The sequence below is a fragment of the Triturus cristatus genome, chromosome 4_2, assembly GCF_964204655.1.
Source record: "Triturus cristatus chromosome 4_2, aTriCri1.1, whole genome shotgun sequence".
Lineage (NCBI taxonomy): Eukaryota > Metazoa > Chordata > Amphibia > Caudata > Salamandridae > Triturus > Triturus cristatus.
In genome coordinates, this window is record NC_140586.1 from 989,097,477 (window position 1) to 989,169,565 (window position 72,089).

Genomic DNA, 72,089 nt, shown 5'->3' on the forward strand with positions numbered 1-72,089 from the left:
TCCATCCATCCATCCATCCATCCATCCATCCATCTATCCATCTATCCATCTATCCACCCATAGACACATCCATCTGTCTGTCCATCCACCCACCCACACATCCATCCATCCAACAACCCACACATCCATCCATCCCACCTATCCATCCATCCGTCCATCCACACATCCATCCACCCATCCATCCATCCGTCCATCCATCCACCCACAGATCCATCCCACCCATCCACCCACACATCCATCCCACCCATCCACCCACACATCCATCCATCCATCCGTCCACCTACCCACCCATCTATGCATCCATCCATCCTACTCCACTTCTTTCCTCCCTCTCTGATTGCTGTCTCTCTACCTCTCCTCCCTCTGTTTCACCCTCTCCCTCCTCCTAGAGTCGTTTTAAGGCCTTGGCAAAGTGGGCTCTGGCCCCGGGCCCCAGCATTTCAGGGGCCCCTGATAGACCTGGCTCTGTTCTCCACACAGCCCTGATGACCTTGAATAGTTTTTAAACACAGTTTGGTTTCATATATTATTATTACAGGTGGGTGGCAGGGATTGTGCGCAGTGACGTCAGTGAGCTGCTGCTGAGTCATTGGACACACTTTAGAGTCTAGAGCAGTCTGATTGGATCATGAATTCACAACGCTTCTGAGCAGGGGCCCCAAAATGTTCGGTCCAGGGCCCCCACAATCCTTAAAATGCCCCAGCCTCCCCCTTCCTCTCTTTCCATCCATACATCTAACGCCTCACCCCCAACCCAAGAGAAGCAGAGGGGCCCCTCCCAGAAGCAGCACCCCCCCCCCCCCACCCCACAAGGAGACGCAGGGGGGCCCCTCCCACAAGGAGAAAGACCGGGGCCCCTCCCACATGGAGAAGCGGGGGCCCCTCCACATGGAGAAAGAGAGGGCTCCCCCTAATCAGAAGCAGAGGGGCCCTCCCACAAGGAGAAGCACACAGGGGGCCCCCTCCCATAGAGAGAAGCAGAGGGCCCCTCCCACATGAAGCAGGGGGCCCCTCCCACAAGGAGAAAGACCCGGGACCCTCCCACAAGGACAAGCAATGGGGCCCCCCCACATGGAATAAATTCAGTATTTTTTTTTAGGATGTTTATAAAGCGTGAACGAGGCCGGGGGGAGTCGAGGCGCCTCGTATTAAACATTTTTATCACAAGTTGTGCACAAAAAGAGATACACACAGTATAACACCCCTAGAGGTGCAGACATCAGTAGTGGGGTACAGTGGGGTGCAGTGTCAGCTGCACAAGACACGATCATCACCACAAGTCAGAAATAGCCCAGGAGATCTGCCCCCTCCCAGAGAGTACACTTCCGGGTTAAAGGTCACTTTTTGGGGACGGATCATTGAGGGGGGGCAGCAGCATCACCGGAACCAGTTACCGGGGCTGAAAGATGCGAAATGGATCAGGACATTTCCCTCTTTTCCGTTATTCTGAGGGATGAACACGCGTCTCGTGTGTAGCGCCTCGTGTCTGTTGTGTGGTATTAAAGCGCCTCGGTCCGAGCCACAGTCCTGCCCCCGGCGCCTATGGGCAGGCTCAGGGGAGCAGTGTCTCTCTTCGGGGCCTGTGCATAGCGCCCCGAGGCTCAGGGCGGAGTCAGAGGCGCTGTATGGGGTGGAATGAACTCTGGGCTCCTCTCGCCTTAATGAGAATCCTTCACGGAGAGCTCCTGAGAGAAGCACCGAGAGGCCTGTCCAGGGGTGCAGAGGAGGTGAGGCCTGTCCAGGGGTGCAGAGGAGGAGAGGCCTGTCGAGGGGTGCAGAGGAGGAGAGGCCTGTCCAGGGGTGCAGAGGAGGTGAGGCCTGTCCAGGGGGCAGAGGAGGAGCGAGGCCTGTCCAGGGGTGCAGAGGAGGTGAGGCCTGTCCAGGAGGAGCAGAGGAGGTGAGGCCTGTCCAGGGGTGCAGAGGAGGAGAGGCCTGTCCAGGGGTGCAGAGGAGGAGAAGCCTGTCCAGAGGGGTGCAGGTGAGGTGAGGCCTGTCCAGGGGTGTTGAGGAGGAGAGGCCTGTCCAGGGGTGCTGAGGAGGTGAGGCCTGTCCAGGGGTGCGGAGGAGGAGAGGCCTGTCCAGGGGTGCAGAGGAGGAGAGGCCTGTCCAGGGGTGCGGAGGAGGAGAGGCCTGTCCAGGGGTGCTGAGGAGGTGAGGCCTGTCCAGGGGTGCGGAGGAGGAGAGGCCTGTCCAGGGGTGCTGAGGAGGTGAGGCCTGTCCATGGGGTGCTGAGGAGGAGAGGCCTGTCCATGGGGTGCTGAGGAGGAGAGGCCTGTCCATGGGGTGCTGAGGAGGAGAGGCCTGTCCAGGGATGCAGAGGAGGAGAGGCCTGTCCAGGGGTGTAGAGGAGGAGTGGCCTGTCCAGGGGTGCAGAGGAGGAGAGACCTGTCCAGGGGTGCAGAGGAGGTGAGGTCTGTCCTGTCCATGGGGTGCAGAGGAGGTGAGGCCTGTCCTGTCCATGGGGTGCAGAGGAGGGGACCCACATCTGGGCACACTTGGCGTATTTATGAATAAGCGAAATGATGGGTGGAATGTTGGAGTTCATCTCAGGCTCTGGTAATTACTCTGGGACACATCCCAGCCCAACCTTCTTGTTCTTGCCCTCCGTCGCACCTCAGCATGCAGCCAATCAGAGAGTTTTTGCCAACATTACTTCCAGATGTCTGCTCCAGTAGTCACGGCTGTTCTAACTCTAATGATCGGCCTGTCTCTCTGCTCCTGATGTTCACCAGAGTAACTGAGGCCACGGTGAACAAGCAGCTCACCAAATACCTTGAGTCTCACCAACTTCTGCACAAAGTCTATCCAGGGCTCCAACAGAGCTCTCTGCAGAGACCGTGCTGGCTAAAGCCACGTGGCTATTGGAGACATTATGTATGGGGGTGGGGAGGTGGGGGCTCTGATTTGATTAGATCTGTCAGCAGCCTTTGACACCATCTCCCACTCCACTTTACTACAGAGATTGCAGATGGTGGGTCTTAGGGGAAAGTGCCTGTTTGGTTCTTATCCTTTTTGAAAAATCTGACCAAGGGGTGGCATCAGCTAACTTCAGCCCCTCAGACGATCACCACAGGAGCCCCCCAGGGACTTGTTTTGAGCCACAATCTTTTCAATCTTTACGTGGCCCACTTGGCCAGCCTGATCGAGTCATTCGATATCACCTCCACTCGAATATACACAAATCATTACATTAGAATTAAATACAGATAAGATGGCCAGTAATTTCAGGAGCTGCCACCAGGAAGTCGCTGATTGGATGAGCTGAAATCCCTGGCGCTGAACAGTGAAAAAAACGGAAATAGTGGTATTTGGGTCCGAAGCCTCACGGCACAAGGGTGGAGGGCGGTGTCGTTGGGGGATCTGTTCACCCCATTCCATCAGGTCAGCAAACTGGTAGTTTGGGTAGACTCAGATCTGTCCTTCAACGGATACATTAAAATCACCGGCTCTACAGGCTTCTGACTGCTGAAAGTTATCAGAAAAATACTTCTGTTCATCCCTGCTTCATCTAGGAGGGACCTGGCTCTAGCCCTGATCCTATCGAGAAGGGATTTCTGCATCTTTCTATACGTAGGCATATCTCAATATCACCTACATAGGTTGCAGCCGGTACAAACACAGCAGCTGGGCTGGTTCTGGGCTTAAAGAAAACAACGTCGATCTTCAACAAACTGGTCAAATTGCACCGGCTTCCTGTCCTGAAATGATGTCAATATAAAGCACTTTATGTCATAAACGCTCTACAGTCAGGGGGATCATGCTTAAATGTCCTCGCTCTTTGCCTGGTATCAGCTGGCCGAGGGGTGAGATCCCACCGTGCGTTGCTGCGTAAAGTCTCTAAGTTTAAGAAAATCAGAATAGATGGCTGCTCTCTGCCTGTGGTGACTGCGGGTACCTGGAATGGAATGCCCTCCCACCTGCCCTGTGCGACAAGAAAACATGAGGTCTTTCAGGAAACAACTCAAAACCTTTCTGTTCGTGTTCAGGGGATGTGTGATTTTGATACGTATGTGCTCATATTAGCACCAGGGCACTTCTGTCCCGAACTAGCTGTGCAGCGCTATATAAATTGGCTCTCACATCCCGTCATAAGCCATCGATCTCTGGGCAACAGATCGTTGCAGCTATAGACGCCCATGAGGAGGAAAGGCACCGGGATCTGAAGGTCTGGTGTAGAGTTTTACAAAGCTTAGAAACAAATACCAGACGCACATCTGCTAGAGGTGTGTGCCGAGGCATTGGAGGGAGGTGTGTCGGTGCCGTCTATAAGTGACACAATCATATTCGTGCCCCCCAAGCATGGAAAAGACCCTGCTAAGTGTACCTCTTATCGCCCTCTGTCACTGCTTCACTTTGATTGTAAATTCCTGCCTGAGGTGATGCGACTCGGCTATCCCTCCTACTAGAGAAAATAGTCTCCCCGGTACAGTCGGGATTTGTCCCACACAAATCCACAGTGTTTCGTCTACGGAGGGTATACGCAGTGCTGCATCGGGAAAACACACACATGAAGGCGGTGATGCCGATAAGGGGTTTGACTCCCTGGAAAATGATCGAGTTTAGGCGCCTTGGTATGTCAGGGAGTTTGAGATCACGTATGAAGCTGCTGGACACACAGCCTATGGCCTGAGTTTACGTAAATGGGCTCAACTCCAACGCCATTCAGATCGCCTGGGGCACTGAGCTGGGACGCCCTCTGTCACCCGTTCTTTATACCAGGAATGAACCCTTAGGCCTGTGAACTCCAGAAGAGGCGTACCATAACCATACTGGGCTGACACCTTTTAAACACTGAAACCCAGAAGAAAACACATCTTTATAAATTGACAGGTTTATAGTCATTGTGGCCAGGCCTGGAGGTGGGTTGAGAGTTGAGAAGGTCGGATGATGGAACTTCAGAGTTCAGTCAAGTGACCTTTCGGTGCTAACCGAAGTTCGGCAAATCACTGGGTAGCTCTATCTGAGTGGAGCGAGTGTTCTAAATTAGAGGTCTAAAAGTAGGGAGATGGCTCGGTATACAGTACACTATACCATATTAAGGTATAGTCTGCACAGAGCCCAGTGAATCCCCTGAGGTATACAGAGGCTAAAGTAGATAATATTAAAAGCTCTATTTGTGGTAGTGAGGTCGAGCAATAAGGCTTTACCAGAGGGTAGTGTGAAGCATTTATTGTACACACTCAAAGACTGAATCCAGACCAATTGTTTTGTATAAAAAGTTACTGTTTGGTTATGTTATTTGTAGAACCCAAAAAATTCCTCAGTTGCAGGTAGGTAACAGTTTTTAACGGTGTAACACTTTTAAAATTGCAGTAAGAATTTGTTTTGCATGGCGGAAGAAATGCTTTACAGTCATAGGAATACTTTGGTATTTGTCAATCAGAAACAGTAGCACTTAGCAATGTGAAAGATAGTCAGTTGAATGCAATAGATTGAATGTAATGCATTCATATGGGCGGAAAACAGTGCTATGCATTAGCAGGTAAGTACTCGACTTACAATCCCAGTCTTCATGGGTTTGGACCGACACTGGGCAAGGTTCAGTTCCAGGTAGTTACTGCACCACCAGCGGCACTGGGGCGGCCGGGTGCAGAGGTCACTGGGCCCAATGTAAATCAATGGAGACTGGGGGCACCTCGAAGAGGCACGGTTTGCAGGTAAGTACCTGTGGTTTCAAGGCACAGACCCCAGGGGTTAAGATCAGCATGGGGGCCACAAGGCAGCACCAAAGCTACACCACTAGCTGCACAGGGGCGGCCGGATGCACCCAATGCGTTTCAATGGAGGATCTCTGTCGCACAAGGAGGCTGTAGGCTTGGACCAGGAGGCTGGCTGAAGGTGACTATTGGCTGGGCAGGTATGTTGGAGGACTAAGAGAGGTCGAGGCATGGTCAGTTGGGCTCCCTAAGGCCGGAGGGTTGAGGATGCAGGGGTGCCTTTTTGTGTCACGTTTTCGTGGTTGGTGCCGGTCGTGGTCAGGGAATCCCTTCGTGTAAAAGATGCAGGCGACTTTTTGGGTTTCAGGAGAGGTCAGCCACCGATGGAGACAAGGTCAGGATTGCTAGGGAGACTTCACAGGACAGGTGAGACACTCGAACTCGAGCTGTGGGCGTCGGGTGCAGTGTGGGCAGGGGTCGCGGATCCGCCTGGATCTGGAATCCTTGAAGTTAGAGGTTTTCTGGACAGGTCCACTGTCCTCTGGAGATCTGGTCTTTATTGAAGAGTAGAAAATAAAATATCCTCTTGGAATCAAAAGTATCACCAAATAGGCATAACCACCATTCAATCCCCTCTACTTCATCACATCTACACAAGATCCGTTAATTATACATATATACCACCAAGAAAGAAATTCCACATAATAGCTTTAATATAAAAAAATACAACTCATGTGAGTTCCTTTGTTATTTTTATTTTTTTTAATAGGTCTTCATTCAAATTTGTCTTTGTACAGCAAGGTGAGAAACAAAATCAGATCATATATATTCTTCACTGTTCAGCCCCCCCACCACCCTCCCCGCAGTAGATCCAGCCCACATAGTGTCCATTTAACTCTTTACAAAACAATTAGCATACATTAATCTATCCTCTTAGCCTCATTCCTGTTCGCTATTCAAGGGAGACCAATTCACTAGGGGGGCCCGGATAGCTAGCCCTTTGGCTTTCGCCCTGTGACTTCTTCTAGAATAAACAGCTCTTTCCATTCTATGCGTTGCAAGAAATCTTCCAAGCCAGTGTTGTCCAGAGGGAGGAGTGGGGTCCATCCAATGAGTGGCCAGACATGGCCTAAAGACTGTCATGGCAATAAAAAGAAAGGTCTGGCTTTGATGCGAAGATACAGGATGTCCCACCCCCCGTACAATCAATGGAGATGATAAAACAATTTCACAACCCATCATAGTTCTCAGAATATTGCTTACACCCTGCTTCAGAGTATCCAATCCAGGACACTCCGCGAACATATGAATGATATCCGCCGCGTGATAGCTGCACCGGGCACATGTTGATCCTGCTACCCGACCCCATTTAGTAATTGTTGCAGGTGTAATATAAAGATTGAACCATGTTTTGATGCATTGGAGCTAAAGATTAACCGCAATAAATGACGTCTGGGCTAAGTGTAATGCGTCTTCTATTTCTCCCGGTCCCACCTGTAAAAGTCCCTGCCAACGCTCAACATGTTTATTCAGATCATCCAGTGTCAGCTCATTCAGTGTTTGCTATATCCCTCCCAGTGTAGCAGAACCCTTAAGTAATCCCTCAATCAGCTTCACCCCAGAGAAGCCACAGGCACCCCCCATTTTCTTGACTAAAAAACTCTTATTTGTAGATATTTGATGATCTAACCCAAATCGGTCTCTAATCATCTCAAAAAGCACCACATCGCCCCCATTTGTAACATCGCCCACCACCCTCACTCCTTGATCATACCGATACCTCACGTACCGATCATTACAAATGTTTGGGAGATAACTATTCTTAAGTATAAGGGTATAGGCATTTATACGCCCGAGGCCAAGCTTTTTCCGGACTGCGGTCCAAACCTTTTAAGCACAGAATAAAGTTTTAAATTTGACCTTTTTGTAATAATTCAATTCTATATGTCGTAAGAGACAGCCCGAGCCTCATCACCCAGTAACAGCTCATAAACAGATGAGGGCGGCCCAGTCTGTGTAGCCTCCGCCTTTTTATTAAGTAATATCCCTGCCTTATGCAGCACAGAGGCCCAGTGATAAAGCTGAAGATTGGGTACTGCCCATCCCCCTCTTTCTCTTGGTAATGTTAGAAATTTTAGCACTCTCCGAAATCTTGGGTAAAAAAAGCATTTTAATAACGTTGCATCTCTCTACCATCGTAAGTTTGAGTTTTTCTTATCTATTAAATTCTGTTTTAAATTTAAAAAGCAGCGGATTCAAATTATTTCCTGTAATCTTCGCAACGTCTGCCAAAATTTCTACACCTATTAAATTGCACTCTGTACCACACGAGAGTCGTTCATCTGTAGACCTTTGCCAACCACAACCTGGGTTTTAGTTGAATTCAGGCGGTAGCCGGAGATTTTCCCGGAAATATCAGCTTCTTTTTCAATCTCCATCAATGCTGTCATGGGATTCGAAGTAATAATTGCAAGATCATCGGCATATGCCCGTATCTTGGTGCTCCCCCCTCTGCTCTGCACTCCTAGAATCCGATTGTTGTATTCGATCTTCCTAACCAACGGATCTATATATAGTGCGAACAATAAGGGGGAGCACGGGCATCCCTGACGAGTACCCCTGCTGATCAAAACCGGGTCCGACGTCTCTCCCATTATTGATATTCTTGCCACAGGGTCTCTATACATTATTTCAATGGCGGTGATAAAGCCCTCCCCAAACCCTCTGCTCTTTAAGGTTGCTCATAAAAACGTCCAAGAGACCCTATCCAAGGCTTTCTCCGCATCAAGCAGGATGAGCCCGATAGGGTCCCCGGTAATTCCTGCTTCATCAAAAAGAGCGATAACCCTCTGGATATGATCTATTGTACTCCGTCCGGGTACAAACCCATGCTGGGTTGGGGAAACCAATTTCTTAATAATTGTTGTCAGTCGCTTAGCCAGTATTTTAGCGTATACTTTGACGTCGCTATTTATTAAAGTGATGGGATGATAAGACCCCATCTCTTTCACCGGTTTACCTTTTTTTAGGGAAAATAACAATATTAGCTGACCCCCAAGATCCAGGAGCTCCTCTCCCCGCCTGAGCTTCCAGAAACACCCCTTTCATTAGCTCCTGTAGCGGGGAAGCGAAGATTTTGTAGAATTCGCCGGGTATGGCATCCGTACCCACCGCCTTGCCATTTACTAATGATCTAATAGCTTCCTGAATTTCGTCCACCGTTCTAGGTACTTTGAGTGCATCTCTCTCTTCTATTGACAGTCTCTCATACGAAATCCCTGTTAAATACCTCTGTATGGCTTCCCCCCCCACTGGGAAGATCCTCCATATAAAGCTTCTGATAAAACCGCTGAAAAGCAGCTGGAATTTCTAGAGGCTGATTTACTAACCAGAGCCCGGCATCATCTATTTCTAATATCCCCCCCCTGTGTTATTCGTTGTCTAGTCTGAACCGCAAAAAGGTGACCCACTCTCTCATTACATTCGGATATTTTAGATCGCCACGCACATCCTTTCTTTTGAAATGGTTATATTAACTGTCGAAGCCTCCACCTTCTCTCTACTCTAATATGGCAGAAATCTGGCCTAGCAAAGAAGGTGTGGCCTTCCGCCGTGCGTCTTGATTCAGGTCGGGCTTTGTCAAACACTGCCTGTCGTAGGAGGAAATTTCCCCCAAAAATCAGTATAGCTCTGGGTTTTTCCATCCCCCCATTCTGCCCCTGCCTTTTCATGAGTATAAGTGGAAAACGATGTATGCGCTGCTCCTCAGCCTCCCAATCCCAATGTGAGAGTTCGGGAAAACCACCCTTCAATCAACAGGCGCAGAACAAAACCTCAAATGTCCTCACCCTCCGCATTTTTCGGGATGCCAAGAAGTCTCAAATTGTTACGGCTCTGGCGGTTTTCAAAATCTTCTAACTTCCACATCACGTCCAACATCCGTGTTTCATTTGACGTGGCTTGTCGGGCTGAGTTTTCTGTTTCAGCCTCTAGAGCAACCACCCGTTCTTCAAGAGCCGTAGTTCTCTCAGCGATCTCGGTGCATGATTTATTTACTTTTCTAATGGCCCCTTGGAGCTTCTTTCTAGCAAGGAGAGCCCGTTTATGTTTTTGTCTTGCTTCCCCCTGCATCTGTTTTAGAGTTAAATATATCAAGCTCGTCGAAGGGGAAGATGCTACCTCCGTTGAAGGGTTGTCAGATTGGGTTTTGAGGCCTTTTGCAAGGTCTGCATCATCAGTTAAAAACTGAGTAGTCGAGTATTCCCATTTTAGCTGGCTGGAGCAACTATTATCTGAACCTGATTGCCCGGCTTCCCGTTTTTCCCCGCTATGAGTTCTCCCTCTTCTCTTGGTTAGTGAGGGCAGGTGTTTTTTAGTGCTAGGATTAGAGAGGGCACTATCCGACTCCGTGCCGGAATTATCCAATTCTGAGGTCTCCCCTTCACTTGGATTGGATAGTTCAAAATCCTCATTTAGGGAGAAGAATTTTTCTCCGCATTCGGGGGTCCCCCCAGCCTTCCCCAGAATACCAGTAAACTTGGGGTCTTTTATTTTTATTGAGCTGCCAACCATCATTAGCTCCCCGCTGTGTTGATTGTCCACTGTTATAGGAGTTGTCGCTTCAAGTGCCCCACTACCCTCCTGCACAGGATCATAAACCCCCCATACAGCTAAACTGGTACTCACAATGTCCACTGGGAGATCAGTGTTCTCCTCAGTCAGTGCTGTCAGAGTCCCACCATTCAAAACAAACGTGTTTCCTTTATCCACATTAGTCGCTTTCTCCTTTGATTTCCCTTGGCCAGCGAACATCCCAGGAATTACCCTGTGCTGTCTCACGGGTTCCGCCTCTTCCCCCGGACGCTGTCCTTTTTTTGGGATTTTGCCTGCCTCCAACTCCTTGCTGCCAGGTAGAGGAGTAGCATTCCCAGCCTTTCTCCCGACCGGAGTCTTCCGCAAAGCCATTCTCCGCTCGGTCCAGCGGATTTTTCGGTGGCTTAGGAGGCATCCCGCTCCGTGAAGAACGCGCTCGCAGCCACCAGCTCCACCAACGGAACAGTGATTTCAGCGCGGCTTAGAGCAGCACTGGCAGATGAGTAGAACTCCTTGTTTCGGCCGTTGGCCTCTTTCTGTGCACGCGCCCACCACTGTCTGTATTCAGGGGGATAATCACTCGTAAAGTCTTGGGTTTGAATCCTTAAATCATAATAGAGCCATGGAGCAGTGATAAGTGGCTTCGGCAGCGTTCACGCAGCCGCCATCTTACCTGTCTCCAACTTAATAAATTACACAATTTAGCATTAATATAAAAAATTCAACTCATGTGAGTTCCTTTGTACGTAAAAAGGAAATTATATATGTGACTCCCTATAAACAGTTCTAATATTAATACCCCTAGTACAAAATACAATTTGGCGCACTAAAACACTTTGGATCAAAATTTACATTTCTGTTACTTATACTGATCCAAGAATTAACATCAAGCCTTAGCCCTGGTGAAAATTAATTAGTTCATCACAGTTTCTCTTCGTAATTGGATACAGTCAAATCCCAGAGTCGACGCATTTCAGTAGATTCTAATCCATATTCCCCACCTTCTTCAGAACAGTACTAATTGGAAATTTTTAGGATAACAGAAAAAACAAAGATACAAAACTTTCTTAAAAACATTAACATCAGATGTGCCTTTATGTCTCATCTCTACTTGGTGGCATTCAGTACATCCCTTCTCAAGGTGCCTTCACCACATGCCGTGTCCACTCTCAGATATTAACAAGACGCCCCCAGATTTGGGCACATCCCTCCATTATGGGATCACATCTCCAGTTGTCTATGCTCCTCCTCCAGTCACTGTATATCAGAAAGCACAGAATTATCTGCAGTAATGATGCTCTCGCTCTCATTCACCCTCTAATATTCCCTTAAATTAGCGATGCGCGGGTATTTATTGAAATATAAGGATAATGGGACAGGAGGACAAACCCTTAAAGCCCCACAATAATCCAATCCCAATCTTCACTGCTATTAAGGCCACGTCTTATTGTATCAAAGTGTCATACCACGCTCGCTTCAATGCACAGGAGCAGAATGTCGCAAGTTCCCAATGCCTCACCAGTGTTTATCAGCAACCCGCAAGCTGTACAATAGGTACATCTCAGATTGGATTCTGGAGTGCCCTTAAAAGTCCCTAGTATATGGTATACTATGTACCCAGGGCATAGGTACCCCAGAGGCCTACCAGGGGCTTCAGCATGTATTGTGCCACCCCTGGGAAGCCTTCCAAAATGACACCACAGGTCTGCTACTGCAGCCTGGGTAAGGTGGTGCATGCACCCCTTACTGTGATATAGGTTACCTGTATCACTACACATACACACACATATAAACCTATAAGGCACTCCTATGGCAGGCCTTATCAATCCTGAAGGCAGAGTGCTTGGTTTTTATGTGAGAGGGTGCCAAGCATGAGCAGAGCCCCTCTGCAGCGTTCGGAGTCAACCCTCGATGCTGTTTGTGATGCAGAAAGTCTAACCGGCTGCTCTACCTATCTATTTATATTAACGCTATTACGTCATAAAATGAATAAATCACTCAGGCTAGACCGGGTACCAACACAAGAGGATGAATGACTCAATTATTGCGACAACATTTTATATGTATTTGTCTGATATTCAAAGACAACAAATCAGTACCAAAATCAATTTTTGTTGCATATAAAAATATATACAAAATCGACACTGGCCCTTAGAAATGACACTTTCCATGGACAACCTGACATACCACATACGTACAAGTGGACATTCAAAAATTCCCATTCATACCGTAAACCCACACTACGCATTCATCACTAGTATTTCTGTCTGGGTCAAAAAAAAGTCCCAAAACATGTGCAAAGACAGAACTAATCTCTCTAATGGCAATAATCTAATTAATCATATCCAGACCACGATTAGATGGATTGAGTTTCAAAGCAATTTTAATATATCTTGATGAAACTGATTAATGAACATAGGCTGAGTCAGCACAAATGGGTTTTACAAAGAGAAAGAGACACGCCGACACGTGTTTCGGTGTTATCACCCCCTATTCGGGGTATCACGTTCTTCAGGGCATTCGTTTCAGGAGTCCAAGGGGCCTGTTGGAGAATAGGAAAACATAAAATGTGGAATGACTCATTTTGTAAGGCAACTTTAAATGTATAACATCCTGTAATATACAACACAGTTGTTCTCATCCATCTGATTACAGAGCAAAGATGGTGGAGCCTGAGGAAATCAAAAATGAACCATGATGAGCTGGCTAAACCATAAGTTCTGCACCCATGTAATACCTGAGCAGTAACATCAGATAAAGACAACAACAAATAACGAATAAAAAACTAAATAACACAATATGAAAGAAAGAATAAGAAAAGAGAAAGAAAAATCAGGGCAACATTAATAGGTACGGCCTAAACAACTGAAATACGTTTTCGGTTGGGTCAAAATGCCAGTCGTAAATCCTTCAAGGACGAGACATGATCTAAGCCGTCACTCCCTTATTTACTTGCCTGATAGAAGTTGGAAAAGCAGCGAAGATGGATATGTCCGCGTGGTCGGAAGAACCTGAAGTAATCGACCCAGAATGTCTACGATATAAACAACGATCGATAATCATTCGAGGATTGAAGGAGGCATAGCTTTCAAATGACACCAAGTTTAAAGACATGAGTTGTCAGATAGTTTATTGACCTGAAAACTGAGAATGAAACGGATAATGTTATCTCTCGCAGTTGGTGAATTCAAATAGTCACAGGCGGTCTTCAAAGCGGAGCATCGAGCACCAGAGGGTGTCAGAGGCCCGAAGTGAAGACAGGAAAATCAATCAGTAAAGGAACACTGAATAGCGATCAGTCCCCCAGGTGAAACGCTATCATGTGGCTAAAGACATGACAACAGGTGTCCCGGAAGTGTGCTAAATATAAGGAGGCTGATAAGCTATGCTGATGAAAACAAGGAGACAAAAACAAGCACTTTTCTAATCATTGGAGTCTAATGGCGCATCTTAAGACACAGATGCTCCCCTCTATAGAACATGGGAAACTCAAGGGCAGGACCAAAGATGGATTCAATCAAGTTAAAGTAACCTCAACATGTGATAGGTGGCCTGCTAACCAAGCACTTTAAATTGAATGGCCCCCATAATGCTACGATATAAGAAACGAGCATAAACTGAATGGGCCCCCATAATGCTACGATATAAGAAATAAGCATAAACTGAATGGGCCCCATAATGCGACGATATAAGAAACAAGCATAAACTGAATGGGCCCCCATAATGCGACGATATAAGAAACGAGCATAAACTGAATGGGCCCCCATAATGCAACGATATAAGAAACGAGCATAAACTGAATGGGCCCCCATAATGCTACGATATAAGAAACGAGCATAAACTGAATGGGCCCCCATAATGTTACGATATAAGAAACGAGCATAAACTGAATGGGCCCCCATAATGCGACGATATAAGAAACGAGCATAAACTGAATGGGCCCCATAATGCTACGATATAAGAAACGAGCATAAACTGAATGGGCCCCCATAATGCGACGATATAAGAAACGAGCATAAACTGAATGGGCCCCCATAATGCTAGGATATAAGAAACAAGCATAAACTGAATGTGCCCCCATAATGCTACGATATAAGAAACAAGCATAAACTGAATGAGCCCCCATAATGCTACGATATAAGAAACGAGCATAAACTGAATGGGCCCCCATAATGCGACGATATAAGAAACGAGCATAAACTGAATGAGCCCCATAATGCTACGATATAAGAAACGAGCATAAACTGAATGGGCCCCCATAATGCGACGATATAAGAAACAAGCATAAACTGAATGGGCCCCCATAATGCGACGATATAAGAAACGAGCATAAACTGAATGGGCCCCCATAATGCTACAATATAAGAAACGAGCATAAACTGAATGGGCCCCATAATGCTAGGATATAAGAAACACGCATAAACTGAATGGGCCCCCATAATGCGACGATATAAGAAACGAGCATAAACTGAATGAGCCCCATAATGCTACGATATAAGAAACAAGCATAAACTGAATGGGCCCCCATAATGCGACGATATAAGAAACAAGCATAAACTGAATGGGCCCCATAATGCTACAATATAAGAAACGAGCATAAACTGAATGGGCCCCATAATGCTAGGATATAAGAAACACGCATAAACTGAATGGGCCCCCATAATGCGACGATAAAAGAAACAAACATAAACTGAATGAGCCCCCATAATGCGACGATATAAGAAACGAGCATAAACTGAATGGGCCCCATAATGCTACGATATAAGAAACGAGCATAAACTGAATGGGCCCCCATAATGCTACGATATAAGAAACTAGCATAAACTGAATGGGCCCCCATAATGCGACGATATAAGAAACGAGCATAAACTGAATGGGCCCCCATAATGCTACGATATAAGAAACGAGCATAAACTGAATGGGCCCCCATAATGCGACGATATAAGAAACGAGCATAAACTGAATGGGCCCCCATAATGCTACAATATAAGAAACAAGCATAAACTGAATGGGCCCCATAATGCTACGATATAAGAAACGAGCATAAACTGAATGGGCCCCCATAATGCGACGATATAAGAAACGAGCATAAACTGAATGGGCCCCCATAATGCGACGATATAAGAAACAAGCATAAACTGAATGAGCCCCCATAATGCTACGATATAAGAAACGAGCATAAGCTGAATGAGCCCCAATAATGCTACGACATAAGAAACGAGCATGAACTGAATGGGCCCCCATAATGCGACGATATAAGAAACGAGCATAAACTGAATGGGCCCCCATAATGCGACGATATAAGAAACGAGCATAAACTGAATGAGCCCCATAATGCTACGATATAAGAAACGAGCATAAACTGAATGGACCCCCATAATGCTACAATATAAGAAACAAGCATAAACTGAATGGGCCCCCATAATGCGACGATAAAAGAAACGAACATAAACTGAATGAGCCCCCATAATGCGACGATATAAGAAACAAGCATAAACTGAATGGCCCCATAATGCGACGATATAAGAAACGAGCATGAACTGAATGGGCCCCCATAATGCTACGATATAAGAAACGAGCATGAACTGAATGGGCCCCCATAATGCTACGATATAAGAAACACGCATAAACTGAATGGGCCCCCATAATGCTACGATATAAGAAACGAGCATAAACTGAATGGGCCCCCATAATGCTACGATATAAGAAACGAGCATAAGCTGAATGGGCCCCCATAATGCTACGATATAAGAAACGAGCATAAACTGAATGGGCCCCCAAAATGCTACGATATAAGAAACGAGCATGAACTGAATGGGCCCCCATAATGCTAGGATATAAGAAACAAGCATAAACTGAATGGGCCCCATAATGCGACGATATAAGAATCGAGCATGAACTGAATGGGCCCCCATAATGCGACGATATAAGAAACGAGCATAAACTGAATGGGCCTCCATAATGCTACGACATAAGAAACGAGCATGAACTGAATGGGCCCCCATAATGCTACGACATAAGAAACCAGCATAAACTGAATGGGCCCCCATAATGCGACGATATAAGAAACGAGCATAAACTGAATGGGCCCCCATAATGCGGCGATATAAGAAACGAGCATAAACTGACTGGCCCCATAATGCTACGATATAAGAAACGAGCATAAACTGAATGGGCCCCCATAATGCTACGATATAAGAAACAAGCATAAACTGAATGAGCCCCCATAATGCGACGATATAAGAAACGAGCTTGAACTGAATGGGCCCCCATAATGCTACGGTATACGAAACGAGCATAAACTGACTGGGCCCCCATAATGCTACGATATAAGAAACGAGCATATACTGAATGAGCCCCCATAATGCTACGACATAAGAAACGAGCATGAACTGAATGGCCCCCAAAATGCTACGATATAAGAAACGAGCATAAACTGAATGGCCCCCATAATGCTACGATATAAGAAACGAGCATAAACTGAATGGGCCCCCATAATGCTACGATATAAGAAACCAGCATAAACTGAATGGGCCCCCATAATGCTACGATATAAGAAACACGCATAAACTGAATGGGCCCCCATAATGCGACGATATAAGAAACGAACATAAACTGAATGGGCCCCCATAATACTACGATATAAGAAATTAGCATAAACTGAATGGGCCCCCATAATGCTAGGATATAAGAAACAAGCATAAACTGAATGGCCCCATAATGCTACGATATAAGAAACGAGCATAAACTGAATGGGCCCCCATAATGCGACGATATAAGAAACGAGCTTAAACTGAATGGGCCCCCATAATGCTACAATATAAGAAACAAGCATAAACTGAATGGGCCCCATAATGCGAGGATATAAGAAACGAGCATAAACTGAATGGGCCCCCATAATGCGACGATATAAGAAACGAGCATAAACTGAATGGGCCCCATAATGCTAGGATATAAGAAACGAGCATAAACTGAATGGGCCCCCATAATGCTACGATATAACAAACCAGCATAAACTGAATGGGCCCCCATAATGCTACGATATAAGAAACGAGCATGAACTGAATGGGCCCCATAATGCTACGATATAAGAAACACGCATAAACTGAATGGGCCCCATAATGCTACGATATAAGAAACGAGCATAAACTGAATGGGCCCCCATAATGCGACGATATAAGAAACGAGCATAAACTGAATGGGCCCCATAATGCGACGATATAAGAAACGAGCTTAAACTGAATGGGCCCCCATAATGCTACAATATAAGAAACGAGCATAAACTGAATGGGCCCCATAATGCTACGATATAAGAAACAAGCATAGGCAGCTACCTGTGATTCACGGCATCGGTCGCTGTGAGAACAAAGCAATGTTCCCGAAGTTATTTTAGAACCACGCGTTTCATGTAGAAATTCAAAAATACTGGGAAACGTAATGAAGACAAGGAATAGGTTAAAATAATTACAAACAAAATGGACAAAGCTTATAGAGGCCATACTGCAAAACACGAGCCTCACTTGGTACCTTCAAGAAGAAGTCAGTCTCGTCGGATGCTCCGTTCGATGGAGATGCCGGGGTCTGGATTCAACCTCAAGCTCCTGAGATCAGAAAGGAGATGAAAGGAAGCTGCGGGCTTTCAAAAATAAGGCTCGGGCGTATGGATATACTCGAATTAAGATAGCTTACCGGGGGCCAGCAGCGTGGAGATTCAAAGGGGCACCCCCTGATAGGGCCATCCACAAACGCCACCGGAGAAAGAAACCAGAGGGGTGTGAGGTATGGAGGGGGTATAAAAGGCCTATCCGGGGGGGGGGGGGAGCTGAGACCGGCGAAAAGCATCAGAGGGGTGTAAGGTATGGAGGGGGGTATAAAAGGGTAACTAGACATAATATCGAAAAAATAATATCGAAGTAAAAATATAGAATGGACAAAATATCGAAAGGACATAATATAGTGGTTAAAAATATCGAATTGAAGGTAAGTAATCTCGATTGTCAAAATATCGAAGTATAAATTATAAGCATTCAAATACATCGAATTTTTAATAATATCGAATTTTTTTAAGTGTTTATTATGTTATTATATGTGTTAAAAGTGTATATTATTTTTATAATCAGTTCAGTTGCATTCCTGGCAGGGCAGCCTCCTCGTAACCCCCGCGCAACAACACAAACACGGACCACCTTCTTTAGTGCAAGGAATTTATTCGCTCAACTGCTTGATGTCGCCATATTTTTATAATGTATGTTTAATTTTTTTTATGTAATGAATTTTATGTTATTTAATAATTGCGTAATTTAATTCCGTAGCGGGTTGTGGGTTTATAGGGGAATAGGGTGGGAAGTAATTTAATTATAGTAAATTAAATATTAATTTTTAGGAATTGTTAATTATTTTTAATTTAAATTTGCGTTTTAGTTCTGTAGCGGGTTGTGGGTTTATAGGGGAATAGGGTGGGAAGTAATTTAATTGTAATTATGTAAATATTTTTTTTAATTGATTTCTACTTTATTGTTAATTAATTTTTAATTGGCAATTATTTTTTATTAACTTGTAAATAATTTTTATTAATTGATTCATTGATAAATATGTTAATTTTATTAATTTATTTTCTGTACCGGGTTGAGTGTTTATAGGGAAATAGGTTGGGAAGTAATTTAATTGAAATTAATTACATATTAACATTATTTTTGTGTATTGATAGTTAATTTACTGTTATTCATTATTAATTGGTATATTTATTATTAATTGATTTTTGGTATTGAAAATTAATTAGTTGTTAATTATGAATAGTTCATGTTTAATCATTAATATTTATTTGTATTTATAATTAATTATAAAATAATATGTAATTGGAAATTCATTTTAATTCATATTTTATTGGAATTTATATTTAATTTATTTTTATTAATATATTAAATCATTATTTTCCCTACTGTTGCACTCACTGGAGTGGGAATAGTAACGTTTACCCCTACGCTATACAACGCTTTCCCTACTGTTGCACTCACTGGAGTGGGAATAGTAACTTTTACCCCTACGCTATCCAACGCTTTCCCTACTGTTGCACTCACTGGAGTGGGAATAGTAACTTTTACCCCTACCCTATCCAGCACTTTTCCTACTGTTGCACTCTCTGTAGTGGGAATAGTAATTTTTACCCCTACGCTATCGAACGCATTGCCTACTGTGGCACTCTCTGGAGTGGAAATAGTAATTTTTACCCCTACCCTATCCAGCACTTTCCCTACTGTTGCACTCTCTGTAGTGGGAATAGTAATTTTTACCCCTACGCTATCGAACGCATTCCCTACTGTTGCACTCACTGGAGTGGGAATAGTAATTTCTACCCCTACGCTATCCAACACTTTCCCTACTGTTGCACTCTCTGGAGTGAAAATAGTAAATGTTACCCCTACCCTATCCAACGCTTTCCCTACTGTTGCACTCTCTGGAGTGGGAATAGTAATTTTTACTCCTACGCTATCCAACGCTTTCCCTACCGTTGCACTCTCTGGAGTGGGAATAGTAATTTTTACCCTCCCGCTATCCAACGCTTTCTCTACTGTTGCACTCTCTGGAGTGGGAATAGTAATGTTTACCCCTACGCTATCCAACACTTTCCCTACTGTTGCACTCACTGGAGTGGGAATAGTAATTTTTACCCCTACGCTATCCAACGCTTTCCCTACTGTTGCACTCACTGGAGTGGGAATAGTAATTTTTACCCCTACGCTATCCAACGCTTTCCCTACTGTTGCACTCTCTGGAGTGGGAATAGTAATTGTTACCCCTACACTATCCAACGCTTTCCCTACTGTTGCACTCTCTGGAGTGGGAATAGTAATTTTTACCCCTACGCTATCCAACGCTTTCCCTACTGTTGCACTCTCTGGAGTGGGAATAGTAATTCTTACCCTCCCGCTATCCAACGCTTTCCCTACTGTTGCACTCCCTGGAGTGGGAAGATTAATTTTTACCCCTACGCTATCCAACGCTTTCCCTACTGTTGCACTCTCTGGAGTGGGGATAGTAATTTTTACCCCTATGCTATCCAACACTTTCCCTACTGTTGCACTCTCTGAAGTGGGAATAATAAATGTTACCCTCCCGCTATCCAACGCTTTCCCTACTGTTGCACTCTCCCGCTATCCTACGGTGAAAAAATTGAATATTTTTTTTTAATGTTACATTAATATGTATATATGTATTAAAAAATAAAAATGTGTGTTTATTTTTTTAAACTTACATTAATTATTTATTAATTTTAAGGTTATTAAAGTATTTTTAAGTATGTTTTAGTTAATTATATTTATTAATTTATTAATTTTAAATTACTTTTAAGACATTTTAAAAAAATCGATATTTTGACTAACTATATTTTTAGCAACGATCTTTTTGATTCAATATTTTTGTACTTACCTGTTTGAAGATAGGAATTCGATATTTCTGTATTCGATATTTTGACCTCGATATTTTGTCAGGTCGATATTTTCAGCATCGATATTCTGTCAGTGATCCGTATAAAAGGCCTATCCAGGGGAAGCTGAGACTGGCGAAAAACACCACAGGCGTGTAAGGTATGGAGGGGGGTATAAAAGGCCTATCTGGGGGGGGGGGGTCTCAAGACACTTCAAAAGACAGGAGTCCAAAAACGCTCCAATTCGGGTCATACGCAAACGGGTGTGAAAGGAAGCAAGGGACAGGCACAACCATGTGGCTATATATGTAAATATAATAAAATATCCTATCTAAGTGGAATGAAAATAGGAATGCGGCCCAATTGGAAAATGATAGAAAACGGAACCGGAAAAGTGCATCGGAACAGTGGCCAAGGCTTGAAGAAGCCCCGGAGAGAAAGGGGACCTAAATCGCTGGGAGCGAAAACAAACACATTAACCTAGGAGAGATAAAAGATAGCTATCAATTTGGTTAAAAAAAGAGACCAAATGGGAAAAAGTAACAGAACAGACACTGTCCAAATGAAAGGGATCAGTGAAATAAGGCAATGATAGAGGGTAAAACCGAAACAGGTAGATAAATAAGATATCAGAAAATATTCTCCGGTTTCCGCTCCAGGGGTTAGATGCCTAAGAAGGCTCTAGAAGAGAGAACATGTATCATGGGAAGCAGGAACCGAGGGGCTACAAATGTTACATTATGGCATTTTCCCATTGAAGGGATTCATTCAAGCCATTATTTTTGGAGTCCAAGAGGAAAATACAAACCCTTCCCGTTTTCTTCGGATGTTCTTGGTGTCCAAGCCCCTTTGAGTGCAAATTTTTTCCAGTATGGTCCAACGCAAATCATTTTCATTGTGGTTTGCCTCCTTCCAATGAGGCACCAGTGGGGCTGATAGATTCCCCCGCCTGATGTTGGACTTGTGCTCCCCTATGCGGATTCTGCATTCCCTGGCAGTTTCTCCAACATAGGGAAATTCACAGGGGCACAAGATGACATAGACACAGTTAGATGTTCTACAATTTGTCATTTCACACAACTCAATTGTCCGATTGCGGATTTTAATGCTTTCGCTCACGATGGCATTGGGGCATGCATGGCATGTCCCACATTTGTGGTGCCCACAAACTGGTTGATTTCCAGTGATGAATCTTTGTACAAAGCTGTTTGATTCCAGAAGTTTACCCTGACCAGCAAATTCCTAAGGTTCTTATTTCGCCTAAATGCAAAAAGCAGTTTGGGAATCCTGGGTGTTTGATCATCAAGATGTAATAGGTGCCACTGGGAGTTGACTATTTGACGAATCTTATGGTCAATAGAAGAATGTTTGGTGGCACAGACAATTTGTTCAGTTTGCTTTTTCGCCTTAGGGACGAATAGGGTATCTCGGTGGTAATATCGTGCCATTTGAATGATTTATTAATTTCTTTGGATACCGTCTCTCTTTTAATTTCTTCTTTAAGTTATCTGCATGTTTATAAAAATCTTTAAGTGATGTGCAGTTCCTCTTCAATCCGCAGAACTGTCCAAAAGAGATGTTATCCTTTTGTGTTTTAGGAAGATAGCTACTATAAGGTAGGAGGGTATTCTTATCTGTATGTTTTGTGAACAATTCAACTTGCAAGCACCCCTCTGTTGTTTTTATAGTGATATCCAAGAAATCTACACTTTCGTTGCTAACATTAGCTGGGAATTTGAAGTTCTGATCTCCCATATTCAGGCAGAACAGAAAGTCATCTAACAATTCCCTGGATCCTTTCCAAATGAAGAAGAGGTCATCGATAAAACAATGCCAGTTTCTAATGTTTTCAAAGAAGGGAGAAACGTCAATATAAATGTGCTTTTCCTCAAAGGCCCCACATGAATGCAGGCCAGACTGGAAGCACACGCGGCTCCCATAGTAGTCCCTCTGAGTTATAAATATAGATCTTCTTCAGACAAAAAGATATTGTTCAAAAGCACCATGGAGACACACATCACAATAAAATCCTAGATACCTCCCTGGATGTCTGACTGTTCTAAGGTCTTCTTGATGACATTGGTAGTGTCTCTTTGAGGTATGTTTGTATATAGTGCCTCGATATCGAGGGTCATCATATATTCTAATCCTTCTACTTGGGTTGTCATATGGGCTGAATCGCTTATATACGATTGTTGATTTTGAACCAACGGTTTGAGAAAGACGTCCGCATATTTACTCAAGGGTTCTAATAGTGAGTCTGTAGATGACCCTATGGGCCTCAGCGGTGGCTCCCTTATATTTTTATGAATTTTAGGGAGCCCATAAAAGGTTGTAATTTTTGGAATTTTGTTCTTCAAAAACTGATACTCCTCTGTGCTTATCCACTCTTCCTCCTTCGCCTTTTCTAAAAGATTGGACACTTCCGTGATCCAGCTAGCAGTACGTATCAAACGACTATTAGTTTGCTATGTGAGGATAGCAATGTTCGATAAATTGTCCCATTCTGTTAGATTCCCGCATGCATATGAATTACCAGATGTGGTGTGTACACGACATTACCAAGCACTGATTTGTCAGTGAATGGGAACACGGCGAGCTGTCGTGCACACATGAAATGCTGCCTTTTCCCTTCCATTTATCCAACAACAACTATGCCAAAACTGACTACTCCTTTATAATTTAATTCATTTGTGGCCTTTTTAACCAATAAAGATGGTCACCATTTAATTTCAATTTGTTTGATATAAAAAAGTCACCCTCTTAAATGTTGTACACAAAGAAACATACAAAAATTGGATCAAACACAGTAATATTACTTTACGCACCCACCAATAAAAAATCAAAACACTACAGTGGATACAAAAAGGAAATCACAAACACAATTGGCAAATCATGTAAAACAAGAATAACATTACAAAAAATACAATAAACAATGGCAGTTCTTATTTTTCAAAAGTCCAGAACCGGAGCAAACAGAGATTAACAAAGATGATCAAAAACACAATAGTTTAACTTGCAAACTTATTGCTCTGTATGTAAATGGACAATGCACCTCTAGAAAAACATAACTTCTGAAGCCAATTTACTAGTTTAAGTAGAAGTAAATGACTCTTAATCGTTCCCTGGTACACAGTATTACTCCCTCAGATGAAAAACATTATTTTGAAAACAAAGTAGGTGCACAAATGATGGTCAACGCGTTTCGAACCAACTGCATCATCTTTTCAGGGGTTCTCCTCAGGACAAAGAACTGATATCCACTCTATAACAAAACACAAAAAATTACACAACATTCATGCATCAATATCAAACAGCTTAAATAGAATGGGGGTTCTCTTAGCTTATCACCCAAAAAACACCTTTACCTCATTTGATTTGTTATGTTATGTTAAATGGGACTTGTAAAGCGCTCGTGCACCGGTTGGTTTCTTGGCGCTGAGTACTAGGGGGATTTCCGACCCGGAAGCAGTTCAGAATTGTATATCTACTGATCTGGCATTCAACCATTCAATAAACAAATTTAAGATATGATCTTGTCCATCTCAAATGCAAAAAATGTCATCAATAAACCGAAACCATTTTTGGATATGATGTGCAAATGGATTGTTGTCATAGATAAACTTCTCCTCAAATTTGGCCATGAATAACGTGGCCAGCTCTGGGGCAAAGGGACATCCCATCGCTGTCCCTTTGATTTCCTCTCCATGGGCAGCTCGCTGGTGTGACAGTGTCTCCATGAAAACACATTGAGATGTCTACCCCAGTAGTCATGGCGGAAGGTCGAGTAGTCGCGGTGGAAGGATCTCCTTCTTGGGTCTGAGGTGCTGGTGTTATCACAGGAGTGCAACAATGGTAGAGTCAGCAGTGGTTGTCTGCATCTTCCCCTCTGCGGTAACCAAATCAGCTTTTTTTATTTAACAGTTGACACTGGCAAGTGAGACACAACCTCTACACAGATTTGCTCAGGCAGGGAGACTGGGGGATCCTGTGCACTTCACAGGACTTCTCGGCACTCAGCCACATTTCCTCTGTTCCTTCTGGGCCGTTCCTTACAACGGGCTCTGCTGCTGGTCCTCCTCAAAAGGCAGGCAGACTTCTGCCGGACAAGGCTCTCTCCTCTTCCCTCGTATCATACAGGCAGCTCACAGGGTCACTGCCCAGGGAAATAGTTTCATCCCAGAAGACTTGCAGAAACCAGGCAATGTGCCCTCGCCTATGGGGGAGTCACTATCAGTGATACTTATCTTGAAACAGAAGCTCTTCATATCGGGCAGTAAAGCAACTTGAGTTACAACAAAGCCAATATGTGAATGGAACTTTACTCAATGCCCTGTAGGCATTGCGGCCACCCTCTGACAGGTAAAATGGCCTGTTCGGCTGATGACCTCTAAGAACATGGCACGCTGCCACCACCACTCACTGCAGACGGCAAGGGACAAAGACGTAGTCTTTGCTTCACCAACAGTGTGCTTTTAGTGTCCGTCTACGTCCCCAGAGGCAGGCTCTGGGTCTTAGGGTCAATTTTGGGCCTAGTCATGCAGTGCGCACGCAGTATCTTCTGCCTGCTGATGCCAAAATAAAGTCAGGATACCAGAGTCACTTGCAGTTCTGTCTCTCAAGGCAAGGGTGCATGGGCTTTGGCTAAGGTGAGGGATAGGGTGACCAAGCAGGGCTCAGACAGTCTTGTTGTCTTTCCCTAAAACAATTGGCCTCTGATATTTACATTTATTTATTTTAGCCTTCATCTGTAAAATCACAATATACGGCAGCAGAACTTTCAGCTGGATGAGGGTTGTGCCAATCAGGTCAGAGTGGGAGGAATTTTAATATAATATACACATCTAAAATGAAGAGTAAATGCAAGTTAAACTATTCTGTATGAAGTGGTCAATTGCTTAGTGTTATAATTTCTGATGTCTTCGTCTCAAACTGGAGGGTCGCTAATTTGAATCCTGGTTGGTGCACTACAGAATAGTGACTTGTATATTTATAGTGCTATGACGTTCGTGCCTGTGAGAGACAGCACTTTGAGTAACAAAGCCAATAGTATAAAGAAAGAATTACATAAGGTATAAAATACGCGACACAAATTATAGGATAGGCTGTAGAGAGTATAAGATCAGTCGCGCATAATTTGCAAAAAGAGTATGTGTAAATGCTTACCGTGCTATCAGATGTTACATTTTTAGAAACTGCAATCATACTGTAGCTAGTGTTAACCTTTTCTTAAGGTTTCCATGAAAATACTGCATTCCAGAAGTACTGGTAACACCCTCACAGTAATCTTAAAAAGAATTAGTCTTTGTCACCGGGATTCTTCAGGTTTGTCAAGCCCTCGGATGGTCTGCTCCATTGTCCGCACTCATCTAGTGCAGCTCGGTGATGCCTGCACAACTAGAACAGCCTGGCAGGGCGCACACATCTCAGCTATAAAAATCCTGCTTGGTGCTGGGTGACAGGAGCTGCGGGGCAGCAAGGATCCTGTAGTGAGTGTCCACATGCCATTTTGTGGATCATGTTCGCAACTCAACCAAACCATATCAGCATGCTACGATTCTTTGCCGCCACCACACACGCAAACTGACCCAGTAGTTACAAATTAGCCATAGCGGCTGCGGGCCGTTGCTTACATTGATGGTCCCACCCAGGTCTCTGGCCCTCTGGACAGCTATCTAAACAGAGGACATGCCCTTTTGAGAAGCTGGTAACCCCAGTGCTTCTTCGAACAGTTCTTTTATCGTGGCGCTCCATTTTAAACGACCAACTCTCACCCCAATGGCCTCCTCAACATGGTGCGATGTGTGGGTGACATTCGTTTCGCGAAGTCCTGAAGTGTGCATAATGCATAAGACTGAAACCCATCGAACTATATCTTCCAGGATCAACTACGAGAAGAACAAATGCAGAATTCAAATGTTTTGATAGATCAATGTCATAGTCACAGTTTGATGCGCTGTAGTCGTTCACCGTATTAGCAGGTCTTTCGTAATTAGGCCTTCCTACCCGGAGACGGCTGTTATGTGGTCCCTATTAATAAGGATTTATTGTCCGCCATTGTAAATACACTGTCTACCTTGATGCTTCTGCTTTTACTTAACCTTTGTGTTGTTCTAAAAGTACCAGAGACCTTTATAAGACAAGTTGGTAAGCTTTATAATGTTGTCTATCAGTTGTCGCTTTGTCCCCTCCTTGTAAAATATGCAGCCAAACTTGAAATAAGTACATTTGTTGTGAGAATAGCTATTGTTGCCGGTGATTTCTTTTATTGCAGCACATCAGTGCCTCTATTCTAAATCAAACATTGATTATTCGAATAGTATTGATTTCATTCCAGAGTGTCATTTGCACCATTAAGGTGATAAATAATACGTTGACCTCATATTTGAGTTGGATCGGTTTATCCTATTAGAGTCCTGTCCTTCGTCGTCGTTTTCTAGTGAGCGGCCTAGACTCTAGAGGGTCATACGGGCTCTCCCCCTCCTTTTGCTTCAACAGTGTTTGCCTATAGAGATGCTGATATGGAGTGCGGAGACCTGCAGTTAAGCAGCTCTGAACGAGTGAATGAAATCCATGTTGGTGGTTTGTGCTGGGAACGTGCCTTTTATGTTTATTTCTACAGTCCTGCCGCCTTTGAGGTGAATACATTGTCAGATCAGGGGACAGAGGCACAGAAAGAGTAGGATTCACCTAGTACTAAACAGTTTAAGTCCGATGAACACAGAACTACTTTTTCCAAAGGTTATTACTTGGCCACGTTACATTCTGCTGAATTGTCCATGAGAGTGGGTGCTGTGTACCCCTGCCCCCGCCACCCCCCGAGGCAATGTCTATGTGGTATCCAAACTCTCGTGTCGGTAGGCTTACGGTAAGATTTATTCACCACTCACCCCACTGCACTAGGAAAGTAACTGCTGAGAACACTCCTGGCAACGCATCAACAACACTCCTGGCAACGCATCAACAACACTCCAGGAGCCGCGGGAATTAATCTTTAGTTAAAGACGCATCACCACAGCCTGGGCTCATTTTAAAAGCACAGTTTTACTTACAACTTTAGGATGGTTGTAAATACCCCCGATCTTGAACATAAATGGGGGAGAGGCATACATTTACGTAGTGATTCCCGAGGCGCACTATTTCACAAATTGGTAGGTCATGGTTAAACACAGAGCCTCCTGGTTGCAGTTTCCTAGTGCTCTAAGCCACACGTGGGAAGGTGGAGATTGTGCGGGAGCAGCCGAGGGAGTACAATCCCAGGATAAGGACTTGTATAGTGGCCCTGTCGAGAAGTAACATTTAGGTGCCGATTCCGATTCCGATCCTGGAAAAATCGGGTACGAACCGTCGGTCGGAGCGTTTTCTCCGTCCGACTCGTACCCGGGAAAAAAACCCTACAAACTTGCAAGTACGATTCGTACGGGAACACCATTTCCGTACGAATCTGAAAAAACACCGACCGACAGTAAAACACATACGAATGTGAATCGGGACACCGCGGACGTGACGTCCGGATGGAGTTAGGCACGTTTTCACGTACCAGCAAGTACGATTCGTACCGACAGCAGTCTGGACGGCAATTTTTTTACGGCACCCAAAAAGTGCAGGAGAAGCTAGGTACGCCGCGATGCGAGCGGAATAGGGGGCCCGGTACTCGCCGTCCCCCCACAGCCCCCGTATGTACGTGCCGAACCCCCCCAGCCCCACGTATGTACGTGCCGAACCCCCCCCTAGCCCCCGTATGTACGCGCCGTACCCCCAGCCCCCCCACGGATGGACGTGCCGTACCCCCACCCGTGTATGTACAGAGCGTACCCCCACCCCACCCATGTATGTACGGAGCGTACCCCCACCCGTGTATGTACGAAGCGTACCCCCACCCCACCCGTGTATGTACGGAGCGTACCCCCACCCCACCCATGTATGTACGGAGCGTACCCCCACCTGTGTATGTACGGAGCGTACCCCCACCCGTGTATGTACGGAGCGTACCCCCACCCGTGTATGTACGGAGCGTACCCCCACCCCACCCGTGTATGTACGGAGCGTACCCCCACCTGTGTATGTACGGAGCATACCCCCACCCCACCCGTGTATGTACGGAGTGTACCCCCACCCGTGTATGTATGGAGCGTACCCCCACCCCACCCGTGTATGTACAGAGCGTACCCCCACCCCACCCGTGTATGTACGGAGCGTACCCCTACCCCACCCGTGTATGTACAGAGCGTACCCCCACCCGTGTATGTACGGAGCGTACCCCCACCCCACCCGTGTATGTACGGAGCGTACCCCCACCCGTGTATGTACGGAGCGTACCCCCACCCCACCCGTGTATGTACGGAGCGTACCCCCACCCCACCCGTGTATGTACAGAGCGTACCCCCACCCGTGTATGTACGGTGCGGACCCCCAGCGTAGCTCCATACATACACGGGTGGGGTGGGGGTACGCTCCGTACATACACGGGTGGGGGTACGGCGCGTCCATCTGCGGGGGGGGCTGGGGGTACGGCGCGTACATCCGTGGGGGGGCTGGGGGTACGGCGCGTACATATGGGGGCTGGGGGGGGTTCGGCACGTACATACGGGGGCTGGGGGGTTCGGCGCGTACATACAGGGGCTGGGGGGGTTCGCGCATACATACGGGGGCAGGGGGGGGTTCGGCACGTACATACGGGGCAGGGGGGTTCGGCGCGTACATACGGGGGCTGGGGGGGGGTTCGGCGCGTATGCGGGCACATGTCTCCATGGTTCCTATTGCAGTTCGCTCCGTACGGTGTTTTTTCCATACGGTTGTACATTCGGACGCACGGGGCGGATCGTACTTGCGCGCTCGGACTTCAGTTTTCCGATTCGTACGTAAAATCGTCCGAGGACGTGTCGGACTCTTTTCCCGACCCGAGGACGTGTTGGAGAATTTTCCCAATGCGATTCGTATGTATTTTTTCCCATACGAATCGTACTTGCCAGTTTGTACAATGCTTGTACGATTCGTACGGAAAAAAATCCGGATACGATTCGTACGGGGAAATTTTTTCCAGGATCGGAATCTACACCTTGGTGTTTATTTCCAGCATATTTAGGTAAAGTGGTAAAGCCGGGATTAGATGTTATGTCTAGCGGTGGTGTGCGCACACACTAGTGAATTGCCCACCTCGTTAAGGGTTGTGTCAAGGTTTTTTTTACAGCGTTTGCTAGATGTATTGAGCATATTTATAAGTGCCTTCCCACCAATACTTTCATGTAAGAAGGTTGAGACCTTTTCTTTTAGTCGTGGAGCAAAAGCTGCTTGTTGTAGGGAACTACCACCCCCACAACCAGTTCATGACACTACTAACTAGAGTAGTCAGTTTCCAGTAACGTGTCCCTGAACACCTACTAGTTCTTCCTTCTATGTTTGTGCTCTGAGCCCCTCCGTCTCCCCTCGGACCCACCAAGGATGTTTGGTCTGTGTGTAAAGGCGCTTTCGTGTACTGGATTCATGTGAGGTACAGAGCCCATTTCAGGTGTCTCCCTTGTATCTACGTAGCCTTTAAAGTTGTGTGTTGTTCCATAACGTTAGTGACAATATGCATCCTCTCCTCTCACTGCATGCCCCAGCTCTGCTTTTTAGAGTCACTCCTCGTACTGAAATTCTTTGTAAAACAGATTACCCTTGTAGGGAAGATTATAATCTCTCTGACACTCCTTGGTACGTAATTTCCCATACCTGGTCCAAAAAAACTGACTCTGCATGATTTACTATATGGTAATACTTCCTTGAAATATTGCTCATTTTGCCCATGCTTCAGTCCATATGAAACTAGTCTTTGCCCTTCCACCCTCTTGTCCATACAGTACCCTGGATCCCGCCAGCTATTACATGCTCATCTGTCAAGAGAACTTAGAGACAGAATAGAACTTTTCCTGCTGGTGGAGACTGAACACTTTCTGTTAGTAACTCCACTGGGTGCAATCCCATTAGTGCCTGGCCTGTGTTATTGCATTGTTTCATCAGATTCACCCAGTACCTAGCATATGTTATTGCATTGTTTGCATCAATCCTAGTGCCTGGCCCGTGTTATGGCATTGTTTGCATCAGATTCTCCTAGCGCCTGGCCCGTGTTATTGCATTGTTTGCATTAATCCTAGTGCCTGGCCTGTGTTATTCCATTGTTTGTGTCATATTCTCCTAATGCCTTGCCTGTGTTATTGCATTATTTGCATCACACTCTCCTAGTGCCAGGCCTCTGTTATTGCATTGTTTGTGTCAGATTCTCATAGTACCGGGCTGTGTTATTGCATTGTTTGCATCAATCCTAGTACTTGGCCTGTGTTATTGTGTTGTTTGCATCAATCCTAGTTCCTGGCCTGTGTTATTGCATTTTTTGCATCAGATTCTCCCAACGCCTGGCCTGTTTTATTGCATTTTTTGCGTCACGTTTTTCTAGTACCCGGTCTGTGTTATTGCATTGTATGCGCTGCTTTTGGTATGTGAATGATCTAATGGTTGCAGCTTTTCTAACAAACATGGTACCTTTTATCCCAATCAAGTGCATCTGACTGCAAGGACACTGCACTCTCCCTGCAGTAGCAATCTACTTCCTATTTATGTAACAACAGACAGCACAACATGTCTGCCAGAGATGTCGTAGGGTCAGAAACAGTGCATAGGTAAGTAGGTATGATGGAAAACAAACTGTTGAGTAAGATTTTAAACGAAGAAGCGGCTTTGATAGACGGCAAAACATTTATGTTGAAACATCGGCAGTAGGACAATGGTACATGGAATGATAATGGTAGATTTATTTACACTTCTGTGCAGTGCGTGTCACTTATTGTTCTTTTCTTCCACTCTCATGAGATGGTTTTACACGGCAACTCTCAGCTCACTGAGTGTGGAGCTTCCACGAATCTCAGAGACGGGCCGTTCCAAAGATGGTAACAGAGAAGGTTGACAGATCTGAGTCTTGAGCCTGGCAGGTGGACTGGTGATCCCTGAGGGGGTGTAGTTGGTCTGTGTGTTGCCATGGCTGCCCAGGGGGTGTAAGAAAATGTCAGCAATTTGTGGAGGGCCCTCTTTTGGGTGAGAACCACCCACCTTCATGCAATACGGACTTGAGGGTTTGTGTCTGCGCAGGATGAGTTACATTCTGATGGAAAATGGAGGACCTTGTCCAAAGGGGATGGATGTTACCAAGGTTTATCATCTTCAGTTACGACAGATAGAGAAAGTCCATGTACCTCGAAGGTCTTGAAAAGCTTTCTGCACTCTGCTGGTGCAGGCAGGATGTTTATTCTCTAGTTGGCATTTGTCAGGGGATGTTCAGATACAGTGGTTGAATTAAACCTTGGAGCAGCACTTGTAGCGTTGACTTTTGGAGTCTTGTAGTGTGTGCTGGATGCGGTAGAACTGTCTTAATGTTCTACAGAGCTCAGAAAATCCTGGAAGGAAGATCTGCACAGAGCACAGCTGACAGACGTTTGTGTGCATTCCCATGTAGAGTGCTCCTGCGCTGCGTCGTCACTGCCAATGTCTCCACATATGCTGGGCAGCTCTGCCTCATCACTCCGCTAGCCCCCTCCCCGTCGGTGCGGCAGCCGCCATTCCTGGTGCTGCAGTGCCCCCTCAGGCCACCAGTGCAACGTGGGGGTCTCAGGAACTCCGCGGGTAAATTATTCTCTCCGGGGTCATCCATACCTTCGCAACCACCAAGATCCCGTTATTGTTGCCGCGCTCAGTACTTCAGAGCCGCCGGCAGCGCCATCTTAGTTGCTCCTCAGACAATCGCTCTGCCTTCGTTGATCTCCGGTCAGTTAGGGCTCTCAGCCTTCAATCACCATCGGCAGGTGCTCTCCTCAATAATAGGCACCATCGTGGGTGCTCAGAGGATCAAGTGCTGGGCCCAAAGCAGGATAAAATTCGAGGTCAACGCGGAGCTTCAGGCTCACACATCTTCTCCCATCGGCTCCGTGGCCACGCCATCAGCGCATAGCACTGCTGCGCATTACTTCACACCATGGTGGCCTGCCAAGGGTGGTGCATGGGCGTTCCCGTCCAACCACCCAAGGTTTCTCACACTAAACCCAATTTACCAAATACAATAGATTGGGTTTAGCTAGAGAAAACTGCACCCTTTTAAACTAGATGCGAGGAAGAAGAAATGCTTTAATTTCTCCTTCCTTTTCTGATTTTGCATGCGTGCTGCACTGTGCAACATGCATACAAAGTGGGAAAAGCTTTCCCTCGTGTCTAGGCACAGTATTTTGTACAGGAAGGGTGTCCTTCCTTTACAAAACCGATGCTGGACTCACAAACACACACACCCTTGCGCTCTGGTGCTGAGGTGTGTGCATGGCGCAGGGCCGCTGTAATCAGCGCCGGCGCAAGGGAAAGGGAAGGAGGGAGCCATATCTTTGAAAATATGGTGCTCTCCTGCTTCCTCCCTGTCGCGCGACGCAGCGCAGCCTCTGGGGTGGGGGGACTGCGCTGCATTACGTGGAGATATGGTAAATGTCCCCTGAAATGTCTTTTAAAACCATTTAAACATTGTGAATTCTAATTCCATTATGTTTCAATTTAGTAATTTTAAATATCTTTACATCCAACAGAAAACAAGCCTTGGATGTATGAAATGACCATCAATAATGAAGCGAATGCTGTAAATCTTCAATAATAGCAGAAATAATGAGCTACAGTATTCAGGAAAACATCAGCGCAGCATCAAGGGCGGTTCAGTGATTGTAAAAGGCTGAGCTGTGCACCTCCACGCCACAAGACGAAGAAATGACCTTAGGACAATTAAGGCAACAACAATAACACACCGCCTCCTGTATAAACAAGTGTCCAACACCAGCTTTGATCATGGGATCGGTGTGATGTGATTACCGCAGTGCTCTGTTTTATAATATGATGACATGCCATCATTTCGTGCTCTAGGTGAATTGTAAACTCTTTCTGGCCAAACCACAGTAACCAGAGAAGAACAACAGAGCGAAGCCGGACAACTGACGGGTAAAGGAAAGAGGAGTTCTTCTATCTACAATACAACAGACTGTCCCAATTTGCACCGGCCAGAAGGAAGATACATCTTTACCTGCAAGCGTGCATAGCAATAATCCAATCTAAAGGCACAATCGCCTACAAAGACACCTTCTACGTATTAGGAGTGTGGCAAATATTTAATGGCTATTGCTTTCTATTGTTAAAACAGAAATCAAACATGCAAAATACGGCACACAAATAAAGTATGTGAGAAAAACACAAGTGCTTAATCAGCCATGAAGGCCCATCAGGAAATGCAGTCATGGGATGTAGACAAATATATACCCGACCCACAGACACTAACCAAGAAAGAAGAATCATACACATGCAGCAAGAGCTTTAGTTTGTCATCACTACTCAAGCTTCATCAGCAAACGTACACAGGACAAAAACCATTCAAGTGCAGTGAATAAGTAAAGAGCTTTAGTCAGTTATCAAACCTTCGAAGTCATCTGCGAACACACACGGGGGAAAAACCATTCAAGTGCAGTGAATGTGCAAAGTGCTTTAGTCGATTAAGAGAGCTACAAAGTCATCAGCGAACACACACAGGGGAAAAACCATACCATTGCAGTGAAGGTGGGAAGAGCTTTAGTCGACTATCAGAGCTACAAAGACATCAGCGAACACACACGGGGGAAAAGCCATACCATTGCAGTGAATGTGCAAAGTGCTTTAGTCACTTATTAAGCCTTCAAAGTCATCAGCGAACACACATGGGGGAAAAACCATTCAAGTGCACCGAATGTGCAAAGTGCTTTAGAGAGTTATCACACCTTCAAACTCATCAGCGAACACACACAGGGGACAAACCATTTAAATGCAGTGAATGTGTGAAGAGCTTTAGTCGATTATCAGTCCTACAAAGTCATCAGCGAATACACACAGGGGAAAAACCCTATCATTGTAGTGAATGTGACAGTAGTTTTCGCGACTCTTCAGCTTTAAGGTATCATCAGCAAACTCACACAGGAGAAAAACCATTCAAGTGCTCTGAATGTGCAAAGTGCTTTAGTCAGTTATCACACCTTCGAAGTCATCTGCGAACACACACGGGGGAAAAACCATTCAAGTGCAGTGAATGTGCAAAGTGCTTTATTCACCTGTCAAACCTAAAAACACATCAGCGAGTACACACAGGGGAAAAACCATTCAAGTGCAGTGAATGTGTAAAAAGCTTTAGTCACCTGTCAAACCTACAAACACATCAGCGAACACACACGGGGGAAAAACCATTCAAGTGCAGTGAATGTGCAAAGTGCTTTAGTCAGTTATCAAACCTTCAAACACATAAACGAACACACACGGGGGAAAAACCTTATCATTGTAGTGAATGTAACAGTAGTTTTTGCGGCTCTTCAGGATTTAGGTATCATCAGCGAACTCACACAGGAGAAAAACCATTTAAGTGCAATGAATGTGTAAAGAGCTTTCGTCAATTATTAGACCTGCAAAGACATCAGCGAACACACAAGGGGGAAAAGCCATTCAAGTGTAATGAATGTGGGAAGAGCTTTAGTCGATTATCAGAGCTACAAAGTCATCAGCGAACACACACAGGGGAAAACAGAGAAGGGCACTGAAAGTGTGAAGGGCTTTTGTCAATTTTTGATCCCACACAGCCCTCAGTGAATACACTCCTTAATTTAACTCACATGGAAATAATCCTAGAGATGTAAAGGATCTGGAAAGAACTTAAGAACATAAAAAATAATATCGACCCATCTGAGGACATAGACAAGAGCAGAACAGTGCAGTTATTGTGAGAGGAATGAATTACGGAAAAAGATCAAATTCAAATTATGTGGGACATTGAAATACCAGAAGATAGAAGACCCGACTAGCAGTAAAGAAGAAAAACAGATAACAGTATTCGCAAAATTATAAAAGTGTTTGTTTCCAGAGAGTGTTCACTTCCGTACACATAGCAAAGCAACATGATGCACCAGGATACACAGTGGGAGGCAAGCACAATGTGGACTAAAAGAAAAGAAACATTCTTTATTTTTATTTGGTGAAGAAGATATACAAAAAAAACATTCAATCGCACCTGATCACACTACCTGTAAAAGCAACACTGAACAATAGTGGAACTAACAACGGTACTTTCAGCTAGCTTGTCGGATTAGTGATAAAACCTATAAACCCAACACACCCAGAGTGAACATGTTGTCAGGGCTCTGGAGATGGGAAACTTCATTGGTAAAATGTATGTATTACTATTAACAAATGCCACTGCAGTATATGTAATGAACTAAAGCGAAGCACAGGTGTTCAAGGAATAACCTATTGTTAGATATAAAAGAGCATATGCCTTGTTTTTAAGTAACGTTTGCTGCATCTTTTACACACTGTTTTCGGTTGATGAATCAGCTCGTGTCTCGGGCCTTATAACTAAGTGTGACCCGTGGCTCCTCTCCGACTTAGCTCTCCCTATTAATTAAGTGACTTGCCAAACTCTACTTGTTATCAGAATTGTGCCACTGTAAGCAGCAGACTCTGGTTGAAGAATGTGGTGAAACAGCAAAATCCCACATCAAAAGCTGATATGTGCCAGGACAATCCGTTGCTCTCCCAGCAACTCGTCTTCCACACTGATTGTCCCTTGGTCTCAAATGTTCTGAAGGATTTGTCGTATGAATGCCAGAAGTGGCAGTGACATTCATGAAGCTAAAGCTAACAGGAGTGTGTGGGAGATAGAGAGGGGGAGAGATAAAGAGAGCGAGAGAGACAAAGAAAAGGAGAGAAAAAGAAAGAGAAATGGAAGGAGGGGGAACGGCAGGTGATTTGTATTCACTTAAAAATAGAAGAAGCAGCAGAATATATGTCAATATGTGACATCACCAGAGAAACGGGCTGAATACCTGTGAATTTATATATTTATTTTTAATACCTATAGACCCGTGTCATGGAATAAACAGGGCACGAGTAAGGAAAATAGCAAAGGAGCCCATTATCATATGCAAATCACAATGACGTCACATGTAGTGACGTCACAAGAAGTGATGTCAGGCCCTTATAATAATTTTCATGTGAAAAGTCGACGGCCTGTTTTAAAAATATAACACAAGAAACATAAAATAATGTAAAAAGAAGTTTTTGGTCTCAGTTTTTATACATCATGTGTTTTTCCCTCTATTAGTTTGTAACTAAACTTGGAAAGGACTGAAAGTGTAAATATTTTTAAAGTGCTATGTGGAACTTGGAAATTACATTTTAAACAGTTTTCAGCGAATAAATAAAATGTGATTTTAATTTGCGTTTGTTTCCTGACGTTGTTCTTTATCCAGCCCCTAATCCCCAAAGTGTTTCACATTTACAGTGTATTAAGCAACAGAAGGGCTCATTTTGTCAAGTTCTCTGTTCCGCTCTTGCGCCACTCACACAAATAAATAAAGGGGACGCTGCTAGTGGGATGGATAGTTACAAACACTCTGATGCCTGTGTTTGCAGATGCAAATAACAAAGTACAATTCCCAGTCGCAGGCTAAGGAGCGAGGTGGAACTAAGTCCCTTTTCTAGGTAATAGTAGGGGGACCCCATCAAACTGTCGACCCCCGACTTGTGCTGTGCTGATAAAGCACTTGTGAATTTGAGTAATTTACGATGAATTGAAATGAGAGAAAGAGAAGAAGAGAGCGAGGTGCAGGATATATTAAAGAAAATGAAAAAAGAGACACAAGACATTACCCTGTTCTGTGTACAAGCATTTTACATAAATAAGTTGTGCTGTGCGTTGGGAACAGGCTGTCACCCCTCCTTGTATGTAAATGAGCTTCTGTGACCAGACACCCCAGGCTGCCATCTCTTCTAGCGCGGATGATAATGTGAGCACTGTAAGGTAATCACAAACAAGGGCTATATTGAGAAATAATCGGCTCCCAGGTCTCAGAGCTGTGGATATGTAGGTCTTTATTAGTTTTTTGAATTTACTTTAATGTGCAGCAATTCTCCAGGTTACTTTTTCTCAGTATATCGCTTTATATCGCTCTTTGCTCTCCATCTGTTAAATGTGAGGTTTGATGTAGGATTTGTTGTTAGTGTCCCTAGACCATGTCTCAATCCATTTGTCCTCGATTTGTCTGCATGTGTTTTGTCCACACACTGGTCTAGGATGGGCCTTCTCAAGGTCGAAGGCGCTGTAATAGGAATAAGAAATCAGACATATTTGAAATTGTATCTAAACAAATGTGTGCCTTTCAGTTATCAGGCACCACCAGACTCACATCTACACATGTAATTGAGCAGCAGACTAAAGTGACTCCTCCCTATATAAATATGCGCCATCAGTAATCGGGCTGACGGTTCCGCTGATGCGCACAGCAAATAAGGTTTCTGGGATTGCGCACATTGGCCTAAATTTTTATTGCTGAAGCTTCACGCAGTTTCGCTGATGCGCACAGCTTATAAGATTTGTGGATATTGCGCACTGTAAGCAGATCACTGAAGTTCACCCTTAAGTAGTAACTAGGTCAAACATACATAGTACATACAACATGCAAAACGTCACTGCTCCTCCCTTCTTTTTGACATCTCCAGGAGTTCCTCCTATCTCGTGGCTGAAGTGGAAGAAGGTTTTCACACATTATGCTCGTGTCTGTGGCACCTCCTTAAGCGCAGAGAGGAAAGCCTCATGGTTAATGCATTGTTTGGGCTCTGAGGGACAAGAATTCTTTGAACACCATCCTGAGCTCTCTGATAGTGGCTCTGCCACTTGAAGGACTGGGCTATTCTAAGGCCCAGCGGTGCCAGGGGACAACACCTGAAACCTTCGTGGGTTACCTGTTCCGGCGTACAAAACACAGAGACACGGGACACTTCCTGCGGCGTCAAAGATCAGTGTTTATTACTGCAGGGATACAGAAGTCGCAAGAAGTACACAACGTGTAGGTTCTAGGAGACTGCTTCAAATTGCACAAGTGGATCGCTCCTTTTATACACATTTTCGTCATTGCACAACATGACGAACAAAGCTTACAACTCAGTTCCCACAATAAACTTCAAGAGGGTCGCATTCATGTTTCAGAAGCCCGGAACATAATTACAGCAGCATTGCCGGTTCCCAACTGTAAATGCACACTATCCCCACATTAAGCACATTCCATTCTGGCTGTAAACGAATTAGGAGAAAGGACAGGAACAGATGCAAAGGAAGAACAAGGATGCACACAGATTGGAAAAAGAGTGTAAAAAGCAATATCGGAAACTTAATTGCAGGATCAAAGGACTCGTGCCTAATGCATGCATGACTGAAACAATACACTGGCACGGCAAGATGACCCTCGAGCGGAGCCATCTGCCTTTGCCGTGTCATCCCCCTTTGCCGTGTCATCCCCCTCATCGTAAAGACACCTTCAAAGGAACACGTGTCCTCCACGGAAACTCAGGAATCCCAGGGTCACGAAGCGGACAAGGTCCGTTCGCTGGCTACTTGAGGGCAAGAAACAAAATGGATGCCGTACCTAAGATGGAACCCGAGGGTTCAGATGGACATGCCCAGAAACGAGACGAACCATACATAGTAGCGTAGCGAAAACGTGTACACCCACTAAACTCGTCATTTGCGGTTCGTAGATACCAAACTCGTCCATATTCGAACACACCCAAAAAGTGCCATTACGATTCTCTCGGAACCTCAGACGCTCCTTTTGCCCTCATGTAGGCAAGCACTAGTCGAGATCAGAATCGATTTCGATATTCATCAAATCGTTCAGTTGTTGCTGGAACATCATTCTATCCATCAATGTCTCCTTGGTAACAGATGGCCGTCTTTATACACGTTGTGGCACAAAGACCACATAAGGCAGGACCACACTGCACACAAAGACAACACGTGAACAAAAACGTTACAACAACCCCTACGATCATCAGAATCTTCCAACCCCAAGTTGATATCAGGCCCCAAAACCATCCTAGAAGTGTCCAACCACCTTCGTCGACGTGTATGGACTTGGAGATCTTATGTAACTTCGAGATGGCTTGGTAAACAGTTGGAGCGTTGTCAGGGATGAAAATGCAACAACTCGAATGGATCACTTTGCACACACCACCTCTATCTGCTAGAACAACATCTAGAACCATACGGTTCTGCAACGTCATAAGTCTATCCGCCTGAAGTTCTGCTGTTAGATTACCAAGAGCACTCGCAGTTATGTTAGCAGTCAACTCTACCACCCTGGTCAACTGTCTCAGGTTCCTACTATTAACCATAGGTCCCCAAAACGGCAAGAAACCCTTAAAGAAGTCTCCTGCTTCTTGACCAGCAGTGTCCTCTTCACTAATAACGCCTCTCACAACTCTAGTCTTGTGATAGTCTGAGGCAACTGTAAAAGTCGGTGGCAAAAGATTCGCAATATAACAGGTACCCGAGAAGTCACGGGGCAACCATGTATATGCACGCTCATAACATACGAAATAGGTACCCTTGGCAGTCAAGAAAACAGGGGAAGAGAGCGTTGGTAAAACATACGTATCAGTACAAGCACTCTCCCCAAGTTGTGCTCTCGGATTTCGACCAAGACCCTTCAAGCAGAAATTACCGAGGTGGGGTACGATCCATATTGGAGACGAGCTCTTAAGCTGTCTATCACCCACTGACATACTATACTCAGCCTCACTCAGATCTTTATAGGCTTGCACCTCTTCCTCCGGAATAAGCGATGCATCAAAAATATCTAAATCAGCAATCGCTATCGCCAAAGGCTTGTGGTACGGACCAGGACCAAGGTTTGCAGAACGTGGCTCTCGACTGGGGTAGGAATCTAGTGCACTACGGAACATAGTTTGGAATGCTCGAGCTGACCCTTGGGAGCTATGAGGGAGAACCAAGTACGGAATACCCCTATCCATGGTATGTGGCATTAACCCGCACACCCAACAATTGGTAGTATTCACCACCAACTGATGCTGATGTAGGAGTTGAACAAAGGAATTATTCATGAATGGCGCACGCCTAACCTGTTCATGTTGGGGCAGAAGATGAAAGGAATGTGGAGAAACAGTAGTGACAGCACTTAGTTTAGGAGAAAAAGTAGGTGAAATGGAAGGCAATAACGATTGTATTCCAAAATACACTCCACCCACCAACAGCATAGATACAGTCAGAAACAGCAGGAATAACTGAAACAAAAAACATTTTGTCCGTATGATCTTATGCAATTTTGATCTTTGCGCCGACATCCTTTCTTCTTACAACAGCTTAGAGAATGCCATCCTCTAAAAACCGTCCGTGACGTCCTTGACGCACTTCGTTCTGAGTAGCGATTATCAATTCCCAGGAGTTCCCAGGAGTCGACAAAAGTAACCGACCTAATGTCAGGAACCTGCTAAACAGAAAGGAGTACCCGCACGGCCCTACGGTTAACCCGGATGATAGGTTTTCCTAAACAAACACTCAACTTAATAAAAATCTCTTAGCTGTAAAGAGTACACATAAAAAGGAACTCAAAAATCAGAAAAGGATGTAATTGTTCATAATGTTCGTGGCAACAGTAAAGGAAAAGATGAGGAAAAATTTATTAGTCTTTGTTACGTGGGCGAAGAAAATATCGATTTCTTCCAGATCGAGTCTGCTCCTCAAATATTTGTTCAACTGGTGTAACAGTGTTCAGTCGATCAGATGACAATGCAGACCCTGAGTTCTCCAAAACTGATGACTCAACAGATGTGTCAGGCTGCGATGAATTGTCTCTTACAGGTTGAGCATCACTGAACGGCACAAAGCATAGAGGGGTCTCGGTTTCCGTTGCCGCAATACCAGTTCTCACCCAACTGTCTGCTGGTAAAGGGATCGGAACTTTCTTGGTATGGGTGGCGTGAACCCAGTTCTTTCTGCCCTCCAACCGAACTGCAGTCCTTGTAGCCAACAGCACTTGGTAGGGTCCCACGAATCTCGGCTCCAGGTTACGTTTTCTGCCAAAATTACGGGTAACAACCCAGTCACCCGGTTGAAGCCGATGTCCAGGACCCTCTGTCTGTGCCGGTAAAGCTTCAAAGACCTGTTGATGAATTAACCTCAGTTTAGCAGTCAGATCATGAAGATAATCAATCAGCATTGGATACTCAAGACTGTCAAAGGCCTTAGGCCTCGGGACTCCCCAAATATTCGCAGGGCGGCCGAACACAATCTCATATGGGCTGAGCCCTACTGGAGAGTATACAGTCGCTCTGGTCGATAAGAGAGCCAGATGCAAGGCATCGGGCCATGACAAACCAGTCGTAGCTTGTATCTTCGCAAGTTTCAGCTTCAGAGTACCATTGTACCCCTCAACCAAACTCGCTGCCTGGGGATGATTGGCGCTATGGAATTTCTGTCGAATTCCAAGGCCCTTACACACACTCTGCATCACACTTCCCACAAACTCACTTCCATTATCTGACCACACAATCCGTGGCATTCCATACCGAGGAAAGTATTCCTTCAGTAGGACTTTCGCGGTGGACAGGGCAGTATTATCCTTAAGAGGATAGGCCTCAATCCATCTGGAGAACGCACAAACCACAACCAAAACGTACTTCAGATTATTGCATCTCTCCATATGGATGAAGTCCAGTTGGATAACCTCAAAGGGACAGGCAGGAGGAGCAAAATGACCAGGTGGAGTGGGGGTGCCCTTGCCAGGATTATGCATCAAACACACCATACAACTCTTAACCACCCTCTCAGCACATTTAGCAATACCATCGTTCTTCCATACAGGGGACAATAACTTACATATACCTTTCGCACTAATGTGTGACAAACCATGAGCCATAGTCACAACAGCTAGCACATATGCATCCGGTAACATCCACCTTTGATATTCTGACAAGTCAACCCAACATCCATGCGTGTCTAACTTCCCCGTGCTTTCTTTCCACTTAATCTTTTCAGTTTCAGTGGCCTCATTCTGAATTGCTTTCACGCTCTCAACAGTGTCTTCACACATACCAGTCTCCGTCGGCCACCTCACTGAACTCGTAACATACATTCGGGTTGCAAGGTTCTTAGCCGTTTCTTTAGCAATCTCATCAGCAAATGCATTACCACGAGCAACGTCATCCATAACCTTTCGATGCACACTACATTTAATGATCGCCACTTGTTTAGGCAATGTAAGTGCATCCAAAAGATCGTTCACGAGCTGTCCGTGTTGGATCTTCGCACCATGCGATGTCATAAATCCTCTTTCTCTCCACAGTCGACCAACACTATGTGCAACACCAAATGCATACTGACTGTCGGTAAACACATTCACTCGCTTTCCCTTAGATAAAACACACGCTCTTGTCAGCGCAATCAATTCTGCCGCTTGTGCTGAATGCTGGCTCAATCTCGCAGTTTCCACAACCGTACTCAACGTCACTACAGCATACGCAGTCGTCACATCACCATTCGGCAACTTAAAACATGAACCATCAACATACAAAGTGCCATCAGGGTCCGTCAATGGAGTGTTTTTCAGGTCCACACGACCCTTCGTTTCTTCCTCAGTTCGTAAATAACAATCATGTGGTGGTACATCATCTGATTCCATATTAGTCGGCAACAATGTCGCCGGATTCAGCACATTACAACGCTTGATCTGTATATGACTTGCCAAAAGGGTCAACTCATATCCGGACAACCTTGCACTCGTCAGATGTTGAGTCTTTGTCCGATTCAGAAGAGTGTCAACTGCATGCGGAACCATCCCTATGAGCATATTATCCATGACCAGACCTGCGGATTGTCGAATAGACACCGCAGCTGCCGCTGTCGCTCTCAAACAACTTGGCAACGCTCTAGCTACCGGGTCTTAGGTCGAGGAAAAATATGCACATGGACGCTGCTTACCACCAAATTGTTGCGCCAAAACACTCAACGCACAACCTTCTCTCTCGTGAACGTATAGTGTAAATGGCTTACTGTAGTCAGGAGTACCTAACACAGGAGCCGAACACAACGCATCACGCAGTTCAGAAAAACTTTCCTGACATTCTTCCGTCCATGGCAAAGGAGTCGAAACATCCTTGCACGTGAGAGCTATCAATGGCTTCGCTAACAGTGAAAAGTTCGGAATCCACTGCCTGCAGTATGACGTGATACCTAGAAAGGCACGCACATCTCTCTGAGTTGTTGGCACAGTCATTCGAGCAATTGCTGCGATTCTTTCAGGGGTCAACCTTCTTCCCGCCTTTGACAATAAGTGACCTAGATAGGTTACTTCTTGACAACAATATTGTAGTTTAGAAGGTGACACCTTGTGATGTAAGTCACACAGATGCTGTAACAGTGATACTGTAGCAGTTTTGCAAATCTGTTCAGTATCAGCAGCTACCAACAGATCATCAACGTACTGAATCAAGGCCGCACCAGCCGGTAACACAAACACATCAAGTTGACTCTTAAGAGCTTGGCTGTAGATCGATGGACTCTCACAGTAGCCCTGAGGTGCGCGTTTGAACCTGAAGCTGCGACCACCTAATGAGAAACCAAATAGATCTCTGCTCACTTCAGCAATTGGAATGCTAAAGAAAGCATTCTTCAGATCAATTACCGAGAACCATGATGCAGAAGCTGGAATCAGAGTCAGCAAGGCCGTAATGTCAGGGACCACGGGAAACCGTGGAATAACAATTTTATTTACCTCCCGTAAATCAATAACAAAACGATACACAGGAGGCTTGGATGGATCAGTTCGTTTCAAAATAGGTAACACAGGACTATTACACACGTTACCCCGAGTTTCTTCAATGACATCTTTAGTGATCAAATCGTAAATGATCGCTAATAGTGCTTGTTCTCCATCAAGAGAGATACGATACTGAGGAATGCGTGGCAGTCGCACGTTGGATTTCAATTGAACAACATTAGGTGGTATATCCAGCAGGCCCACATCATTGGGACCTGTTGCCCACAAAGACTCAGGAAGAGAACTCAATTCCGGTGGGAGCTTATCAGTCGACAAATACATAGGAGAGATCACTCTCTGACCCAACGTAAGCTCCACTCCCGCAGGAGAACAGTACAAAGTCGCATATAACCGCTTCAACAAATCCAGGCCCAAAAGATTCTCACCACAACCAGTAGTCAAAATCAAAGGAGCATCTAACTCACGAGACCCAATTGTAAGGGGCAAAGGGCTAGAAACTGGATTGCTAACGGGGGCGCCAGAGAATCCAACGGAAACATTCGTTAAGCCAGACAAAGGCGCGCCAGGGAGTTTCGAATGCATGATGGAACTTTTAGCTGCACCAGTGTCCAACAGAAAAAGGTCAATTACGCCCGATGTGGCAACTGCGACATAAGGCCCTCTCTGATCAACCGGAACTGATACTACTCCCTTTCTTTGTCTAAGGCCGTCCTAGTAGTTACCGTCAGCATCAACATCATGCTCGACATAATAGTCGTCCACATGATACTGTGCAGATCTACCAGACGATGGATCGCGCCGATCAAAGCAATTTTGCGAGTCTGATGAAGTGGCAAAACGCTCAGTCTGATTCTGAGTAACACCTCGACCTCTACCACGTGATGCCTGTTGAGGACCACTACGACCTCCTCGAACCGGAACACCATTGTTTCGGTCACGCAAAACTGGACAATTAAACTTCAGATGGCCCTCACCCCTACAATATGCGCATTGATTATACCCCAACACAGAGCGAGGTGTAGAGGAGTCAGTACGCAACTGCGATCTAGAAAACTGCGATTGTAATCGATTTGGCTGTTGCGAGTTATTTTGATTCGAGCGCGGAGGATACGCTTGCTGCAACAAGACCTTAGTTTTAAGATCCTTCGTTTTCTTATCTGCGCGTTCGCTTTCTTCGTTCTCTCTATTTTCGTAGTACTGGGCCGTGGCTAATATCTGAGCAGTGGTAGAAACGGCCCACGAACTTTCGGAATTCTTCAACTTGTTGCTGAGTTCAGGCAACAAATTCGACACAAATTTATCAACGAACAATCGCTGACCTCCTTCAGAGCTCATATCCTGACCACTATGATCGATAAATGCCTCCTCAAATCTCGTAAAGAAATCGGAGACACTCTCGTCCTTCTTTTGTTTGCACGCAGACAATTTGTCCTAATTAACACGTATTGCTGGCATAAGTGTCTTCATAAGGGTAATTATCCTCTGGGGCAGATTCTCAATGATCTGTTCAGGTTTAGCCCCACCATCTTGCCGTCCGTCAGCCGCCGCAAGAGCAGCCCAATCACCGCCTAACTCAGCTGCGTGATTCTCTTGACGGATTTTCGCCCAAATCGGTTGAGGGACTACATTACCAAACAACATGTCAATATCGGCAAGGTTCATAATAGTAGCATCCACTAATTGGGACAACTCCTTGTAATAACCTGCAGGATTCTTGCGGGGGTCAGGCAAAGTCTGCTTTACCTGCAAAACTTCCGATCGCTTCCACGGGAAGTGTATCCAGACTCTCTGAAAGTGCGGTGGAACAACAGGATTAGCAGCAGGATCACCTGGCATCCATACTGGGGGAACTTCCCGCATAGGATACTGACCAGGTTGAGCCAACCGCTCCTCAGTGTCGTCCTTAAACAATGTGCGAGGTTGCACTGTAGATCGAAAAGATAACAAACGCGCTAAAGCACGTCGGACATTACCACCCACAATCATACCAGTCGAAAACTGATTCTGAAGCTCAGTCATCTCGGGCGGTACATTGTCAACCTCCTCATTATCCCACTCTTCTCTCAAGAATTTACACATTTCCTCGAACACGAATCTTTGTGTGGGCTCATTGAACTGGGAAAATGTCTCAAAAACTATACGCGAAGTGTACTTCGCAGGATGCCTAATCCATTTACACGCCGTTTTCACTAACGGCTCACGTTCCCTACCATCAGGAATTTGACTGCGCCTCTGAGCGACATCAGAAAGATCAGACCCGAGTATTGGTCCGAAAAGTGGAGAATAGAGATTAGCGACAGCATTAAATATACGACTACGAACAGAAGGAGAAGAAGAAGGAAGCACAGGAGCAACGACATTAGGAGTAAACGTAGAAGCAGTAGCGGAAGTCGGGATAACGGGAGTAGTAGCAAGATGGGGCTGATGAGATACTGACAAAGGAGCAGTAGGAAAAAGAGCGGGCAAAGGAGGATGAACAATTTGTGGCACAAGGGGATTCGGAAGAACAGGAGGAACGACAGGCTGACCAGCAGCCGCCAAAACAACAGGTTGAGGAACAGGAGGAATCACAGGACCCACAGTATCTGGTGCATAAGGAGGTGGTGATTTCAATAGATAAGACAATATGGGATCTTCTATCGCTTCTTCTCCCGTCTTATCAGAACTAGACGGTAAAACCGGATAACATTTATCCACCGCCAGATGATGCAGTCTAGCAGAAACTTCCTGCTCCTTCTCGTCTTTGTCTCGCTGATACTGTTCTGCATTTTGCATCACCGTTAAAACACCTTCTCTCTTATTTTTCTTAAGCTGTTTGATTTCTTTCTGCTTGGCCTCTTTACGCCATAACCGAAAGGAATCAAACATGGCCGGCCTAACCTTCTTTTTAAACAATTTAGCTTCAAGATTATCTAATATTGCAGTTTCGAAACTACCATGTGATGGCCAACTAAGAACACCATAATTTTTAGTATAACGAATCCAATAGTCATTGTATACAATAGGACCTACTCCATGGCGACTATAGAGCTCATAAATTGGAGTTCCAACTGGAGGTATCGGACATGAATCCTCCAATCGGGAATCCGTGCTGCAACATTTAAGGAAACCAAACAAAGTACTACGGCCAGGCATCGTGCACACTAACCGAGTTTACAAACTTCAAGGGCTATCGAATTACGATGTCCTCGCAAAAATGCAAGACCCTCGGTTTTTGGCAATTGCAATCGTCAAATAAAACCCAACAACTAAGAACCAACAACTAAGAACCACAAATGCAATGGAACCATGCAAACAACCAGGTTTAACCAAGAACTCTGGGAGCTACCCACAAATACTTAACTGAAAGAGCAATGGCGTCACCAGGAAGGCCCGTCTATCGTCTCGCCGTACAAAGGACTATGCCAGGCGCCAAAACAGGTCGGCAGTCAGGGCATCAGTCCGTCGCAGCCGTCAGGAGGCGGGAATCTTCGCAGGAAAAGTCTTCGGGCCACTTATTTCGACAACTGGGTCGATGAAGCGGGGTGCACCTTCCCTCGGAGATTTCACACGAAGTTCCTCACGATCGTCGGGCTTTGGACCGGTACCGCTGATGTCGCACCATGTTGGGCGCCAACTGAAGGACTGGGCTATTCTAAGGCCCAGCGGTGCCAGGGGACAACACCTGAAACCTTCGTGGGTTACCTGTTCCGGCGTACAAAACACAGAGACACGGGACACTTCCTGCGGCGTCAAAGATCAGCGTTTATTACTGCAGGGATACAGAAGTCGCAAGAAGTACACAACGTGTAGGTTCTAGGAGACTGCTTCAAATTGCACAAGTGGATCGCTCCTTTTATACACATTTTCGTCATTGCACAACATGACGAACAAAGGTTACAACTCAGTTCCCACAATAAACTTCAAGAGGGTCGCATTCATGTTTCAGAAGCCCGGAACATAATTACAGCAGCATTGCCGGTTCCCAACTGTAAAAGCACACTATCCCCACATTAAGCACATTCCATTCTGGCTGTAAACGAATTAGGAGAAAGGACAGGAACAGATGCAAAGGAAGAACAAGGATGCACACAGATTAGAAAAAGAGTGTAAAAAGCAATATCGGAAACTTAATTGCAGGATCAAAGGACTCGTGCCTAATGCATGCATGACTGAAACAATACACTGGCACGGCAAGATGAGCCTCGAGCGGAGCCATCTGCCTTTGCCGTGTCATCCCCCTCATCGTAAAGACACCTTCAAAGGAACACGTGTCCTCCATGGAAAATCGGGAATCCCAGGGTCACGAAGCGGACAAGGTCCGTTCGCTGGCTACTTGAGGGCAAGAAACAAAATGGATGCCGTACCTAAGATGGAACCCGAGGGTTCAGATGGACATGCCCAGAAACGAGACGAACCATACATAGTAGCGTAGCGAAAACGCGTACACCCACTAAACTCGTCATTTGCGGTTCGTAGATACCAAACTCGTCCATATTCGAACACACCCAAAAAGTGCCATTACGATTCTCACGGAACCTCACACTCATAATGAATACGAGATCTGCATCAAAAAGTTGGACTTGCACTACCTCCCCAAAGTGAGTACTGTCCTTGAACGATATCACTTCGGCAGAAGGAGGCAAAGGCAGGATGAGTCGGTCGAACAGTACATAACTACCTTGCGCAAATTGGCTTCCACGTGCAATTTTGGTGCAGCTTTAGAGGAGCGCTTAAGAGAGCAGCTCATGTTGGGATGCCCCCTCGACAAAATGAGAGACCCCCTGTGGCAAAAAAACACGCCATCGCTTCAAGAAGTGCTGACCATAGCCAAAAGTCACGAGCATTCAAAAGCGTGTGTTGATATTATACGCAAAGACAGTTCAGGTGATAAAAAGAAGAACATTAATGTCAAGGTGCTGGTGGATAGATTAGTTGAACCCAAATCGAGCACCAGTTCAAAGCCCTTTAACACAAAGAATTTTCAGGGGAAGTGTTTCAGGTGTGGCAACCCTGGCCATATGGCCAACTTTAAAGACTGCCCAGGCTGGAAGGCCATGTGCAAAACTTGTGAGAGAAAAGGTCACGTCTCAAAGAGCTGCAGAATGGGCAACGAGCATAAAAAAGTCAGGGAAGTTGATCTTTATGAAGAAGATTTGGAAGGAATCAATATTCTCCCAGTCACAGGAAATGCTAGTGATGGCCCTCAGGAGCTAGTTTTGATCAATGATGCTCCAGTGAGCATGCTCTTCGACTCTGGGGCCAAGGTAAGACTAGTCCCCAAAACATTTAATGAGCATAATCTGCTGGGCAAAGTCACCCTGTTGAAGCCAGACATTAGACCAAAAGGTTAAGGTGGAGTGACTATTGAGTTGCTGGATTATTTCTGGGGCACAATTGACTTCAAAGGAAGAGTTATCCCTGGTAAAATCTATGTCTCGATGAAGCGGGACTCGCTCAGAAGTTGGTTCCATCAACGTGATCTTGATATCTGCCTTGATCCCAATGAGATCTGTCTGCCTAAAATAATTACCACCAGTTATGGTTGTTAGTAATGCTAATCGAAACTGGATCAAGGAATTCACTGAGGACTTTGCTGGTGAAATGAGTTTGTCTCAAAAACTATGTACATCGTATAAAGGTCAAATGTAACGCTGTTCCAAAAACAGCTAAGGTCAGGAATGCACCTCTGTTGGTAAGGGAGAGCATGAAAGTTGAATTAGACAATCTTTTAGCCAAGTGCATCATTCAAGAAGTTGAAGCAACGGAGTGGGTCTCTCCTGTTGATATGGCCCACAAGCCAATGGGGAGGTAGGTTCTGTGTTGTCTCGAGGGAGCTCAACAAAGCAGTTAATATTGATCATTACTCTTTACCCAACATAACTAAAATGCTGTGTTCTCTTGAGGGGGCGAGGCATTTTTCTTCCTTTTGCTTGACCTCCGCCTTTCACCAGGTCAGGCTTCACTCCTCTTCCCAGGATCTTACCTCCTTTGTAACACCCTTTGGTACCTTTAGATTTATAAGAATGCCTTTCGGACTGATTTCTGCAGCTTCAGTTTTTCAGTGAGCGATGGAGGGCATTCTTGGGGGCCTGCAGGGTGTCAAGGTGTACCCAGATGATGGGCTCATCTTTGGTGTGGATCTTGAGGAGCATGATGGGAGGCTGAGGTCAGTATTGAAGAAGTTACGAGATGCTTACCTCACCCTTAGGGCTGATACGTGCAAATTTGATGTCAAAGAAATAGAGTACATAGGGCATTTTGTGTCCGCTGCAGGCATCAAATCCAAAGTGTCATTGGTAAACGCCCTTTGTAATTTGCGCACCCCTTTAAACAAAGAAGAGTTTGTAAAGTTTCTGGCCATGGCTGAATTTTATCACAAGTTTGTGCTGAACTTTGCAGGGAAAACCTCTTGTTGAGGTCTCTCCTCCTGAAGGGAAGCACATTTGTTTGGTCCAAGGGCTGTGAGGAAGAGTTTGAGTGCATTAAGAAACATCTGAATGAAGCATCTTGTCTAGGGAGTTTTGACCCTACAAAGGTATCTTATCTCATGACTAGGGGTTAGGAGCAGTTCTTTTGCAGAAGGTTAATAGGGAGGATTAAGCCATTCTTTTAGTCTCTAGGCCCTTGAGGGGTGCTGAATGCAACTATTCGGTTGTGGGGAAAGAAGCTCTGGGTGTTTTCTGGGCGGTGCGCAAGCTGAGAAAGATTTTGTGGGGGAAGAGGTTCAGAAATCTTACTGACCACAAACCTCTTAGGAAGGTCTTCTCCAAGAAAGGCATTGACTTTGTCTACCATAGCATACGGAAGTGGGTTGTGGCTCTACAAGAATTTGACTTTGACATCTCATACATGGTTCCAATAATATCCTGACAACACAAAAAGAACTAGGGGGAGGTCCGAGGGAGAAGTTTAAAGACCTGCAGGTTGTGTTTCCCTCAATCACTAATACAATAACCACAAAAAAACAACCTGGGTCTAGTGCTAAATCAAAAAGCTAAACCAGGAGATAGTATTTACAGCTGTTCTGACATCTCTTTAAGAGAGAAACCCTTCTAAGACAGGACCCATCATTCACAGGAGGTGGTAATTTGTCATCATTTGGGTCTGTATTCCTCAGCGTGATGAACCCAATCTTGACATATCGACCAGGAAACGCACAAAGAGAACGCAACAAAGGAGGGTTGCTGTCAGATCTCTATATGTGTCAAAACCAACAGTATCCCCAGGGCGGTCTTTGAGTAAAGACCGGCCTGGGGTACCGACGGAGAGAGCGGGGCCCCCTTCCCTGAGTGAGGACCAGGTTGAGGTGAGGGCGTAACCCAATGTTTATGGGTATCCGTTTTCTGATATCTTGAAATTCAAGAATTGACCGGTGCGGTAGGATTATTAGTTTAGAAATATTTTCATTGTAAACAAATTTTGACATATATATTTTTTTGTCACACTTTTTTTCACTTCAATAGCAGCATTTAAGGTCCTGAGGAAAGCCCTGATACTTATAGATCACAGTGGGCAGGAACATGTCGACCCTATAAATATGGACAATAGCATAATAACAAAGAACTTTTGCTAAGTTGCCATACTGCTTTTCAATTATGACAGGGGCACTCTGCTAAATAAAGAACATTTGAGCTCCTCTAGTCATCTTTATCTTCACTTATTATTTAGTGCTGCTGTGTCTAGGACCCTCTTTACAACTTTGGGGATACTGTTGGTTTTGACACATATAGAGATCTGACAGCAACCCTCCTTTGTTGCGTTCTCTTTGTGCGTTTCATGGTCGATATGTCAAGATTGGGTTCGTCACGCTGAGGAATACAGACCCAAATGATGACAAATTACCACCTCCTGTGAATGATGGGTCCTGTCTTAGAAGGGTTTCTCTCCTAAAGAGATGTCAGAACAGCTGTAAATACTATCTCCTGGTTTAGCTTTTTGATTTAGCACTAGACCCAGGTTGTTTTTTTGTGGTAATCCAATAATATCCTGGCAGACTGTCTGTCAAGGCTTAAGGGTGAGGAGTGTGAAACGACAGATGATGTTGAGTGGTTTGGAGGTGAAGAACTGGAAGAAGGAATTAATGTGTGTGTGATTAGTGAAGGGTTGATTTCTGAGACTGAGTGGAGGGAACCTCAGATGAGCGATTTAGACTTGCAGAAAGTCCTAACCATGGTCACAGGTGGCTGGTGTGAGAAGAAGGACTTTGAAGACGCCCTCGAAGGCTTTTGGCAAGTTAGGGAAGATCTGGCGGTGGAGGATGGTCTCCTCATGCGTGGTAGTAAGTTGGTTGCACCCCTTGCACTAAGGGATACGCTAGTAAAGAGTGCTCATGCCTTGCACATAGGCATTGTCAAGACAAAGAAAATAATGAGGGAAGCATATTGGTGGCCTGTCATAGATGTACATGTAGAGAGGTTGGTGCGTGAATGTGCTGAATGTGCGTGTTGTGACACGATATTGAAGTGCAGGATGCAACCAATGGTTATTAGGGAACAGGCTACTGGTCCGTGGACGGACATTTCTATAGATATTTTGGGACCTGTGAAGTTGAAGACTCGGGATCGCTATTTGATCGTGTGTATTGATATGTTTTTCTGTTGGCCTGATATCAAGGTGGTTGATTCCGTTAAGGCTGGTGTAGTGATTGAGTTTCTAGAAGAGTTATTTGAACGTGTGGGTTTCCAGTTAACACTCTTGTCAGACAATGGTGTTCAGTTCGAATCACTGACTGAATATCGATATCAAAAATATCGGATCCTAAATATCAATGTCAAGAATACCTATCAACATTATGGTAAGTACAAAAATATCCACACAAAAATATTGTTATCAAAAATATCGTTAAAAATATTGTTTTTTTTTAAAGTTATAAAATATTGTAAAATTAAGTAAATACTATATATATTTAAAATAAACATAGTTAAAAATATGTTTAAAATTATAAGTAATACATATAATGTAAAAACAATTAAACATAAAATATTATATATATATACTTACTTCATAATATTTACAACTAAGGGGTCGATTCCGATCTCGGTTGGAAAGCTCACCGAGAGCTGTCCGTAGCCTTACCTTACGACCGAATCGTTCCACGTGCCGGACCGTCCGGGCGAAGAAGTACGATACGGAAATGTGCAAAATTCCCGACCGACACGTACTGAAGGACTGGGCTATTCTAGGGCCCAGCTGTGCCAGGGGACAACACCTGAAACCTTCGTGGGTTACCTGTTCCGGCGTACAAAACACAGAGACACAGGACACTTCCAGCGGCGTCAAAGATCAGTATTTATTTACTGCAGGGATACAGTAATCACAAGAAGTACACAACGTGTAGGTTCTGGGAGACTGCTTCAAATTACAAAAATGGATCGCTCCTTTTATACACATTTTCGTCATTGGACAACATGACAAACAAAGGTTACAGCTCAGTTCCCACAGTAAACTTCAAAGGGTCGCATTCATATTTTCGGAAACCCGGAACATAATTACAGCAGCATTGCCGGTTCCCAACTGTAAAAACACACTATCCCCACATTAAGCACATTCCATTCTGACTGTAAACGAATTAGGAGAAGGGACAGAGACAGGTGCAAAGGATCAAAGGATCCGTGCCTAATGCATGCATGACTGAAACAATAGACTAGCACGGCAAGATGAGCCTCGAGCAGAGCCATCTGCCCTTGCAGTATCATCCCCCTCATCATAAAGACAACCTCAAAGGAACACGTGTTCTCCGCAAAGGTTTGGGAATCCCAGGGTCACGAAGCGGGCAGTGTCCGTTTGCTGGCTACTTGAGGGCAAGAGACAAAATGGATGCCGTATCTAAAATGGAACCCGAGGGTTCAGATGGACATACCCACGAATGAGGCGAACCATACATAGTAGCGTAGCGAAAACGCGTACACCCACTAAACTCGTCATTTGCGGTTCGTAGATACCAAACTCGTCCATATTCGAACACACCCAAAATGTCATTACGATTCTCACAGAACCTCAGAACGCTCCGACTCCATCCACAATTTCCATACGAGCCGGACCCGCAAACGCCCAATCGGTCGCACAGAACCATTTTCACCGCATTTTCGGGGCAGACAAGTACAATGCGTACTTCCTACGCGCCGAACGGGTTGCCACGTCCAGCACGTCACAGCATCCGGGAAAGCTGCATATCAGGTACGATTCACGTCAGAACACAATCCACGGCTATGAGACGGACCAGCTAGCAACGGGTACGAGACGGAGCAACAAGCAGCGAGTACGAGACAAACACATCATGAATGCCCTCGCGCAGGTCATACCAGTACTGTACATCTATGATGGGATCAGGAACAGACGCGGACGGCGCAGACGGTAAGTCAGACACCCACCACACAAACAGATGACACGTACCAGCCAAATGTCACACACACCCAGGGGGTCCATATTCTGTACACTAGCAACAGGCTACTATAGGGGTTGCATGGCTATCACTACTGCCACCCCCACTCATAGGGGACCTGTTGCCTATCACTACTACCACCCCCACTCATAGGAGACTTGTTGCTAATCACTACTACCACCCCCACTCATATGGGATATGTTGCCTATCACTACTGCCATACCACTCATAGGGGGTATGTTGCTTATCACTACAACCACCTCCACACATAGGGGACTTGTTGCTTATCACTACCACCACCCCCACTCATATGGGGTATATTGCCTATCACTACTACCACCCCCACTCATAGGGGACTTGTTGCTTATCACTACTACCACCCCCACTCATAGGGGGTATGTTGCTTATCACTACTACCGCCCCCACACATAGGGAACTTGTTGCCTATCACTAGCACGTCACAGCATCCGGGAAAGCTGCATATCAGGTACGATTCACGTCAGCACACAATCCACGGCTATGAGACGGACCAGCTAGCAACGGGTACGAGACGGAGCAACAAGCAGCGTGTACGAGACAAACACATCATGAATCTTCTCGCGCAGGTCATACCAGTACTGTACATCTATGATGGGATCAGGAACAGACGCGGACGGCGCAGACGGTAAGTCAGACACCCACCACACAAACAGATGACACGTACCCGCCAAATGTCACACACACCCAGGGGGTCCATATTCTATACACTAGCAACAGGCTACTATAGGGGTTGCATGGCTATCACTACTGCCACCCCCACTCATAGGGGACCTGTTGCCTATCACTACTACCACCCCCACTCATAGGAGACTTGTTGCTAATCACTACTACCACCCCCACTCATATGGGATATGTTGCCTATCACTACTGCCATACCCACTCATAGGGGGTATGTTGCTTATCACTACTACCACCCCCACACATAGGGGACTTGTTGCCTATCACTAATACCACCCCTACTCAAAGGGTGCTGTGTGACTATCACTACTACCACCCCCACTCATAGGGGGTATGTTGCCCATCACTACTGCCACCCCCACTCATAGGGGACTTGTTGCCTATCACTAATACCACCCCTACTCATAGGGTGCTGTGTGACTATCACTATGAACACCCCTACTCATAGGGGACTTGTTGCTTATTACTACTACCACCCCAACTCATAAGGCTTATGTTGCCTATCACTACTGCCATCCCCACTCATAGGGGGTATGTTGCCCATCACTACTACCACCCCCACTCATAGGGGGTATGTTGCCCATCACTACTACCACCCCCACTCATAGGGGGTATGTTGCCCATCACTACTGCCATCTCTACTAATAGGGGGTATGTTGCCCATCACTACTGCCATCCCCACTCATAGGGGGTATGTTGCCTATCACTACTGCCACCCCACTCATAAGGCTTATGTTGCCAGTCACTACTGCCATCCCCACTCATAGGGCTTATGTTGCCCATCACTACTGCCAGCCCCACTCATAGGGGACCTGTTGCCTATCACTACTGCCACCCCCAATTATAGGGGACCTGTTGCCCATCACTACTGACACCCCCACTCATAGTGGGCATGATGTCTATTACTACTGCCACCCCCACTCCTAGGGGACCTAGTGCCCATCACCCCTGCCACCCCCACTCATCTGGGACCTGTTGCCCATCACCCCTGCCATCCCCACTCATAGGGGACCTGTTGCCCATCACCCCTGCCACCCCCACTCATCTGGGACCTGTTGCCCATCACCCCTGCCATCCCCACTCATAGGGGACCTGTTGCCCATCACCCCTGCCACCCCCACCCATTGGATGGATGATGCGCCACACATCCATCATACACCAGCATTAGGTATGTCAGCAAAATATATCCCCCTAACATCATGACAACAGTGTGTAGTTGTGACAAATGCCCACAACGGTGAATATGACTTCGAACATACAATGTAACTCCCATCACATGTGTGACCAAAAACTGAGTATGGCCTACACACGGCAAGCATCACTATAGCACTGTGTCAATGTAAAAATTACACCCCCTCACTGTGTAGAACAAAAGTTAAGTTTGAGGTTCCAAACTGCAGTAAATTTCAAGCATTGTGGTGGTGGGGTCTAAACTCCCCATCATCACAGTGACCAAAAGGTTAGTGTAATCATGGTAAAAGCTGCAAATGCCAAACAGCATGTATGATTCCTGGTCCCAACACATGAAACACTTTTGTGGCAAAGTAGTGGTTGTGTCCCATACCCACAGAGATGTGGTGAGGCTAACAGTGCTGTGAAAACCTAACATACTCTCGGCCATGTGCAGACAAGCACCACCCATGGGGGCTGACATTGCATACAGTGTACAATGACACAAAAGCAGAAGTGACCATCATATGCATACACACATCTCAAAAATAGACACAGAAATCAATACACCCTGTGTAGACTGTAGGTGTCAGCTCACAAACTCACATTCCATGCCAGCAATGGCACCTAACAACCAGGATGAATGTGCACAATGATGTGATATGACTCACAGGGACAGCAGGGAAAATCACCCAAACAACATCCAGCCAATGGCCCACAACAGCAATACCAATGCACTGGTGCAGATGCACAGACACAAACAGGCAACCTCACACTGCACATCTGATACAACATGTGTGTGTGTGTCTCAGTATCCCCAGGCAACTACACAACACATGAGGGGCGCTGAACTACAATGACACAGATGTGGACACAGTGCCATACAAAAGTAACCCATGAATTGGGCACCCCTTAGTGGGCAATCAGGGATTGTGAGATGAGAGGGAGCACAACAGACACATGTGACACAAGCTGGAATGAACAGCAACTAAGACAGCAAGAGAAAGACCCACTACAGCACTACCCCCGGGACCATACATTGGGGTGACACAAGCATGCATGACACCTCCACTGTGATGACAAAGGTAGATGTTGTTCAAACTGTGAAACTCAGACATTTGTCCTGTGCCACAAACGTACATCACACCTACACAAACACAAATCACTCAGCATGGCACATCATCCAGGTACAAAAGGGAGGTAGGGGCCGAGCCATGCAAACATTCACATTTGTCCACCCTCAACACCACATACCCTGAACTGCACCAATGTGCATCAGTGAAGCCCACATGGACTGGTGACATCGCACATGCACCCATGACAAACACAGTGATGTTGGAAGAATCTAAGGTGCACAGACTCATCACACAAGGACAGTCTACATCCCCGGTGAATGACAGACACACTGCACAGTATACGGTACATGGCCATGACGTCAAAGCTCCCGTAATCTTCGCAATATCTGCCACAGTCCCAGGCCAATGCAGAAGCCAAGGAGAACCACAACGCACACATGCTGACACCTGCCAACATTCCACCTCTGAACCTGTCGAGTGGGAGCAGTCACACACACATAAATGTGTCTCAAACACTGAAAGGTACCACCTAGGGACATCTACATGATATTGGGAACAAACAAGTGTCATGGGGACCCCTGAGTGTGTCCCATATGTGTCTGACCACATCATTACCACTCAGAACTGACAAATCCTAATGATGAACAGTAGTGTGTCATGCACCCACATTTCTGGAAGCCCAGGACAAAGATGTGGGGTGAACACAGGACAACTCAGCAAGCATCACCAACAGGAACATATTAAGGGAACACAGCCTGTGTAGAAAAAGGGATGGGAACACACACAGACATGCTCACACAACACACACCATGGGCCCAGGCAATGTCACGGAACAACACACTTACTTGAGGGGACCCAACTCCTGTGGAAGCTCAGCTGTGCCAAACATAGTTCCAGCTGGTCTCAGTCATGTCAGCAGAACACTTGGTCAGTCAGCCATCAGTTACCATACAATGAAGGCTCTGGTTACACCAGCCTGGGTACGGGAGTGTCCCTTAAGTCATCTGCACATACTCAACACATATGTACAGCAAGTTGCACAGAGGACCCACTTGACTCCTACACCAATGATGCCCACACCTGCATGTCCAGTGGAGATGGGCCCACAGTCAGGGAAATAGACAAATTGGACAATGGGAAGCACATCATATGTGCATGTGTGCAAGCCACAGATGTGACCATGCAAATGAAATGTTAATATCCCTGTGCAAAATGTGTTAATCATAACACACCCAGTTTGCTGCTAAGGATTTCATGCATACCGACCAGAATAGGATACATAACTCATGGTCCACATGGAGTACCTCACACAAACACCTCAGTTTTCAACATTGAAAATCCAGCATTATAACAGCAAGGTCATGGTAATATAATGTACAGATAAATCAAATTCACAAGGATAACAACAAATGCTTTATTCAGCAAATGGGAAAGTAAAATTTAAAGTCCAGAAAAAACAAAGGCCAATGGCCAATCCATAGCAATAGTCCAAAAATGGTGTGAGTGACAACTGTCACCCGTTGCTTGCCTGCACTGTTAAGGACAGGGGATATCCACTCGGAGGGGCATAATGGGGCAGGCCAGGCACTGCAGGGACAGGATCAGGGCTCAGCAGAAGGAGGCAGTGAAGGGGTGGTGGGTGCAGGAGAGAAACTGGCAACTGCAGTGGAGGTGTCTGACATAGTGGGTGTCGTCACAACTGTGGGGCACAAGTCTGATGGGGTGGGTGCTGGCACATCTGCAGTGGGCAGGTCAGATGGAGTGGACTGGGTCCCCACTGCAATGCCCTAGTCAGACAGGGTGGTCGGGGACATCACTGCAGTTTCTACATCCATGGGAGCGGAATGGGGTTCAGGTGAGGTCGGCAGGACAGAGGGGGGCAACGGTCCCCACACCAGTGGTACAAACAGGCTGACCGGGCGTGGTGGGGGTGGAAGAGCAAGTAGTAGGGAGGGAGGGCCTGAGCATTTTGGGGATGGTGTATCTGTAGGTGGAACCTAGGGCAGGGTGTGGCGGAAAACCTGTGGAGTGGTGGCCTGGGGGATGGAGGACAGAGACTGTGTTGTGGAACTGCTGGTGGGGTGGGGTCTTCCTCTTCTGGGTCCGGGGGGACTTACAGGTGGGGGCCTCAGTCTACCTGCGCCTGGGGGAAGGTGTCTGGGTGTGAGGGGCACTCCCCTCTGTGTGTGGGGACTTCCTCTTCCATTTGTACGCTGGATCAGCTGGATCGGTGGGGAAGAGGCCAAGGTCACAGAGGAAGAGCTGCTTGGACGATGGGGTTGAAGGTGAGGCAAGGGAAGGGGACTTGGAAGGAGAGGTATCGGAGGACTGCGGAGTGGTTGTGGATGCCTGTGTGTGTGTTTGCAAACTATCCCCTGTGAGTGTGGTATCAGTCCCCTGAGGTTGCTTCCGTGCACGTTTAGACATTGGTTTGGGTGTTTGTGTGCTGCTCGTGTCTGTGGGTTTGCGTGAATGTGCTGGTGTGTGTGTGCTTCGGACAGGTAGGGTGCTAGGAATTGTGGATGGGGCAGAGGTAGGAGGGGTGAGGGACTGTTGGAGGAGGGACCCTGCTGCCGTCAGGGAGGAGGCCATGGACTGATTGGTCCTCTGTAGGGCAGACATGCCTGATGAAATGCCCTCCATGAACGACACCAGTTGTGTCAACAGACTGGTGTGTGCATAGAGGACACTCAGCATTGATGTCTGCTCTACATGGATCTGTCGAAGCAAGTCCACAGACTCCACACTCAGGGCAGAAGGGGACACAGGGGCAGGGGGTGCGGTGCCTGGTACAAAGGAGACATGCTCCTGAACACGGGAGCCTCCACCGACCTCTGGGATGGGAGCCGATGGGAGGGTGTTGGTGATGGTGGTGGAGGTGGTGGTGGTGGCGGTGGCGGTGGCGGGGACAGCCTCACTAGCTGGGGTTTGGTGGCTGCTGACACCCGCCTCCCCAAGGGAGTCATCCTCAGAGCTGCTGTGGCCCTCAGCTGGGGGGGATTGTGCTGACGACTCCTCGGTGTGGCTCCCCTCACCCTCCGTGCCACTGGGTCCCTGCAACTCCTCGGTTGATGTCCCAGTCTGGCTCTGTGGCTCCTCCTGGCCCGTGGCGCTGTCCCCTGCTGTGGCCATGGATGTATCTGGATAGAATTAGGAAAACCAGACCAACATTAGTCACCTGCACTGACCGCACACACCACAGTGAGTACAGCACATCACAGGGCAAGCCCTGGCATCATCAGCTGAACATTGCTCAAAGTGCTCACACTGTTTAGGATAAGCCAATTGTCAGTCTGGCCATCAACCATGGCATTCATATCCCTCCTGGACTTGCACATTTATGTCTGTTGCATGTTGGATGCTAATACCCCAATGTGCACACATGCACCACCTACAGAGTTGTTGGACATGCAAGTGAACATGTAGAAGTTTGTTACTATACACACATCACATCTCTTGCCACTGACTCACTACATGTGTCAGGATGAAGGGATGGCCAGAGTCTCATTTCACATGCTTGTGATGCATACCAGCACCACGCACAATGATGTCCTCATGTCCTGATAGTCAAAGCCACAATGGGGTGCATGGAGCACATATGACTCCACTGCAGGATCACTCATAGCAAGCTAAATGCCATGGCACAGGCATGCCTGGAAAGTCAGTCATCACTGTCTTCTGTCACAGGGTCAGGGCATCCAGACAACAACAGTCTGCACTGTGTCACAATCATAGGTCGTGAGTAAAGCAAACTCTGCAGCTGACAAGTGCACATGTCCATCCCCTGCAAACAACATATCCCGGACCCAGATGACCCCACATCATACAAAACAGACATATGAGTGACTGCAAACACAACTCCCTGACCATGAGCACCTCACAGTCTGCTGTCAATGAAACACAGCTGCCTGAACTTCACAGTTGCAAACACCAAAGTGCACAGTCAAGTGATCACACACCTATATGTCACACAGGTCTGGTCTCCTATAGTCACATCTCAGATGGCCTGATGACCCTCAAACGTATGAACACCCAGTTGTCCTAAAAAGGAAACCACACCACAATGACACAGAGGCAGACACCTGAGGGCACATTTCACTAAGCATAATCTGTAAATTGATACACGGGAGTGGGAGTACAGAGTCTTTTAATGCCCTGGAGTAGGCATGACTGCCCAGGTCAACCTGAAAAAGTGTATAGCCCTGGGCTGTAGGCAGGTGGCTAAGCAAGTGTGACAAACTTGATATACATAATAGGGGTGGACGTCAAATTCCATTCAATCTTTGCGTTCCGCGGAGAGCGCGAAAATTCAAAAATTTCCACGATTCGCAGCGTAGCGGAGATTATTTTCATGTTCGCGCTTTGAAAATGCGTTCTCGCACACGCGATCGCCTTACCGGGATACCTGCGTTCTCTGACGCGTTTTCTGATCCGTTCGGGTGCTCCACGAGATGTTGGTAGACGGTCGCGCTATCTCGCGAGAGTTCGCAATCACGTCATTCGCCTCGCCATCAGACACCGCGAGAGTCTGAGATCGTGAACACATCGTTCACCAACGCGAGAGAGAGCATGAGGTCGCAAACGCGTCAATCTCCACCGCAACAGAGAGCGTGAGATCGCGAAGACATCATTTTGGACGCGCCATCTACATCCGGCAGAAGTGTGGTGAAGCTCGCGATCTCAAACACGCAAAATTTTGAATCTGGAGAAGTATATTATCTCTAGCAGCATAAAACCTTCTGTAAATGATGATTTGGATGAAAAAAACTACTCAGATTGACTTTTGGCTGTCCTTTTTTGTGCAAGGAGTCCTTTTTATAAATAAAATCTTTTGGGGGGAGAGGGAGGAAGTGCCACAGAGTCTCCAACTTCCTGTTCCTGTCCAGCAGGCTCCTCCCAGGGCTTTGTCCATCTCCTGTTCATTCTGCCTTTGGATTCTGAGCTGGAAGGATCACTCTTTGTGTCTGCTGCATCATTATCATTGGATTTGAGGACATTTGAATTTGATATTTTACTAGTAAGTTGGTGTTGTGTCTGTTTGATTGGGGGCATTGCAGTTGCCACAACTACAATTTTGGTACTTATCATTCCTTTTTTTTTTAATTGTCGTTGGTAGCCAGTAGGCCCAGTGCTAGTCATGGGTGGTTGCATGATGAAGCAACTGTTCCTTTGGTGGATGTTGAACATATTTCAAACATCATTTAGGGCATGGATGGCATTGGATTGAGTTGGAAAATGTTTTTTTTGGGGGTATTTCTGTTTTTGGGTGTGTGTTAAAGAAATGCCTTTGTTGTGTGTGTCTGGTGTGTTGATGTGCACCCTGCAGACCTTGTTGTGCCCTGTGGATTTTCGTTTTTGCACTTTATTGCATTAAAAAGGCAAAGCAATGTGGTTTAGCATGCATCCTTTGCCTGGCATTTATAGGCCTTTTGTCAGTTCATTGTTTTCCAGGCCTCCTGCTTCTTGCTTGTGCTTTGTGAGTGTCCATGTGGCTGGTGGCCTTTTCTGGTGGGAGTTACTAGTGTGCTGCTTTTGCCATATAGGCCTGCATGGTATTCCTTTGTGGCCTAGGCTTCTTGTTGTGGGCCTGGCCATGAGGCTGGCGGCAATTTTGAATGCAGACAGTGTGCTTTTTGCAATAGGCTTGCATTGTCTTCTGTTTCTTGTAGTTGGGTGGGCCTGGCCATGTGGCTGGTGGCCATTTTGAAGCCTAGGCCTGCAATCTTGTGTGGCCTTGTCTGCCCACGGGCCTGCCTTCATCCAGTAGTCTCAGAGCAGGTAGCCACAGGTGCATTAAACACGTGTTTCTGTGTGGTGTGTTGAATTTCAACATCATTTAGGACATGGATGGCATTGGATTGAGTCAGAAAATGTGTTTTTTGGGGGGTATTTCTGTTTTTGGGTGTGTGTTAAAGAAATGTCTTTGTTGTGTGTGTTTGGTGTGTTCTCAAGGGTCCGCACTCTCACCGTCCTTATTCAACTTGTTCATGGAACCGCTCACTGAAATCTTGCAAACATCCAATGTTCAATTTCATATGTATGCGGACGACACGCAACTATACCTCAAGATCAACTCCTTAGAGGACATTAATCTGCTCAACTCCACACTCATGATCACCCAGTCTTGGTTATCAGAAAATCATCTCAAACTCAACGCATTAAAAACAGAATTCCTCCTCATAGCACCACCGGCCAAGATACCTTTAATGCATGATCTGATCAAACAGCTCTCCGCGTTCAACGTACAACCAACTATCGTGGATTCTGCAAAATCCTTGGGGATTACTCTCGACAACAACCTCATGATGCAAAAACACATCAGTAACGCCACAAAGAGAGCTAATTTCCAGATAAGCACCCTAAGGAAGCTGAAACCCTTCCTGCCACTCGAGGACCTCAAGTTGGCAGTACAAGCGCTAGTCCTCCCTTGTGTGGATTACGGAAGTGTCTCTCTGTGTGGACTACCAAAAGCTGCAACAGCGCCCTTAAGAGCGACTATCAACTCCGGGGCAAGACTCATCACTGGCTCGAAAAGAACTGCACACATTACCCCGGACTTGAAATCCTTGAATTGGCTTCCATTTGAAGCTAGAATCCACCTAAAAGTGGCATGCATGACTCATAAAGCCTTACACCACAACTCTCCCAGCTACCTCGCGCAGAAACTGACAATCTCTGGTGGTCTACGGACTTCCAGGAGTGCCGAAAACCTTTTACTGAAACCTCAAAGGTTCAACAAAAACAAAACATATAATCGATCCTTCTCCGGGATGGCGCCCAAAATTTGAAACACTCTTCCCCCCGAAACCCGACGGACTGCCAAAGCGTTTCTCATGGCAAAATTTACATGAGCTCTGCACGCTGTAACTCCTCCTTCTATATCTGATCTCATATTTCTGTTTTGTTCCTCTTGCAGCCAATGTAAAGGATCTTGTTCGCGCTCTATAAAACTTTGTAAATAAATAAAACTAAATGAAGAAGTATGGGTAGACAGTCTCTAAATTAGGCCGGCCTCATAGGATCATGAGGAGAGCCCGATTTGACTTTAGTGCTCAGGGTGAGAAACTCGTCCTGGTAGATGGAGGGTATTACTGCCAAAATGGCGTTAGGCTTAGGTATTGAAGGGGTCACCAAGTCCGGGGTGCAGTTAGGGAAGGATTTATAGATAGCTTCTACCTTTTGGACAAAATAGGTGGCCAGATCCTCGCATTGCTGTTCAGATGTAATAGTCGAGGTAGGCGGATCCTTCCTCCTCTTGAAATCACAGAGTATATTAAAAGTGCATTTCATAGGGTTTTTACTGGATGTTATCTTGTTGGCGAGATAGGCAGCTCGGGCCAAATGTATGGCTTTATGGTAGCGTTTGATTGCGTCTGTGAGGTCATAGTCTTTTCTCCAGGCTCGTTCTAGCTGTTTACATGTGGTACGCAGGGCAGCTAGAGAGTCATTGTACCAAGGGTTAGAACTGGAGCCGCGGCCTTTGTACCATTTGCCAGGAATAAAAGTGTCTAATGCCTGAAGTATCCGCTCGCAGATTGTTTTATACGATTGCTCCAGAATATTATCAAGAATATGAGGGCAAGAAGCCAAATAGGCAAGGAGATCTTCCAGCTTAAGTTTGTGCCAGCAGCGTCTAAAGGTAGCCCTAGGGTCAGCTCTGGTCACTTCCTCCGCAAGAGGGAGGGTGATGGCTATAAGATGGTGTTCAGACCAGCACACAGGGCTGGGAGTCTTGACCGAAAAAGAGGGGATGTTGGAAAAAACTGGGTCAAGTAAGTGCCCAGCCGTGTGGGTGGAACTCACTACCAGCTGTCTTAATTGACACGCAGCAAATTCCGCAATCAGGCTGCAAATTTCCAGATCAGAAAGACGATCAAAATGGATATTTAGATCGCCAATGAGGCTGAAATTTGCAGCTCTCAGTGCTAGAGGTGTACAGCCTCAATAATAGCTGTTTTAAATTCTGATATGGAACCAGGGGGGCGATAGACTTAAAGGCCAGAAAAGGAAAAGTGTGCACTAAATGAGATGGTAAAACTGGCGCATTCGCACCCTGAGACGTCTTCCTTAGCAAAAGTGCAGTGGAGGTGAGATTTAAAAATAACAGCCAATCCCCACCTCTGGTCCCTCTATTAAGAGTCCGGATACTGAACCCCATAGGAAGTGCAAGGCCAGGTTCGGCCACTGTGTCCTCAGTAAGCCAAGTTTCGGTAATGAAAAACACATCAGGAGATTCGTTCTCGATAAGGTCATGAATCTCCCTATAGTGTTTAACTTAAGAACGCACATTCAAATGTAGAATTTTTAGAGGGATTTTGGTAGAGGCAGGAGGTGGTGTGGGCATTGAAGGGTAAAAGTTATAACCACACTTGTAGCAGCAAAAAGGTCCTTCCACCGCTATCCTTGGGTGCAGACCACAGGTGTTTATGCGTTGCCAACAGGCCTGCTTTCATCCAGTAGTTTCAGAGCAGGTAGCCACAGGTGCATTAAACAAATGTTTCTGTGTGGTCTGTTGAATTTTAACATCATTTAGGGCATAGATGGCATTGGATTGAGTTGGAAAATGTGTTTTTTTGGGCGTATTTCTGTTTTTGTGTGTGTGTGTTAAAGAAATGCCTTTGTTGTGTGTGTCTGGTGTGTTGATGTGCACCCTGCAGACCTTGTTTTGCCATGTGGATTTTCGTTTTTGCATTTTATTGCATTAAAAAGGCAAAAGCAGTGTGGTTTAGCATGCATCCTTTGCCTGGCATTTATAGGCCTTTTGTCAGTTCATTGTTTCCCAGGCCTCCTGCTTGTTGATTGTGATTTGTGAGTGTCCATGTGGCTGGTGGCCTATTATGGTGGGAGTTATTAGTGTGCTGCTTTTGCCATATAGGCCTGCATGGTTTTCCTATTGGCTGACTGCTTCCATCCATCCCCTTTGCCAGCAGCAGCTCCCTGAATGATGTGATGGTAAAATAATTTAATGCCAAACAGGGTCCACTCCACTTCCATTACATTTGTATTTTGGTTGTTCTTATTCTCTTTCCTATCCTTCCTGAGAGTGTAGTGTGTACACAGTAGTATTCCATAGCCCTTGTTGACATAGTCTCACAAATGGCTAGACTATATCTTTTATTTGTTTGTTTGTGCCAGTAGTAATTGAACCACTATAACAAATGCAACATTTCACTGATGATCTTCTCCTGGTTTATTTACTTTTAGGTGCACAAAAAGACAGAGGAGGAGGTGTCATCATCATCACCCGTTGTACTGCCAGACAGAAGTCCTGCTGCGCACCACATCACGTCCACATGTGACCACAGACATCTCTGCAACTTGTGCACCTGCGTCCTGCCTGACATCTGAAGAAGATGGCCCCAATGAAAGGTACCAGGTCCTCCAGTACCAAGAAAGTTGCCGGTGAGAAGAAGAAGGAACATAAAAAGGAAGTGGCACTAACCACGACTGGTGTGCCGACCAATGAGTTTTTTGGGACCAAAGAAATTACGCCTGCAGTAGCGTTTTCCGAGAACCAAGCTGGGAGCAGCACCTCCGCACCAGTGGGCAAACCCCACAAACCTAGGCCCAAGCACATGAGTGTCGCAGGGGTAGCCAGTCTACTAACGAGCAGCGATGTTGAAATGTCATTATCGCAAAGTAGTACACAATCAACGCAGGCGGAAACTCAGCAGATAAGTGTGCAGCAGCAGACACAGCCACATGAACTGCAGCAGTCGCAAGAACAGCAGCAGTCACAAGAACAGCAGCAGCCGCAAGAACAGCAGCAGCCACAAGAACAGCCGCAACCGCAAGAACAGCCGCAGCCGCAAGAACAGCAGCAGCCGCAAGAACAGACGCAGCCGCAATAACAGCCGCAGCTGCAAGAACAGCCCACAATAGTAGTTGTTCCTCCTGAAGTAGGGGCATTTCAGGCAATCAAGCTTCCTGCAGACAAAGTGGAGCAAACCACTGTTTCAGAAGATCCATTGTCTTCCAGACCCCCTGCAAGGAATAGGAGGGTTAGTCCATCATCTTCTTCTTCAAGCCCCACTTCTGATGATCGAGATGCCACTTGGAAGCCACCAGCTCAGTCTGAGAGTGATGCACGCCACAAGACAAGGCTAGTGAAAAGGAAGGTTCCAGAAAGCCTTAGAGTTATGGAGGTATATGTACAAGAGGGGGATGATGATGATGACGAGCCAGTCATCACAAACATCACTCCCGGCCCAAAGGGGATGGAGACCAACATTATTACCCTATCCAAAATGGCTGCGAGGGATGTAGCACGGATACCACCAACACAGGTAACATCACCATGACCTCCAGCTTCCATATTTGCATTTGCAAGGCCCGGCAGGGACCTACATCCAGCTCAACCACAATCTCAGAAGGTAGTGGTAGAAGTCACAGTGTAGCTGCACAGAGTCACATTCCAAGCACACCCTCCAGTTCATCTGGTATTGAAAGTGGCACATTCAGCAGCTCCAGAAAGTTCTCCTCCCCAGTTTGGGACTTCTTTTCGGTTACCAGAAAGGAGGAGAACATTGCTATATGCTCAATTTGCCGACATGCTGTTAGGCGGGGTAAGCTTGGTACAAACTATGGTACCGGAGGCCAAACAAGTCATCTCAAAATACACCACACTATCGTGTGGGAGGCTCAACTACTTCGCTTAGAACCAAGTAAAACTTGATCCATTGTGTTGGGCATGAAGAATCAGGGGACGATATTATCACGGTGGAAGGTGAACAAGAGGGAGACATTTGTAGCCCTGTCCACAGCAGTGTAGTGGTATCGCCCACATCCTCAGCAACATCTCAGTGGCACCCCAGTAAGAGCCATACTCAGAGTCAGGCTGAGACATCAAGGCGACCGAGTACTGCAATGAAACAAAGGGCGTTGTTGAGCCTAACTGGGTTAAATAAAACAACAGCACCACCAAGGAAAATAATCCAGCCTACCATTGAGAGCATGCTTAGGTTGGAGGGGCACTACCAACGCAACCACCCAACGCACAGTTGTACAATGCGAAGCTGGCTAAAATGTTAGCGCTGGACCTTCTCCCTTTTTCATTTGTGGTAGGGGTGAGTTTCCTTGAATTTGTGTCAACCATCTGCCCTAAATGGAAGGTTCTCAGCCGGTCCTATTTTGCAAGAATTGCTGTTCCGGCACTACATCATGATGTGCTGGAATTGGTTGGACAAGCTTTGCAGCAGAGTGCTGTTCACAATATCCACCTAACAACAGACATGTGGACCAGTTGACAAGCCACTGATTACATGTGCATCACTGCACGCTGGGTCTCTTTTTTTGGGGTTAGAGATAAGCTATCTGAAGTAGATGCTGTTGACACAGCTGAGATTTTTAAAGCTACTCGGAAACATGCAACTGTATCCATGTTCGCCATGGAGAAATCTCATACTGCTGTAAACATATTGGAAGAGTTTCGCAGCAAGGTTTTTGAATGGCTGCGCCCAAGAGGGCTTAATATTAGTTTTGTTTCCACAGATAATAGCAGTAATGTACTTAATGCCATGGAGCTTGGTTCCTATTTCAGGGTTCTGTGTTTGGCGCACTGCATTAACATTATAGTTCAAGACTTTATGAAAAAAGAAGCCATAGTCAGCAACTTACTGACCACCTGCCGAAGAATATGCACTTATTTCAGCCATTCTTTTAAAGCTCGGAAGCAGCGGAGGATCATTCAACGTGGCTATAGAATGCCAGTCAAAGCACTCATCCAGGAGGTGGCAACACGTTGGAACTCAACTTATTACATGCTTGACCATCTGTTTGAGCAGTACAGGCCAATCAATGAATATGTCATGCGAAGAGGGGATGCTTCTGTGAAAGGCATGAGCCTTCAGATGGACCAATGGTGCCTAGTTAAATGCCTGACTGAGATGCTTCTTCCTTTCGAGGTCTTCACACATGAAGTCAGCAAGGAGGACTTTACTATGGGCCAAGCTATCCCATTTTTGCAAATGCTAGAGAATCAGCTTAAAGAGGTGTCTGAAGCATACAAATGTGTAGAGGAAAAAAAAGAAGCATATAAGTTGGTGGAGAGCTTAGCACGTCGCTTAGCTGACCATACAAGGGTGCAAAATAAGATTTTGTCACAAGAACATTAGTTTTGTGCCACAATTCTGGATCCATGAGCAAAATGGGCACTGAACACATTAATTCCTTTTTCAGAAATGGATGTTGCCTGCTACAAAACTTGGATAGCTGAGTCAGCGAGTATGTTGGAAAATGAACGGCTGCTAATTAAAAGCCCGCTAGATAAACCCGCAATAAGTACTGCAGCAGGGCATCCGGCGTCAATTTCAACTTCGGAGCCAGAGGGCAGTGCGTTTGGCTGAGAACACTCACCAACACTATCGACAACAGCAAGACCTGGATCATTAGGCCCAGTAAAATCGTTAAACGATTGGTATTTACATTTAGGCATTGGTAAGTCCAGTGCTGATGCAAAGAGAAAAGAGCCCGAAAAAGGTTTAGCACCCCTGAACATTGAGCGGATGGTCCAGGCCTATCTGGACGGCCCAACAGAGGTGTACATTGATCAAAACCCATTACGGGATTGGTATGGGAAAAGGGCCCAATGGCCACTGCTCAGCAGGCTGGCGATAAACTATCTGGCTTGCCCTGTCGCAAGTGTCTCTTCTGAACGTGTTTTCAGTGCTGCTGGTTCCATTATAACAGTGAGAAGGACCAGTCTCTCGCCCAAAAACGTGGAGAGGTTAACCATGATCAAAATGAATCAGCACTTTAAGGGAACCAATCTGGTGCTCGGTCTCCTACAGACCTTATTTTAACTGCATTTGGCGAACCACCTAGTGCGCGCTACCTGCACTGTTCTGTGCATTACAGATATAGATATCTCGCGTGTTTGCGCTCTAATTTTTAATTATTCCCTGTTTTGACTATTTGTGTTTGTCTTTATGTTTTTAGCCCCTGGTTTTATTGTAGGCCCCCCACACGCACTATAAATTGGAGACTCACCGCATTTTGCGGGTCCTCGTCCCCAGAGATCTTTTTGGCGGCCATCTTGGGTGAGTGGCACACCTGACGGCGCCAATTCGTATTACGGTCCTGACGTCACTCGGACGCTCGACCTCTATTTAAGGGGTTACTCCCCGCGCAGCGGATACGCGCAGTGGATCGCCGGACTTCCGCCGGAGTTTCCGCCTGAGTTTAGCCCGTCAGCGTCCCGGAGGCGTCCGGCGTGGCAGGTAATTCTGGCCATTATGTTTTCCTATTCTGCTCAGGACCTTTACTCTTTGCGCGACGGGGACGCGTCCTGTCGCTTAGTCTTTCCTGGCCGATATAGGGGTAAACATAAATGCCCTGGCTGTAAATGGCATCCTATCCGCAATCTCCCTTCCCCCCGCTCTACTAAGGATTGTAGCATTAAACATCAGTGTCTACTCCTTAATACGAGGTCGCTGCATCGACACACTCAAGAGATTTATGATCTCCTCTCGACGACCAGTCCTACCTGTCTGATGCTCACTGAGACATGGCTCAATGAATCCTCCCACCCGGACATCGCGTTAGCCATTCCCCCAGACTATATCATCCATCGACAAGATAGAGACAAGGGTAGGGGGGGAGGAGTTGCCTTGGTTGTTAAAAAATCTCTTCCGTGTATGGTCACGCGCCTAAATGCCATCGTAGGTGCTGACTCTCTTGCCTTCACCATCTCTTTTTCACCTCAGCAAGCGCTGAAGGGTCTTGTTGTTTACAGACCTCCGGGCCCGGTGGGATCCTTTTTTGACGATCTCCAGCAGGTTATGTCGGTCCTTGTTTTAAGATCGGAGCGCTGTATATTGGCGGGTGATTTTAACTTCCATATGGATGATTATCAAGACCAGGATGCTATTAAGCTGCTAGACATTACATCTACTCTGGGTCTTTCCCCCTATATTTTTGGCCCGACTCATGACAAAGGCCATACACTTGACCAGGTCTTTTCCACCTTACCTATCATGGCTGTAACACTTCTGCCAGTTTTATGGTCTGATCATTGTCTTGTCCATTTTGAAATACCATCTATAACGAACTCTACGGCCAGTGCTACGAGACAGCAGGGTAGCAGCTATAGGGCACTCCACCGGGTGACTCCGGAACTGCTAGCGCAGGCTCAGGTGAATCATCCCATGCCACATACGGGTGACCTGGAGAAAGACCTGGAGAGCCTGCAATCCTGGCTTCTTGCTAGATTAAATGAGCTCGCCCCATTACAGACACCCAGGTCTGCCGCCCAACGGGTCTCGGCCCCTTGGTTTACGGAGGAATTGGCCCATCATCGTAGGCAATGCAAAGTCGCTGAGCGGGCCTGGAGAGCCCAATACGAACCGGAGGCCAAACAACTTTATAAAACCATGATGAAAGCATATCATGATTTAATACTTCAGGGCAAGAAACGCTATTTTGCCAAAAGGATTGAAGATGCGGCAAACTCCT

At 45.9% G+C, this 72,089-nt stretch overlaps 1 pseudogene across 1 annotated transcript; it reads left to right on the plus strand.

The window, feature by feature from the left end:
- The first annotated feature begins 1,605 nt into the window (after positions 1-1,605).
- LOC146839234 (uncharacterized) lies at positions 1,606-36,958 on the plus strand (annotated as a pseudogene). Its single transcript, XR_014960813.1, has 2 exons — positions 1,606-1,727; positions 33,267-36,958. The product of XR_014960813.1 is annotated as an uncharacterized LOC146839234 (transcript).
- Positions 36,959-72,089: the final 35,131 nt, after the last annotated feature.